Source organism: Solanum pennellii, chromosome 9 (assembly GCF_001406875.1).
Source record: "Solanum pennellii chromosome 9, SPENNV200".
Lineage (NCBI taxonomy): Eukaryota > Viridiplantae > Streptophyta > Magnoliopsida > Solanales > Solanaceae > Solanum > Solanum pennellii.
Genome location: NC_028645.1, coordinates 54,145 through 106,418, shown reverse-complemented (window position 1 = coordinate 106,418; position 52,274 = coordinate 54,145). Strand labels below are relative to the sequence as shown.

At 34.1% G+C, this 52,274-nt stretch overlaps 4 protein-coding genes, 1 long non-coding RNA gene and 1 other non-coding gene across 9 annotated transcripts; 2 read left to right on the top strand and 4 right to left on the bottom strand.

Annotated features, from left to right (window-relative positions):
* Nucleotides 1–8,288: 8,288 nt before the first annotated feature.
* LOC107031398 (importin-11) lies at nt 8,289–27,539 on the bottom strand. 2 transcript variants are annotated; one of them, XM_015232747.2, is made up of 24 exons: nt 27,076–27,538; nt 26,875–26,984; nt 24,684–24,756; nt 24,427–24,488; nt 22,198–22,339; nt 20,536–20,754; nt 20,339–20,405; nt 18,740–19,139; nt 17,241–17,388; nt 16,996–17,156; nt 16,424–16,523; nt 14,926–15,000; nt 14,664–14,798; nt 13,421–13,510; nt 12,791–12,967; nt 12,601–12,705; nt 12,368–12,526; nt 11,370–11,414; nt 11,046–11,267; nt 10,225–10,331; nt 10,060–10,116; nt 9,905–9,965; nt 9,577–9,820; nt 8,289–8,736 (listed from the first exon to the last, which is right to left on the bottom strand). In XM_015232747.2, the coding sequence occupies exons 1-23, from the start codon at nt 27,214–27,216 to the stop codon at nt 9,659–9,661; spliced, it is 3,018 nt and encodes a 1,005-aa protein (XP_015088233.1). In that variant the 5' UTR covers nt 27,217–27,538; the 3' UTR covers nt 8,289–8,736; nt 9,577–9,658. The 2 variants fall into 2 exon arrangements, with proteins under 2 accessions (XP_015088233.1, XP_027775477.1); XM_027919676.1 differs by lacking the exon at nt 14,926–15,000 and having other exon boundaries at nt 27,076–27,539.
* Nucleotides 27,540–31,474: 3,935 nt separating this feature from the next.
* Nucleotides 31,475–36,887, top strand: LOC107029585 (dnaJ protein ERDJ3A). The gene is made up of 7 exons (XM_015231019.2): nt 31,475–31,667; nt 32,744–32,799; nt 34,252–34,325; nt 34,692–35,212; nt 35,296–35,637; nt 35,765–36,118; nt 36,228–36,887. The coding sequence occupies exons 1-7, from the start codon at nt 31,578–31,580 to the stop codon at nt 36,513–36,515; spliced, it is 1,725 nt and encodes a 574-aa protein (XP_015086505.1). The 5' UTR covers nt 31,475–31,577; the 3' UTR covers nt 36,516–36,887.
* A 1,358-nt stretch (nt 36,888–38,245) lies between these two features.
* LOC114073973 lies at nt 38,246–38,960 on the top strand. The gene is made up of 2 exons (XR_003574448.1): nt 38,246–38,468; nt 38,647–38,960. It is a non-coding gene; the product is annotated as an uncharacterized LOC114073973 (long non-coding RNA).
* A 661-nt stretch (nt 38,961–39,621) lies between these two features.
* On the bottom strand, nt 39,622–43,740 carry LOC107031205 (transcription factor bHLH140). Of its 3 annotated transcripts, none has more exons than XM_015232490.2 (7): nt 43,580–43,740; nt 43,367–43,494; nt 42,280–43,190; nt 40,974–41,598; nt 40,717–40,887; nt 40,333–40,621; nt 39,622–39,887 (listed from the first exon to the last, which is right to left on the bottom strand). In XM_015232490.2, exons 1-7 carry the CDS (start codon nt 43,605–43,607, stop codon nt 39,862–39,864), a joined length of 2,178 nt encoding a protein of 725 aa, XP_015087976.1. In that variant the 5' UTR covers nt 43,608–43,740; the 3' UTR covers nt 39,622–39,861. The 3 variants fall into 3 exon arrangements, with proteins under 3 accessions (XP_015087976.1, XP_027767594.1, XP_027767593.1); XM_027911793.1 differs by lacking the exon at nt 39,622–39,887 and adding an exon at nt 40,047–40,240 and having other exon boundaries at nt 40,280–40,621; XM_027911792.1 differs by lacking the exon at nt 39,622–39,887 and having other exon boundaries at nt 40,047–40,621.
* A 1,339-nt stretch (nt 43,741–45,079) lies between these two features.
* Nucleotides 45,080–48,749, bottom strand: LOC107031206 (receptor-like protein 35). Its single transcript, XM_027919450.1, has 2 exons — nt 48,415–48,749; nt 45,080–48,342 (listed from the first exon to the last, which is right to left on the bottom strand). Exons 1-2 carry the CDS (start codon nt 48,496–48,498, stop codon nt 45,271–45,273), a joined length of 3,156 nt encoding a protein of 1,051 aa, XP_027775251.1. The 5' UTR covers nt 48,499–48,749; the 3' UTR covers nt 45,080–45,270.
* A 179-nt stretch (nt 48,750–48,928) lies between these two features.
* LOC114074112 lies at nt 48,929–49,031 on the bottom strand. The gene has a single exon (XR_003574594.1). It is a non-coding gene; the product is annotated as a U6 spliceosomal RNA (small nuclear RNA).
* Nucleotides 49,032–52,274: the final 3,243 nt, after the last annotated feature.

The following is a 52,274-nucleotide window of genomic DNA, read 5'->3' as shown; positions in this document are numbered from 1 at the left end:
GGCCATCACGGCTTGTCCGACCCATTTGGAGGGTCAAACGATCCCCGAAGCGAGCATATGCCTCATTTCGACGATTTTCGTGTGCTATAGAACTTGTTTGAACTTAAATATGCATTTTTCCCCGCGAAATGAACTTGTTCCATTTTCAAGATCTTAAAGAACATCAATAAAAAATTTCAGTCATTTATTTTTGAGATTTTTAGATAAAAAAAAATTATGAGCTATGGCACACGAAAATTTGTAAAAATCTTCCTTTCCTTGCTTTATGGCTCATTTGATTTTACAAATGCATCATTTTTTTCTAGGAATTAACTGGTTCCATTTTTAAGGTCATACTTGATGTCCATGAATAATTTCAGCTATTTTATTTTGTGATTTTTGAATAAAAAAAATCATGGGCTATACCATACAAAAATTGATAAAATCTATCCTTTCCTACTTTGGGTCTCGTTTAAATTTGAAAATGTACCATTTTTTCACTCGGGACGAATTTTTTCCATCTCTAATATCTTAAAAACATCAATTAAAAAATCTGTCATTTACTTTTAAAATTTCGTGATAAAAAAAATCATAGACTATAACACACGAAAATAGTTAAAATCTTCGTTTGACCTCATTGAGGCTCGTTTGAACTTGAAAATGTACTATTTTTTTGTGTAACGAACTGATTCCATTTCTAAGGTCTTAATAAACATCCATGAAAAATTTTGATCATTTTATTTTGGGACTTCTTGATAAAAAAATTCATGGACTATAACACACAAAAATTGATAAATTTTCCTTTTCCTACTTTGAGGCTCGTTTGAAATTTAAAATGCACCATTTTTCCGCAAGTTGAATTGGTTCTAATTCTAAGGTCTTAACAGACGTCCATTATAAACTTTGGCCATTTTGTTTTGGAATTTTTGGATTAAAAAATCGATGGGCTATAGCAGAGTAAAATTCGTACAATGTGTTTTTGCCTGCTTTATGGCTTATTCGAACTTGAAAATGCACCATTTTATCCAGTGGGATTAACTGATTCCATTTCTAAGGTTACAAAATTCGTCCATGAAAAATTTTACCTTTTTTTTTTGGAATTTTCGGAGTTTAAAATTCATTATCTATAACATACAAAAATCAGTAAAATATATTTTTGCCTACTTTGAGGCTCGTTTGAACATTAAAATGCACTATTTTTTTGGGGACATATTTTTTTTATTTCTAAGGTCTTAAAAAACGTCCATGAAAAAAATCGGGCATTTTATTTTGAAATTTCCTAATAAAAATATCAATGGGCTATAGCATACGAAAATCGTCAAAATTTGCCTTGGCCCTCTTCGGGACTCGTTTGATCTTGAATATGCATTATTTTTTCCCGCGAAACAAGCTGGTTCCATTTCCAAGGTCTTAAAGGACATCTATGAAAAATTTTAGTCATTTTATTTTGGAATTTCTTGCTAAACAATTTAATGGGCTAGAACACGAAAAATTTTAAAATCTTTCTTTGCCTGCTTTATGGATCATATGAACTTAAAAATGCACCATTTTTCCTACGAGATTAACTGGTTCTATTTCTAAGGTCATAATCGACGTTCATGAAAAATTTCAGCTATTTTATTTTGAGATTTTTTTATCAAAAAAATTATGGGCTATATCACAAAAAATTGGTAAAATCTATCTTTTCCTACTTTGGGTCACGTTTGAACTTCAAAATGCACCATTTTTATCCCCACACAATTTTTTTACATTTCTAAGGTCTTAACAAACGTTCATGAAAAAAGTCGGCCAATTATTTCGCAATTTCATGATAAAAAAACTATGGGCTATATCAAAATCGTTAAAATATGTCTTCGCCCTCTTTGGGACTCGTTTGCACTTGAAAAAACATAATTTTTTCCCGCGGAATGAACTGGTTCTATTTCCAAGGTCTCAAAGGACCTCCATGAAAAATTTCAGTCATTTTGTTTTGGAATTTCTGAAATAAAAAATTCATAGGTTATAGCATATGAAAATTTGTAAGATCTTTCTTTGCCTGCTTTGGCGCTCGTTTGAACTTGAAAATGCTTCATTTTTTCTGCGGGGTGAGCTGGTTCTATTTCTAAGGTCTTAATCGACGTGCATTAAAAATTTTGGCATTTAATTTTAGGATTTTCGGATTAAAAAATCAGTGGAGGCTATAGCACACTAAAATGTGTAAAATCTGTCTTTACCTGCTTTGTGGCTCGTTTGAACTTGAAAATACACCATTATTTCATTTTAAGGTTTTAAAGGACGTCCATGAAAAAAATATTGGTCATTTTTTTTAAATTCTGAATTAAAAAAAATCAATGGGTTATAGCACATGAAAATTGATACAATATGTTTTTGCCCTCTTTGTGGATGATTTAAACTTTAAAATGCACCATTTTTTCATGCGTGACAAACTGATTCAATTTCTAAGGTCTTAAAAGACATACATGAAAAAATTTGGCCATTTAATATTGGAATTTTTGGATAAAAAATATTCATGACTATAACACACGAAAATTGATAAAATCTACTTTTGCCTACTTTGGATTTCACTTGAACTTGAAAAGACATTTCCCCGCGGAATAAACTTTTTCCATTTCTAAGATCTTAGCGGACGTCCATGAAAAATATTGATCATTTTGTTTTAAGATTTTCATATTAAAAATCCATGGGCTTTGCCAACTTTGGGCCTCGTTTAACTTGAAAATACACTATTTTTCCTCGCGGGACAAACCAATTTCTTTTCTAAGATCTTAGCAGACGTCCATGAGAAATTTTGACCATTTTGTTTCAGAATTTTTGAATTAAAAAATCCATGAAAATCAGTAAAATCTACCTTTGCCTGCTTTGGGCTTGTTTGAACTTGAAAATGCATCATTTTTTCCACTGAAGGAATTGGTTTCATATATAAGGTCTTAACATACGTTAATAAAAAATTATTGATCATTTTGTCTCTTGATTTCAGAATAAAATAAATACATTGACTATAACACACGAAAATTAACAAAATCTTTTTTGTCTACTTTGGTGCTCATTTGAACTTGAAAATGCATCATTTTTCATCGCGGGACGAACTGGTTTAATCTCTAAGGGTCTTAATGGAAGATCATAAAAAATTTTGGCTATTTGGTTTTGGAATTTTCGGATCAAAAAAATTCATGGGTTATAGCACACAAAAATTGATAATTATGCCTTTGCCTTCTTTTGGTCTCGTTTGAATTTGAAAATACACCATTTTTCTCCGCGGACAAATTGGTTCTATTTCTAATGTCTTAACGGACGTCCATGAATAATTTCAGCCATTTTGTTTTAGGATTTCCGAATTAAAAAAATCAATGGTCTATAGCACATGAAAATTTGAAAAATCTATCTTTGTGTGCTTTAGCGCTCGTTTGAACTTGAAAATACGTCATTTCTTCATCGGGATGAACTGGTTCAATTTCTAAGGTCTTATAGACGTCCATGAAAAAATTCGGCTATTTTATTCGTGATTTTCGGATCAAAAAAATCCATGGGCTATATAGCACACGAAAATAAATAAAATTTGTCTTTGTCTGCTTTGAAGCTCGTTTGAACTTTAAAATGTACCATTTTTTCAAGCGGGATGAACTTGTTGTAAATCTAAGGTCTTAACAGATGTCCATGAAAAATTTCGGTCATTTTGTTTTGGGATTTTGGATTAAAAAATTCATGGTTCATAGCACACGAAAATCTTAAAATATGTCTTTGCCTGCTTTGGGGCTTGTTTGAATTTGAAAATGCATTATTTTCCTGCAGGACGAACATTTTCCATTTCTAAGGTTTTAACGGATGTCCATGAAAATTTTTGGCCATTTTATTTTGAAATTTATGGATATAAAATAATCTATGGCTATAGCACACGAAAATTGATAAAATCGATCATTTCCTGCTTTTGGGCTAGTTTGACTTGAAAATGCACCATTTTTTCTCGTGTGACAAATTAGTTACATTTTTAAAGTCATAACAGACGTCCATGAAAAATTTCAGTCATTTTATTTTAAAATTTCCGGATCAAAAAAAATTCACTAAGCACACGAAAATTGATAAAATCTATCTTTGTCTGTCTTGAGGCTTGTTTGAACTCAAAAATGCTCTTTTTTCCCCGTAGGATGAACTGGTTTCATTTCTAAGGTCTTAACGAACGTCTATGAACATTGCATCCATTTTTAAAAAATTTCGAATGTGAAAGAATCCATGGGCTATATTACACGAACATTGGTAAAATCTGCTTTTGTCTGCATTAGGGATTGGTTGACTTGAAAATGCACCATTTTCGCTCACGAAATGAACTGATTCTATTTCTAAGGTCTTAACAGACATCAATGAAAATATCAATCATTTTATTTCAGATTTTTTGGATTAAAAAAATTCATAGGCTATAGCACGCGAAAATTAGTTAAATTTGTATTTGCCCTCTTTGGTGATCGTTTGAATTTGAAAATGCATCAATATTTCCCTCGAGACTAACTGGTTTCATTTCTCAAGTCTTAACATACGTCCATGAAAAAATTTTGTCATTTTATTTCACGTTTTCCTGATCTAAAAAATCCAGGGACTATAGCCATTGATAAANTAAGGTCTTAACGAACGTCTATGAACATTGCATCCATTTTTAAAAAATTTCGAATGTGAAAGAATCCATGGGCTATATTACACGAACATTGGTAAAATCTGCTTTTGTCTGCATTAGGGATTGGTTGACTTGAAAATGCACCATTTTCGCTCACGAAATGAACTGATTCTATTTCTAAGGTCTTAACAGACATCAATGAAAATATCAATCATTTTATTTCAGATTTTTTGGATTAAAAAAATTCATAGGCTATAGCACGCGAAAATTAGTTAAATTTGTATTTGCCCTCTTTGGTGATCGTTTGAATTTGAAAATGCATCAATATTTCCCTCGAGACTAACTGGTTTCATTTCTCAAGTCTTAACATACGTCCATGAAAAAATTTTGTCATTTTATTTCACGTTTTCCTGATCTAAAAAATCCAGGGACTATAGCCATTGATAAAATCTATCTTTGCCTGATTTGAGCTCGTTTTAACTTGAAAATGCACTATTCCCCTCCCCCCCCCCGATTCCATTTCGAAGTTCTTAACGGAGGCCTTTTAAAATATTTGGCCATTTTGTTTAGGATTACTGGATTAAAAAAAATTATGGGTCATAGCACACAAAATCGGTAAAAACATTCTTTGCCTACTTTGGGGGCTCATTTGAACTTGAAAAATTCACCATTTTTCCTTGTGAGACTAACTGGTTCCATTTCTAAGGTCATAACCAACATCCATTAAAAATTTTAGTCATTTGGTTTTGAGTTTTCCGAATTGAAAAAAAAATCATGGCTATAGCACACGAAAATCGATAAAATCTACCTTTGCCTGCTTTGGGCCTCGTTTGAACCTGAAAATGCACCATTTTTATCCGCGGGATGAACTGGTTCCATTTCTAAGGTCTTAGCGAACGTCAAAAAAAAATTCAGTCATTTTGTTTTAGGATTTTCAGATAAAAAAAGTTTCATGGGCTATAGCACACTAAAATTGATTCTTTGCATGCTATGGGGCTTATTTGAACTTGAAAATGTACCATTGTTTCCCGCAGAATGAATTAGTTCCATTTCTAATGTCTTAGCGGATGTCCATGAAAAATTCAGCCATTTTGTTTTAGGATTTTTGGATCAGAAAAAAATCAATGGGTTATAACACACAAAAATCGATAAAATATGTCTTTGACTGCTTTGGAGCTCGTTTAAACCTAAAAATGCATCATTTTTACCCGCGAACAATTGAATCCATTTCTAAGGTCTTAAGGACGTCCATGAAAAATTTTAGTGATTTTGTTTTAGGATTTTCGGATAAAAAAATTCATGGATTATAGCACACGAAAATTGATAAAATATACGCTTGCCTGCTTTAGACTCGTTTGAACTTTAAAATGCATCAGTTTTCCCCGTGGGACGAACTGTTTCCATTTCTAAGCTTGTAACGGACATCCCCAAAACAACCTATTTTCGTGTGCTATGGATCTAGTTGATCACCACGGCCAAAATAGCCTATTTTCAAGGTCAAAAGAGCGCTAGAGTATGTAAACCCCTCATTTTGTCAATTTTCGTATGCTATTGTCCATGAGATTTTTGGTGATCCAACATTCCAACATCATTTTTGCAAAAAAAGAAATTACATGGACGTCTGTTAATACCTTAGCTATGGAGCTAGTTAGTCACCACTGCCAAAACGATCCATTTTCAAGGTCAAATGAGCCCAGAGCAAGCAAACCCCCCATTTAATCGATTTCCGTGTGCTATAGTCCACAATCTATTTTGGTGATCTAGATTTCGACGTTATTTTGCCAAAAATTTACATGGACACTCGTTAAGAGCTTAACAATGGATCTAATTGGTCATCACGGTCAAAATGACCCATTTTCAATGTCAAATGAACCCCACAATAGGTAAAACCCCTATTTTGTTAATTTTCGTGTGCTATAGTCCACCATCTTTTTTTATAATCCAGAATTCTGACGTTATTTTTGTCAAAATTTACATTGACGTTTGTTAAGACCTTAGATATGAAGTCAATTTGTCACCACAGATAAAAAGGCCCATTTTAAAGGTCAATCGATCCTTAGAGAATGTAAACCCCCTAGTTTGCCGATTTTCGTGTGCTATAATTCATGGGATTTTTGGTGATCCGGAATTCTGACATCATTTTCCTCAAAAATTTACGTGGACATGCGTTAAGAACTAAGATAGAGTCATTTGGTCATCACGGCCAAAACGGCCAATTTTTAAGGCCAAACAATCCCAGAGCAGGTAAACCCCTCATTTTATTGATTTTCGTGTGCTATAGTCCATGAGATTTTTAGTGATCTGAAATTCCGATATTACTTTTGCGAAAAACTTACCTGGACATCCGTGAACCTTAGCTCTGGAGTCAGTTGATCACCACGGCCAAAATAGCCTGATTTTAAGGTCAAATGAGCGTAGAGAAGGTAAACCTCCCATTTTATCGATTATCGTGTGCTATAATCCACCATCTTTTTTGGTGATCCAGAATTCTGAAGTTGTGTTTGCCAAAAAAATTTATATGGAGGTCAATTAAAACATTAGTTATGGATTCAGTTGGTCACCACAGAAAAAAGACTCATTTTCAAGGTCAAACGAGTCTCGGGACAGGTAAACCCCCCATTTTACCAATTTTTATGTGCTATAGTCTACCATCTTTTTTAGTGATCCAAAATTTCATTATCATTTTTGCCAAAAATTTACATGGATGTACGTTAAGACCTTATCTATGGATCCAAATTGTCACCGCAGCTAAAACAACCTATTTTCAAGGTCAAACAATCCCTAGAGCAGGTAAACCCCCATTTTGCCAATTTTTGTGTGTTATACTTCATGAGACCTTAGTTATAGAGCCAAATGGCCACCATAGCCAAAATAACCCATTATCAAGGTCAAACGAACGAGCCTTAGAGCAAGTAAACCCCCCTTTTTTTAATTTTCGTGTGCTATAGTCCAACATCTTGGTTGGTGATTCAGAATTCCAACAAATTTTTTGTTGCTAATTTAGATTGACATCCATTAAGACCTTAGCTATGGAGTCAAAATAACTCATTTTAAAGGTTAAACAAACCCCAAAGCAGGTAACCACCACCCCTCCTTCATTTTGTTGATTTTCGTGTGCTATAGTCCACCATTTTTTTGGTGATCCAGTGTTCCAACATCAGTTTTGCTGAAAATTTACATGAACGTCCATTAAGACCTTAGTGATAGAGTCAATTGATCACCACGACCGAAAAGGCCTATTTCAAAGTGAAACAAGTTCCAAAGCAGGTAAACGACCCATTTTGCCAATTTTCGTGTGTTATAGTCTACCATCTTTTTTGGTAATCCAAATTTCCACTTCTGGTAATATATGATTTATATAATCATCAAAAAATCGTTAATCCAATAGCAATCAATCAATAGCATTTTTTTATTCAATTTATTAATCAACTTTTAATTTTTCTCCCTATACTTTATACGTGTATATTATGTTGATGTATTGAGAATATTAATTAAAACAAACCTTTATGCTAATGTGAGAGTTGTGGCATTTAAAAAATTATAAATGAATAAGTGCCTTAAAAAGGGATTCAGGTTATCGTGGGTCATCAGAATTGGGAGGTAACTTTTTCTGTTAACTCTAGAAGGTAAATATAGTATGAAAGTAGAAGGGTACATACGGAAAGAAAGTAGGTATAACTATAGGGGTAAATATGACCGGACAATATAAGAGAGGATAAATTTAGACAATATTTAAAAGTATGGGATAAATTTGAAACACGTCAAAGAAATAAAATTCAAAAAGCCACAAGCGCAATAACTAGAATAGTTAGTAAATGCCGTTTGAATTGTCATTGGTCCCTATTTCCTGCTTTGAGCAAATGGTGACTGCACACTATCCAGTATTACAACCTCAAGCTCTGATCCTTTATGCCTAAAAAACCACGACATGAGAGGATCATGCTATTTACAACACAAGCTCGCACCCCGAACGAATGGGGAGAAAAATTGGGTGGCTAAGTGGAGAATGCCCTTAACAGCAACACCTCCTCTCTCCCCCTGCACAACTAGGGCAAAACAACCCACCCAGGACAACAACAATCCAGCCAAACAATAGGGGCAAAAAAAATGGAACTTCATGAATAACGATGCAGCAGCATGCTTCTAGGTGAGACCTGGACAGTAGAAGAATACATCAGTTTTGACCTTAGTAAAGCATGGCCAGAGATGTGGGAAAAGTATACAAGGGTCAATTTAAGACTGAAGATAGTCAACTAAGGAAAAAAGTCTCATAATGAGTTAAAATGAGAAGCACAATAGAAGTTTTGCACACTGCAAGGATCAGCTGTAAGTCACAAGTAAATCAAATAACTTAAGAAACGTATACCTTACTATTTCAATAAAATATGAACTTCACAAACCACTGGACTACATTATGATTTATTTAATCTCCATGTAATTCCAATTTCCGCTTGCTTTTTAGTCATTTTCATTTTACAAAATAATAGGAAATGATTTACTTGGGCTTAAAAACAAACTATATTTGAATGTGAAGGAAATTTTGCAGCATAATGCTTCGCCTCCCTTTTACCATTTTTGTTCATTCATACTTGAGAGCAAATACCAAAAGATGTTAGAGACATATCACATGTTTATCCATCTTAATCAAGAAAACACCCTAATATCAAGGTTAGCACCGGAAGCTGGACTAATCCAGATTCCCGACGCATAGGCCCCCATTCAGGTGAAAGCTCTCCCTACCAAGGATTTTTCCATATCCAGGGCTCGAACCCGAAACCTCTGATTAAGAGAGGAGCAACCACATCCACTGCACCACCGGTTTCATTATAATGATTTACTACTGCATGTATTCTCTTAAATTATAACAGATGCATTGCCATGATATATGCACCTCCCTTCAATATATGTCCACATAATATTAAACAAAAAAATATGTATTTGGGGATCAAGGAAAAATAAGAAACTTAAATGCATCCATATAGAGAATGACTGACCTTTCTTACGCCTTGGTGAGATCATTGAACTCAAAAGACCAACTTAGAAAATAACATCAAGAATTGACGCCCACTATTTAACTCATGGCATCTTCAATGCTTGTTTTAATTGATTGAGTACTGAAGGGTGCAATCTACCAATGACTGCATTAAAGGATTCCCCATGAAGAGATGAACAAGTTTGAAGATTGTCTCTCACTGAGTTCTCCAATGAAATCTGGTTTATTGGGTCCGAGAGTTTCATCTAAAAAAGAAAATTCTCACTAAGAAACCAATACGGAAAAACCCTACATTGCCGTATTCATTTATAAGTATAAGCACCAATTACCTGTCTCCTCCTCAACTCCTTGCTTGGCACATGAGGTTTGCTAGAGCTTACATTGTCACTACTGTGGTTTTACATTTTATAATGCAAATGCAGTCTCATCAGTTGTCAAAATCTCAAGAGCCATTAAAGTAAAAAAGGAAGATTATCAGACATACCTAGACTCTTCTTCACTTAAATCCTCACTTCCACCCATTATAACACTTGTACATACACTACCAAAAGCATAGAGGCAAGATTAGCATAAACAAAACATACATATCAGATTAGGATAATGATCAACCGAAATACATCATTTCACGATTACAAATTCAATCAAATACCTCATAATCTGATCAAGTTTATCAAGTACTTGAGGCAACCTCAAAGTCAGAATTATAGAGAGGGCCAAACCAATTGTCTTCTTCTGGAAAGAGGTAACATTGTCAACCTGAGAAAATTTCACAAAACAAAAGACCAACAATAACATAAAAAGTCAGGTGAGGGACACCACACAAAGTTGTTATCAGAACCAAGTTCAAAAAAAAAATTCAGGCTAAACTTCCCAAAACATTCTATAAAAGGATTGAGAAGATGCAAGACCACTAAGTTCCAGCCATATAGAATTAACAACATTAACCCACAATAAAGAAAGGATAAATAATTTACAGATGATGGCCTTGCTCCTTCATGAACTGGAAAAGGTAATTCTGGATGCTGAAGAAGCAGAAGGAGAAAACAAAAGGGGAGTTGAGGGATCTAAAGTCAAGTTAGGGTAAAGGAAGGCACAAATCATTGAAGAAAGTTTGGAGGACAATCTCAACCAGTAATAAATTAAAAAAAATATGATAAAGTGAAAGATCAATTGTTTAGAGTTGCCTCTTAAGAAGAGGCTCATTGGCAAGGAAAAGTGTGTCTTAAAACCTTGATGGTGATACTGAAGGGCCCGTTTTGAACCTTCCTTCAGGGTCACCCTTGACAACCCAGTGCTCAACTGGGATCAATGGTTAATGCCTCACAAATTTGCACCTTGATACAGCAGAACAGACAAACCAAGAACACACCTTACCATCATAAAGTATCACTCAGGTTTGGTAGAGGTTCTAAAGAAAACCATTAATCACAATGATATCTATCGAACTCCAAATTTAATCATTTAACTCACCTTTTCAAGCCACATGTCGACGAGGCAAAGGAGTATGTTTTCTTCACTAGGAAAACCAGATTTCTGAAGGTGTATAGACAGTGATGGATCAGAAGTTAGCTGTGCAAGATAATTCGTGTTCATCACCAAAATCCTTGCCAGCAGTGCTGATGATGATGCTTTTACAGCTGCCTTGGAAGGATCATGATCATCTCCCCCAGTCAGGCACATGATTATAAGTTTCTAGCAACATTCATGGAACCACGTGAAATCATGCCATTAAGTAAGGTAGACATACACGTAGTGCCTAGAGAAAACAGAGAAGCAGAAGAAAACTACAGTTACCTGCAGTGTGGAACTGATAAGCTGAGGCACTTCAATCGGGAAACACTGCCACATCATAAAAGTATTAGCACATATCATTCGCAGGAAGAACCCTTTTGGGCCTTTATTAAATCCACCAATGTTCTAGTCAGAGTCAGTGAGAAGTTTGTACTGAAACCTAGTCTCGATACATTTTCATCTTATCAAAGCTCAAGTTTATAACATGAGAAGTTTGTATTGGAACTTACTTTTGATATATTTTAATATTATCAAAGCTCAAATTTAAAACAAAGGAATTGAAGGTTTTAAGAATTATATCAACTACTCTTTTCCTCTAAGTTGCTCAGACTCTTCACTTTTGGTGCTACACCCGTGTCGACACGACATGGGTGTGGGATATGTCCAATTTGGTCAACCGATTTTGGGTACTTTCAAATTCGATGGGGTAAGTGTGGACGTTTTAATGATTGTCCGTAATCAATACAAAAGCTAAGGTGAAATTGAAGAAAATGGAATACCATTTGTATAGAAATTTCTATGCCAGTCTTTTTCCAATAATCTCCTTCCAGGATTCTCCCTCAAGTTCTCCCATAATATCTCATAATTTAGGTTTTCTAACTCTATTTTTAGATATTTTAATTATTTTTAGGCGAATCCCAGCACCCGTTCGTATCACTACATGGATCCATATCCCTGAATCTTAAAAATTAAATCAAGAAGGATCCACATCTAGATCCCGCACCCGTATCGGACACCGCACCCGAGTCTGGGCAACTTAGCTTTTCCTTAACTTTTTTCTTACTTAAAGCTCAAATTCAGAACATATGGAATTATACATTTTAAGAAGCATGTCCATTCGTTTTCCTATCCCTTCATTTTTTACTATTTCCAGCTCTGTTTCAAAAGAAGTACACTGAAACTAAAGCAGCTTAGGTAACATAATATTTATCTGGTTAATCTATAATTCCTGGCCTTCCACCAACACATAACTAAATAAAAGTTGCAAGGAAATCAAATACCTGAACTAGAATGTCAATGACTGGAATAACTGAGAGTAGTCCCCTGTCATTGACATTCCCAACCACCAGATCTAGAAGTTTAGCAATATTAGACGCATGCAAACTGAGAAACTCCCTTCCACCCAAAATAACATAGTCTTCAATGATATTGGTAGCAACCTACATGTCATGAAACATCAGCAAAAAAAAAATCCAGAACTGAAAATACTAGTTCTGTTAAATCTCTCCTCAACCTTCAAGTGATCAAAACTTCTTTCCAAAATTTCCACAAGACATGGGAAATACCCCAACAATTCTGGTACCATAGAAGGCGCATTAATAAGTGTTGCTTCCCATAACTGCATGAAAAACTGGCTGGAATTAGGGCACAGTTCTAATATGAAATGGAACTAATCAATTAAATCGGTCACATATAGAACATGCCTGCATGCAGTCTTCTAGAAGTTCATCAGGGCTGGTTATGTTAATTCCACTTCGCAAAATCGGCAATAACATGCCGTACGATTTAGGCGACTGATATCCGAGAGCAACTACAAAATTCTTCAATGCAGTAAGAAGTTGAATCTGCAAGATGCTTTCACTAGAAGATTCTTCCCATGCCTAATAAAGGAACAGCTCTAATCAGCAAAAAAAGAAAGAACAGTAAATCAAGCAGATACAGTTTAATGGGAAACAAAAGCACGTGGAATTCATTAAGAAAACCTACTCTTTCATGCAATCCTATCAACAAATTTTCCTCAGAAACTATACAAAATGAAAGTAAGAAGAATAGAGGTAATTAAGTTTGGGTCTCCAAATGGGAAGCTTGAGAAACAGCATAAAGTGACGGCATAGAATCTACCATCTAATGCAAAAAGTTTACTAAAAAATCCCGAGCTTTCTCCAGTTCTCCAACTTCTAAATGAAATTTTAGGAAGGCAGAATCTTACAGAGTTTGTACTCTGGAACGGTAATGGTAATGGTAATAAAATAAAACTTCAACTGCACATAAGTGATCAAACTTAACTTAACATATCAACAAGGAGAAGCGGAAAAAGAAAACCAGAAGGATACCTTCTGGAAAAATAGCATCAACTTGTTTGCATATGGTGTAATTTCAGTAACACGTGCTATCAGAACAGAGATAGTATTCAAAACTTGAACCTGAAAATTTTATCAAAAAAAAAAAGATAACATAGAGAGCAGAAAAGTTAAAAACAACTGAAAAATATAGAAGATTGATTGCTAAAGACAGATTGAAAGAACACATCATAAGCTATGTTGCTCGGACTCTCCAAAAATGCCAATGGGTGCGTGTCAGATTCGCCAAAAGTAGTGTATTTTTGAAGAATCCGAGACGGGTGCGGCATCAAAAGTGAAGAGTCCGCGCAACTAAGATCATAAGTTGAGAAAAAGATTTCCGTGATTTTAAAAAAAGTGAAAGGGACATATCTTGTTTTTAGTGTTACCTTGCTCAGAAAGAATCCTGTTTCTTTTTCTTCTCCTTTTTCCCCATTTTCTAACAATTTTAACATGAGCATTTTTTTTTCACAGAGCAAAGAAAAAGAACAGGGCAAGAGATAACTTGGAAATGGAACCTCTCTCTAACCTTCCCCCTAAAATATTTGTGAGCCTCCTCAACAATGTTACAATTCATTCAAGCATCAGTCAATAACACCCAAAATATGTCAAAAAAATTAACTTATGCATGTGCATATAACCACTGAATTGGTACTGTTTGTCCATAACTGAGAGCTATTGCAAAGGTCTAGGGAACTAAAGATACCAGAAATTGGATACAGCAATATTACAAAAAAAAGAAAGAGTGAATAAATGACTCTCCCCTCATCCCAATTTATGTGATGTAGTTTGACTTGGAACAAAGTTTAAGAAATATGGGAAGACAGTGCGATTCTCCAAAACTTCCGTTAAAAAAAATGAATTTTTAAATAGAAGAGTACACCTTCGTAAGCTTTTTGCCAAACAAGGAAATGTCTCGTTCTTTTTGGACTGAATGAAAAGGAAAGTATCATATAAATAGGAACAGGGGGGAGTAATTAAATAGTGAAGGGTAGAGGGGCAGGTCCACTATCCATCGAGTTTCAAACCGTGAACCAGTGGCCCTTGGTTTTCTTGGTTATCAAAACTTATGTTGCTCGAACTCTTCAAAATGTCAAAGGATTTGGGTTGGATCCAACATGGGTGCACCGACATTTTTAAAGAGTCCGAGCTATATAGACAAAAAGAAATAAACAAATAAATAAATGAGAATTAAATAGGCCGTTTAAAGTTAGGAAGAACACCAGCTGATATCTACCTTTGAGTCAAATTCCTGTACTTCATCCACCACTTTGAAACACAGATCCCAACAAACCGGAAGAAGATCTAAGAACTCATTCTCATTAAAAGTTGCATCTTCAATATGATAATACAACGACCGGCATGCGGTCAGCTAAAAGAAGAGACAAAGTAGCTTCAGTATAACACAAAGTGAATGAATAGAAAATTGAAATTCAGAAAATTCTGATAGATGTACAGCTTAATTCAGAAGTAGTTGTTTAATATAAAATGTGGCATACCCTTACACACAAGTCACTCTCCTGAAGTAATCTGATTAGAGCACAATAAACGGCTCTTCTGGTGTCATCTTTAATCTATGAGAAAACACAGTTAGACAAAAGCATATGTGATCGCTTCTGCTGTCATCTCTAATCTGATGTGGAAACACAGTTGGACAAAAGTAGACACAATTGCTAGCACCATAAATCTATGGATGGGAGGCACATAACTATCATAATAACAACCTACAACTGTCAATTAACAATAGCATATGTACTGTAATAAAGCAAAGACAACAACTTTTTATATATATACTACACTCCTCTATCTCAATTTATGTGGCACCATTTGACTTGACACAAAATTTAAGAAACAGAACATTTGACATTTGTGGTCTAAAACAAACCTTAGATATTTGTGTGGCTATAAATCATTTCATTAAGGATAAAAGAGTAATCTAAAATTAAATTCTTTCTAGTTATAGAAAAATGATATTCTTTTTGGAATAGACTAAACAGGAAAGTTTGCCACATTACTTGGGACAGAGGAAGTACTATTTTAGATTACTATGAACCAACAAGGGTTCACCATATTAAACATTTTTCTACAAGAACTGCTGACTGAAGAACGAGGACTGCATGAACATTTCATAGAATACTCATCTCTTTCTATATTCCCATAGATTACAGCTTATATATTGGTAATCCAAAACTGATTTTACAAATAACTTATGCTTGACTTCTATGACAAGAAAACAAAACTTAACTTGCAGTTACGTGGAAGTTTGTAGAAATGAGAGGAGCAGCATATATACCTGCTATAAACTTGTTCAATTAAAAGTATGTTATATTTCCCCTAAGGAAGACACTTCTTAGGGTCTTTTACAGTTTAGACTACCAATAAACTCTCATTAAAGGAATGCTGAACTTGTTTTACTAAAAAAATCATTCTTCAATAATTGGGGTTTTTTTTTCCTGCATCTCTATGATGACAAAGGAGAACTGCAATTAGTTGCTCTCGTCCATAATGGCTACGGTTGCAGTCTTAGAATGGTAAAAAGAACGATATGCATCTGTTTGTCCTATTCAAGAGCATAGAATATGGGACAACCAAGAGTTATGAGAAGTTCGTAAAGGACACTTCAAACCACAAATATTAATCAACTTAATATCACTGCAATGTGTGTGCTCAAGGAGATTCATCAATTCTCACCCTCAATCTAGGAGAAGGAAAGTCATAGCCTTGTATAGTAGGGTTAAAGAGAAGTTGCAGAAGGGGGAGTTATACAACCCAAAAGAAGCGAAGAGAAAAGTTCCATTCCATTGTTTGGTTAGGAAGTAAAAATGGATGGTGAGTAACCCTCGCATACCCTCGCATATCAGTCCTTTAACCCATTCCAAATTTGACAGAAATGGGGAAATAGACATTTTTTACTTTCCATCTCCCCTTCTTGATTCGAACACTTGCATAAAGCAATTTCCAGGAAATTCTCATTTTTGATGGATGGAGTCTTAATACCTCTGAAACCCATTGTCCAAGGATTAGTGCTACTTTTCTGTGGATTATCCGCATATTGGGATGATCATTCGTCAACTCCAATGATAAGGCTCCATTGAACCTGCATAACATGTTAAGAGATTGTGAAGACGTATATTTATATTCCCAATAGAATACGACTTTCAATTTCGCAAACCCCAACAAAATTACTAAGTAATATTGTTTAAAATGATGAGTTCATATAATAGAGTGGTCTCAAAAGGATGAGTTACACTGTCTTGGACAATGGGAGAACAAACCATTCAATATATGGCACCTGAATATATTTTAAGATCAAGAGGAAAAAGTTACTAATAAATCATGATGTTGAGAAATATATAGCTGACTTTATCCATTCCCTTCATGTGAATAACACAGCAAGGCGAAGCTACCTATCATTTGCTATTTCTTTTATTCTGTTTTGCTAATGTGGTTCCTCATGTTTTATCACCTTGTTTCAGATGCCGTTGCTAAGATAATAAGAGGATAGAAAATTCCAAAACATGTCTTGAGGGTCAAAGCTATTTGATGCTTCAAGCATGAAAAGCACATACCAATCCTTGAAACTCAGATAGTTCGAGAGCTCATAGTAAATGTATGCGGCAGCACCATAAGCAGCATCCTTAAGAAGCAGTGCTGGAGTTATTTCATTAACTGCAGAAGGGCAACCACTCATAGCCTCTTGCAGAATAGAGACAACAACAGGTCCTAGCAGCTGAAAATCACATAACAAGCTCATGCCCAGACTCATGCAATGTGTTAAGGTTATAGAACAACACAGGGAATATGGTCAACATACTTGACTATGATTTTCAAACAAGACAATATATAGAGCTTCAGCACATGGCCTTAGTTTCTCTGACCATAGCACTGAGTCCTGCTCGTGATAGAAAGACTCTGGGTTCTGGTGCCATTCCTCCATATCACTTGCAGTCAGAACAAAGTACCTACATTTGGTGAAATTGGAAGAATAAGGAGGTCTCAATAATATATTATACAGAAAAGATAAAAATGACCTTAAACAATGTAAAATTGTATAAAAAAGCCCTCCATTAATAGTTTGATCCAAAAATGCCCCTTCTATTAATATTTTGGTCCAAAAAAGTCCCTTTTGTTGCTTTTGGGTCAAAATGTCCCTTTTTCCTAGTAATCATATTGTTTCTTTTCTTTTTAAAAGGGATATTTCGACCCAAAAGTAACAATAGGGGCATTATTGTACAACTTTGCATAGTTAAAACGTATTTTTTTAATCCTTTTCTGTATGTTATAATTAGAACAGCTTAAAATTTTCTCTCAGAACAGAAGATATCAAGTAATATTCAAAACTTCCCCTTTCCTCAGCTTGTGGACATCCAGATGGGACCCGGATAATCTCCACCTACACTCCCTTCCAAATGCTCTTTCATTTTATTGGGCAAGAACAGTGTGTGTTTGAAGTCAACAGAAACTGAAGGTTTTCATCATGTGGCAAAATAGTTTTGGAAAATTAAATCAAGTGGTCAAGAGGATATCATAATTCTTATGCCCCTCACAAAACAAGATTCAGCATTCTGCATTCAAATTCCCACTACCCCAACACTGAGAAACAAGAAAGTAAAATATTAATCGCAGTATCTAGACCAGCTTAAGAGCACCTCGACTAATTCAGGAATTACTCCATACCTCCCCACCAACACAAGTAACAGGTAACTTTGTTCCATCAAGGCTAGGACACATGGAATCACCTAGTGTTTTTGCCTATGACGGGATTTGAACATGAGACATCAAGGTTCTCAACCCACTTCAAAAACCACTAAGCCACACCCTTGGGTGCAAAGGAAAATACTCAATTTCTTTAACCTAAACAGATCCTCCCCCACTTATTTAATGTTGGAAATGGATCTTCCAGCACTAGAATTCACAAAAAGAACAACTACCCTTTTATGCACCTTCTCCACCTCCATCAAACCCTACTCACACCTAAAAAAGTATAACTACCCTTTATTGCACCTTCTCCACCTACTTCAAACCCTACTTGCACCTAAAGTAACCCTGCAAGTCTAAAACTTGTGATGGAAAGAACATTGATTCATTTTACTTGAAATTAGGGCACCAGAAAGAGCCACTCAAGTTGGACTATCTGAATTGATTGAGGATAGTATGACTACCACAAATGGAATAGAGACGAGGACCAAAAGATCATTAAAAATTGTTAAGCTTGTTACATTTTTAATCCGGTGCTTGGGAACCTCATTCAGCAAATCAGTTGCTTCACATAAAATAGCAAGAAGAAGACCCATGAAGAGTTGGATGACTTACCTCCTTATCAATATATTACACAGGAGTACAACCCGGTCAGTAGGCAAAAGGGAAGTAAGAAGGCCAGCAACCGTACTAGATATGTTTTGCTTCATCTGCTCAAATGTAACTCTATTTTCATCAACCACGCGTCCTGTCAAGTTTTTCTTATACTCTTTACCTTCCAAGATTGTTTTCACCATTACCATACATTGAATCATGAATTGCTCAAAGGACATAATATGTGGTTCAGGATCCAAAATCTTGCTTAAACAGAATTCCGTGATAAGTGGAAGGACACATTTATCCCCAAATGAATAAGGATGTCGCTGCTGGATGGCGACTAAAATCTTCATTAACTTTGTACAAGCCCTTTTTAATAGATCCCAAAATTTAGGGTGATGGTCCTGGATAGATGAATCTGCAAATTTAAGGAGTGATCAAGATATTAGTTTGGAAGAAATATAAAAAGACATTTTCCCTTTTCTTGTTAGGCGGCATTAAACCAACAGAGAAGAAATAGGAATCAAGCCCCGACCCACATTTTCCTTTTACTTCCTCTCTGTTTATTACCAAACAAACAAAAAGGAGAACAAAAAATTGTGCATTTCCACTCTACGTGTGTATTTCTACTTTCTTTTCATCATCTTTCATTCCTAGAATCCAATAAAACAGGAATTTGGGTTTCCACTATATACTGTTGAGGGAAGAAAATTATCTTGCTAAGCAACATTCACAAGTGTAAATTGCCAGTAATCTAACAAAAGTTGCACTAGTATTTTAAGGAGTCTCAAGCATCTTGAAAACTTGTCGTTAGAGCTTCAATGATTCACTTATCAGATGTGACACTTTGGGATATCAAGGCATGATCAATACTAGCCCTTTTTATTAAGTTACTCACTTAGAGGATGCATACTGGCCTTTATAAAGATTAGTAGGCAAAACTTTTTTACCATAAAACTGAGTGTGTGTATGTCACATGCCCGGTTAGTAAGGCAATGATATTGTCATTTGTTGATTGATATTTTCTACTTTTAGATAAAATCAAAGCATGCCTCGATATCTGAAACAAGTTGTGTTACATTGCTTATGTGCATTTGTCGTTGGATTGAAATTACTTTTGACGTCCACGGTTGAAGCCAATGCAGTGGATTGAAATATACCGTTTAAGTCCTTGAATAAAATGACTCTGAAATAGCATTTCCAATGCATTTTCTCCAGATGGCACTGGGGAGAAAGAACAAGACCCAAACAAAGTAATTCTTTCTCTTGTCATGTAATAGTCCGAAAGTCAATAAAGGGGCTCCCAAGAAGACACTAACATCCATTATATTGATTACCATTTTCTTATCAGTAAGGTCAGCATGAAAAAATCCTAATAAAATAAAATGCAACCCCAACTTTTTTCACTTCTTTACGTAAGTATACAGGAGGCTCATACATACATGTGAAAATTTTGAACCTCCAGATCATGACAGACAGATTACACTGCCAGACCTGAGTACTCTTCTATGATGCAATAACGTTCTACAAGGAAATTGCGAGTATATTGAAAGACAAATAATTCATGGAGAAAAAGTAAATATGAAGTTTAGATAATGATCTGAAGTTCATTCTCACAGTATGGAAGTAGTGATTGGATGGCATTCAAAAGCACTGGAGCAACCTCTTTGACATGCCGCACCTCCTTAAAATGGGGGAGAGAAAAATCAATAAATTACTCTGACAAAAGGGAATTAGCTAGAAACCATCCTTTATCTTTCTTATGTTTTTTTTTCTCTTTGGGGTGGGGGTGAAGAATGAATTTTGACCGATACCTGTAAGGTTTTGGCATCACTCGGAAAGCCAGAAATTATCAACTGCCTAATTATCTTTGAACATAGAAACCATCTCTCACATGTTAAGTAAAGATCATCATGATGTAATTCAGTAGCACTCCCACCAAAGGTTTGAGCAAGAGCTGAGAAACCATGGAGTATTGTCTGCACATCAGTCTGCCAAAGATGCCAACTATAATCGAAGAACTGTGTGCATATCTGTTAAAAAGATCATGAAATATCAAACGAGGCTACTCAGGAAGTCCAATCCATCATATCAAAGTTTATGACCAGAGCAGACTCAAAGAGACAATTTGTGATGACTGAAAATTATTTGGGAAACCGTGGACATGATATTTTATTTTCATACTCATAACGGCTGTCATCTAATAACCAATAAGTAAAATAAGAGATTTCAGTTAAGCAGTCTGCAAAATAAAATAGCAAGTGACTAGACATATGAAGCAGGGCTATCAGCCATTAAGAGTTACACTCTCATGCAATTGCTTGTACCTGTGCCAAAGAATAAGAACTGATAAAATGCAAAATTATGCTTTACACAGACAAAGAGTAGGCATTCTAACACCTAGGTAAATTTATATGATGACCTCATGATAACAAAAGCAACAACACTAGCTGATGATTAGATGCAATGTACAAACATCTACAAGTATATTAGCATGTGCATACATAACATACATCAATGCAAATAAAAAGCATGTGCATATTTGTCTTCAAATTAATTTTAGATTGTATTATATTTATACACAATGTAGAAAGGTTCTATAAACTAGATACCATCAAGCATTCCATGTAATATTTGGACTCGTACATACAACTCAGTTGTTGAACCCTAATTTTGACAAAACAAGACTCCAACAACAACAAATACGCCTCAGTCCAACCAAGTTGGGGTCAAGATATGAATCCTCACTTCTTCATTTAAGCACATATCCTCATCTAACTAAATAAAACAAAAGTGAAAAATTAAGTCAAAATATATGCATATAAATTATAATAATAATAATAGAAGTTCTCTACCAAGTTTAAAACCTTTCAACTAGTAGCACCAGGGGTGTCAAAATGATCCCAAATATAGGCAACCCACCCAACCCATTTCAAGACTTTTTATTTGCATTGATGTAATGTATGTTCCTATATTGAAGGTATGGATTACTATCTATTTTATATCTTTTAGGATTTATCTACCAAATTTTAACTTTTTATTAAATATAAAAGTTAAATAACAATATATTAAAAGAATTGAGATTAAGAGGGTCAAATTGGGTGGGTCATGAACCAGCCCGATTTTTAGCCCATGTGAGCCCAAAGTGAACTTGGGTCGGTCATGACCCAACCGAATTTTTATTTCAACCCATTTTAATATCTCTAATTTCAACCTAACCCGCCCATTTGACACCCCTAAGTAGCTTTATCACCTGTATGGATCTTTTTCTTCCACTGTGTCCTATCTTTTAGCTAAGTCTAGGACACATATCTCTTAGTGTTCTCTTCACGAGGACTAAATATCTTTATTACTCTATTACTTTATGTTACATTAAGGAGATACTAATGCACTACCAAACCTTTAAACTTTTCAGTAATCACTTGGTGCTCAAAGATATTAAAAGCATGCAGGAAGAAGAAGACAACCAACAGCACCTCAGCAAAGGTCCTTTGGTCTGATGTAAGCCTCTTTGTAGACAACTCCTTCAAGGTTCTGTAAAGAATCATGAATATTCTATGTGAAGTAAGAATATCTGCCGATTGAAGCTGTTGTGCTAAAAAGGAAAAAAGTTCTGGCCTGTAGGAGAATTTAAAATTAATGATTAGTGTATTAATAAATTCGGAAAATATCAGAAAGGTATTTAGACAATAAATTTTTTTATAAATATTGGAACACAACCAACTAAACATGGAGAAGCAAACCCATTAAGGACCGGGAGAAATCTTAGGGATTAGGGCAGTAAAGAGTACTCTAGTATAACCATCTAGAACAACTGGATAATCTTTTTGACCACCAAAACTGAATCAGGATTGCACTTGAGGATAAAGTATAACATAGAGCTCAAGGTGGAGTACTATAGTTCTAAAATGCAAAGATTGCTATTTAATATACTTTTTTTGACAACGGTAACAGTTTTGTGTATTAATCTTCAGCACTAAAGGCTGGGGTCCCAAATTCACTCATGGGGGATTTTAAACCACCTGATTTGATTCAAATGCAATTGACTACGTTGTTTCTCCTTGACTTGGCTAGTTCATATTTGATAGCTTATAATAAGCTATAACAAAAAACACTGCAATTGTAATCAAACAATCGAACCTTAAGATTTAGTGGTGATACTACTTATACCCCAAAAAAAAGATATGGTTGTGAAACTGCAGTAAAAGGAAAAAAGAGAAATAAGGACCACTACAGAAGCAAACTTATCAAGAGTAAAAATGAATAGATCCTTTACAATAGTAAGTGTCTATAAAGGATTGTATAAATGGGTATTAACTTCAGAGCCCAATCTAGGTCCTTAATTCCTTCATTTGCTGTTTTTCTTGTTAAAAAAAACAATGACCAATTCATTAGTATTTTATCGAGGACCAAAAAGTATAAGAACCCTAAGGGGCAGTGAAGATCTATATCCTTCAAAAAGAAGTGAATATCAAATACTCTTTATATATGTGTGTGTGTGCGCGCGCGCGTGTTTGGATGGGTGCATATAAGTAAAGCTCTTCCTAAACAGATAATCTATTTACGTTGGATAACTTTTAAAGAAGAAGAAAAACAAGTGTTTTTCATAACCATATAGAGTAATATTGTTTAACGATAATTCTTCCCCTTGACATGCTCTTCAATTCTGATCCAGACAAATGCATCAAAACAAGAATTTTGGTAATTAGGATGGATCAAAATTGTAAGTTTCTTTTGTTGAACAGAATAGACCTTTGACCTTTGTTTCACATGTTGCTTCACTTTTTCTTTTCTTTTTTTGATGAAGTAAGTAGATTCATATCAAGGCATCAAGAAGATGCAACTTTACAAGGATAGATTAGTTAAGCACACAAAAAAAGGATTTTTGTTTCACATGTTGCTTCACATAAATGTAAAAGCTGGTAGAAACTTGGTTCTATCAAAAACATAACACCAGTGGTTTAGTTTTTCCTTTTAAATAAACAGCCTTCAACCTGGTAATCAGGAAAATCGTTTAGAGACTTCAACCATTAACTTCTCTGGAGAATATTGGATATGACTCCAGCCACTCTTTAACTCTATCAACTAGAGATATATTCATAGGTGAAAAAAAAGAAAAAGCTATATTCATATTTGGATTTGCATTTACACCTCAAATTATCCCAATGAAATCGGAATCATGATATTTCTCGGTGATTCTTGAGACAGCTTTGACAGTATAAGCAAGTGAATTTCAATTCTGGTCAACAGCTCGGGGTATGGGCCAAGTGAGACGACAACCCGGTAAATCACCTAACTTTGTAGAGCTAAAAGTTGCCAAATCGGTTGAAAGAATTAAAGGGATGCATGAAATGAACTTTGTCAGATGAATTATATGTGAAATGACCAGTTAAAAAGCTGGTCTCATATAAAGAGTGGGCAAGCAAAAAAATCCTTTCACCAGAATAATTTAAATCTTCAGAATGAGCAAGGAAACTTCAAGGGCGCATCTAGACAAAAGGGCCTTGTAACTGTCAATTAGGGTTTGACTCTTAGACATCTAAAATGTTCACCCCAACATCTAGTGATTTCATATTTCTTTTTATAATCTCTGTGTCCAAAAAAGAATTTAAGAGGTCAAGATAATAATCATAAAAGACAAAAGAATAAAATAGTTCTTCCTCAATAATCTATTGTAATTTGAATAGTTATGGAGAACACCATACCATTCTTTAGGGTAATCGATCCTAGCAATCTTTGAGATGATCACAGACAATGTAAGGGCAATCTGCACCAGGCAATCACGCAACAGTTGAGAAATCAGGAAAGCACTTACAAATATGTCAATCAATGACAAAATAATTCAGATCTCTAAGTAGTGAAGCAACAAATGTCGATAACAGGGATGACAATTTTCAGAGAAGAAAAAAGAGCTCTAGCTATCTGTATGCTCATTACAAAACCAAACATAAATCTGCATCACCTGGTAATTCTCTTCCCTCAAGTGTGACAACAGTTTTTGTCTTAAATGTAATTTCTCCTCATTGCTAATTCCCCTGTCAAGATGTTCCAGAGATAAGCAAATAGTCATTTACAGCAGTAATACAAATATATAAACATGCACAGGAAGGAGAAATCACAACACATGGAACATAAAAAGGCAAATCAGAGCTAGTTGGGAAGAAACAAGCAATCTGAAAATTCAATCCACATTCATATGTTGCATCAAGCCACCAAAATTGAATAATAACCTATCTTACTGCAGCCAATAGCTGAAAATTGCCATTATCATCTTGACAGTGACATCCTCTTTTCTCACACAGTGGCCTGCTTTGCATTTGTAACTATACTTCCATAATTTTATTTTATCACAGAATTTCATTTGTCTGCATTATGAAAGATAAGTTGAGGGTTCTTCACTTCTGATGATGCACCTTTGTCGGATTCTCAAAAAATACAGTACTTCTGGAGAATCCAACACACAATATTGACATTTTTGACGAGCTTGAGCCACATAAATGGGAAGATACATAATTTGATATCCCAATAACACTGTCTTTTTTTTCATTTTTTGACAAGTTTCAAACTAATATTACCTTGTAAGTCATACATGGGTCATTTCTTTTGATGAATATCTTGGAAATAAATTATGTAAGTTAAAGTGCATTCAGAATGATTCCTTCACTGAACAATATAACGCTGACCATTTTCTTTGATTGAGGACTTTCCTTTAGACATTGAAGAAGGAACATATGCTAATAACTTATACTCATCAATCTCAAATTTACAGTCTGATATTCTCCTTTCAGATGACCCAAAATTGTGGTCCATTTCCTTGAACAAATAATCATTCAGTCAGAGATAATTTAGGGCATCATTTAGAATAGATAGTAGGAAAACAACAGGGAATTTCTGCAGTAAATAAGACAAAGATTTACAAAGAACACGACCTGTTTAGGTTAATAGTGTAATAAATTCCTAGAGTTCATTCCATCTGCATCCTTTAGCTTTCCAGAATTAGAGAACTAGTCATGTCCAGAAACAGTTTCAAAGGATTTTTCTGTAAAATATGGGGAGTACTCTAAATTGACTTATACACATATAGGATATACATATATAAGAGACGGAAGCCTTTCTGTTAACAAGCTATATATTAAGGAGGTGAAGGAGCATCCAGGTGGTAAGCTTGACCCCTGGAAGCAGATTTGGAGGAACAAGGTGCCAACCAAGGTAAAGTGTTTCTCTTGGTTGGTTGCCAGAAGAGCATGCTCCACTCGTGAGAAATTGAAAAGGAGGGGTTTCTATATTGCCTCTTGGTGTTCTCTCTGTAATGAGATATGAGGAAACCAACATTCATCTGTTCCTCCATTGCAAAGTGACAACACAATTGTGAAACCTTTTTCTGGGACCAACACATACAGATATGCCTGAGCATACAGCAGAACAACTTAGTTGCTAGATCAGCAGAGGGGGGAGAAAATGGTAAAGTATAATATCATCATGCATTTGGTGGTGTATTTGGAAAGAAAGAAATAGCATATGCTATGATAACAAAGTTGATTCGATAGAGAAAGCCAAATGGAACTGCTTGACTACTTTTATTTTTGGTGTAAAGAGCAAGGGATAGAAGAAGCTGCACAAATTTGGATTTTACAGGCTCTTTGTAATTTATAAGCCTTTTTGTTTTTTCTTTATTGGAAACCAATTTTTGGAGGTCTCCAGCATTAAGGATGAATACAAAATTATCTTTATAAAAAAAAATATATATGAAAATTTTCAAGGATGGGAACATTTGGGGATAAAAGGAGTACAACAATTCTTAGGACTCCTACAATTTGTTCCATCTCCATCCTTTAATTTCCAGAATTTGAAAACAAATTATATCCACGCAATTTCGAAGGAATCCTATAATGGGGAGTACACTAACTTATCTTGCACAGACATACACAGATACACATATAACAAACATGCATACATATATAAGTGTGTTTGGGGAATACATTACTCTTTTTCTGTTCTCCACTAAACAATGGATTTCCGGATACAATTGGGATGACACTATCTTGGTCATAGTTTTATAAAACAATGCAACAATCGAAGATTAGGAGGAAAAAAGAACTTGTATTCAGTAAACCCAGAACATGCACAACTGAGTAATAAACTTGAATACTCACGTGGAATCACGCTTATTCCTCCAATACCGATTTATGCTATTTTTGAAGTAGACGGATGCCAGTAATCGAACATCCACTTGAGACGCCAAGTCCTTAGCAGTAATCACTTCCTACAATGTTAAAAACATCACCTTTCCGCAACTTATCATTCAAAAACCCTAAAATAAGAAAATCAAATGTAAAAAAGAGGGAAAGAATTACCATAAGACAAGAACAAAAACCCGGCCGGTTTTCTGATTGAGCTAGGGCTGCTTCAGCTGGTTTACGCACGCTTTGTTCGCCGCTGAGTGAATTTGTCAGCAACGAATACATCGCTGGCAGGTCGGAGGCTGATAAAGCCATGGCTGAACCAATCGGATGAGTTCAAGCACTGAGTAGAATCGTTGAGTCAAGCAGCAGCGGAGCAGAGGATGGAGAAAATGGAAGATTTTTCGGAGGATTTGGATGGAAATGGCGATTGCTTAGCGATCTGATAGGAATGGAAATGCAGGAGAAGTTCACTGTATATAAAATGGAGAAGAAAATGGAAAGAAGTTTGGAGTTTTGTTAACCTCTTCCCTATTTGGCATGGTCAGAGGCTCACACAGCTGAACTTCTATATCTGTTTCTTTTCTTTTTTTGATCTTTTTGTTGAAAGTGCTCCATAGTGATGGAGTTTAAATATGGAGAAAAGAATTACAAATTGTAAAATTAATTTTAGGTTAATGTTATAAAATGAGAGGAAAAAACAGTACATATAAAAATGCTAAATAAGAACTAAGCATCAAATCAGGATAAAATAAATGCTATGATTTTTTTTTTATTATCACGTGGACGAAAGATATATAGTTGAATATTTCACCGTGAAAGATCAACTTGAATTATGAATATCTTTAAAAGAATGTATAAGTAATATGACCATTTTAAAGCAACAAATTTGTCAAAGACCACTAAGTGGGTCATACATTGCGATATCGATGTTGTTAAGGAACATTCCTCCTCTCTTCTTTTCTTTGCCTATAAAAGATAAAGATGTTGTTTTGACGCAGAATGAGCAATTCATTGTGTGTGCCTTTAATATAGTTATAAGTGTATGAAAAGAATTATTTTATTCATAACCTTAGGCTGACAGTTATAATGTTTTATCTAAATATTTAGCTAGCGTTTGGCCATAGATTTCCAAATATTCTTGGCAAATATTATTTGAGTGAAAATTTGGGTGAAATTTCACCATCTGTTTGGCCATAAAATTTGGGAAATATATTTCAACTTTTTAGAAAAATATGATTTATACCCACAAGTTTTAAAAACTATCAAAACTAACTAAAAGTTTGTATTACAAGTCAATTAAATGTTCGTTACAACAATAACAAATAATGTCCATGACACTAAAACGATGTGGTAATTTGGAGTGAGTGCAACAAGAATTATTCCATGTATCGTGAAGCAGACAAAGTACATGACTTTGTTACCTAAAGCCAATTTTTAATAATTTTCATCAACAATCATATCATTATTTAATATTCACTAAATATTTCATCACTATTTTGGTGTTCACGTAAAAAATGATGTAATACAACGCAAGCAAAAACTAGAGAGGGTGTTTTTGTAAAAGATAAAAGATTGGGGTAAAATTTTAATTTTCAAAATATCCCAAATAATGAGATTTGGCCCAAATACTAGAAAAAACTAGTATTTGGAAATTTGGGATATTTGCCAAAATATTTGCCAAATAATGGCAAATTGTATGGACAAACATTATTTGCCAAATTTTTCCCAAATATATTTTTATGATGTTCGTGGTAAAGTATTCATCAATCACTACAACCTACAATATTTATTTAGAGGAATCTTAATTTGAGATAACACAAGTGAATAGAATTACGGAAAGAATATACTTAAGTGACTATCTTATATCATTCGAATAAGATTAATTTGATGGTTGATGTGTTGAATAGGAAGTTTAAAAGCATGGATACCCTAGCTTGTTTAGAAGTTACAAAGTATATATTAGTTCGAGAGGTTCAGACTTGAGCTAACAATCTCACAAAGCTTGAGCTGTCAGGATCCTATGGGGTATTGGTTCGTATGCAAGTTAAAATTTTCTTTATGGATCAGATTAAGGATAGCTAATCTGAAGATATTCAAGTTCAACACAATTTATGAAAAGGTCTTGCAAGAAAAAATAAAGGAGTCAATGATTGATGGTGAAGGTGTCCTAAGGGGCGTGTGTGTTCCACGTGTTAATGAACTAATCAAAAACAATTCTAATTGAGACTCACATTTCTAGATATTTTTATACATTTTAGATGTATCACGATTTGAAACAATATTATTGATAGGGTAAACAAAGTGAATATTTTAAGTTCATTGCAATATTTGAATTGCTAGTAAATAAAATAGGAGTACCAGACGCTTCAAAAGAGGCTCATTCTTGAACGGAAGTAAGATGGATATTGTTGGATTCTATACGATTTTGATGATTGACATAAGCATGTTAGTGAAGCTGGTTAAATAATACTTTGAAGCTTAACTACAACACAAAAGAATTAAGAAGTTTGATTTAAAGAAAGAGACTAAAGTGACAAGAGATTAGAATAAAAAAAGAGTCGCACTCGAGGTAGAACAAATAATACATAGAGTTTGAGTTAAGATGTAGTTTTGAAGTAAGGAACAACTCTTGCTTAAATAAAGTAAAGTTGTTCATAATTCATGTGCACCTATGTAGAGGGAGTATTACTTTTTGTCTCCTTCATTATCAGTCCATAAACTTGTTCAAGATATCAAATCTTTGTGTTCTTTGAGGCTTTTTCTTAGGGAGGAGACTGATGAGCAAGATTAGAAGAGAGAAAGAGGCGAGCGAGAGAAGGCAGAAATTGAGGTATATGTGAATTGTATAAGTGTATCGATTAGTTAATTATATACATGTAATTACTGTGTGTATGTATGTGTGTGTGTGTGTGTATATATATATATATATATATATATATATATATATAAATTAATTAATATTGTATTTGTACAATTGCATACAATTTGGAGGAGAGAGAGAGCGCAGAGAGTAATGGGAAAGAGGTAAATTGTATATATATGTATCAGTTACATAATTGTATATATGTAACTATTATGTATATGTATCAATTATTGTATTTTTATGTCTGCATACAATTTTATCGAGTTAAAACATTTGAATTTGTATTTTGCATACAATTAAATCGAGTTAAAATATTTGAATTTGTATGTTCCATCTCTCTTTGTATAATATGTGTTCTTATAAAGTGTGAGAGATAAAAAAAAATTGAGTAGGAAAATATTGTATTTATATAAGGGAAAACGGTCTGATATACCCCTCAACTTTGTCATTTGGAGCTAATATACCCCTCGTTATGAAAGTGGCTCATATATACCCTTACCGTTATACAAATGGTTCACATATACCCCTGCCGTTACAAAATGAGCTCATCTATACCCTTCATTTAACGGAAGTGAAAAAATTAGTTTTAAATATATATTTTTTACTTTTATTTTTAAAAAAAAAATATTTAGGGATATATATGATTCTTTTATCAAAGTTCAAGGTATATATCAATTTTTTTCATACATAAATTATTTTTTTGACTTATTCTATTATAATTATTTGAGTTTCTTATTCTTTTTTTTTTCTTTCATTCCTTAGTGTAAAGAAAAAATATTTAAAACTATTTTTTATGTCTATATTGTAATTTAATTTTTGTATTCGAAGAAAAAAAATGGTCATCTACAATAAGTTTTACAAGAATATTAGTGAAACTTTAATAAATGTGATCATCAAAAATAATAATTCTAAATTATTCATTAAAATTAAAAAAAATATGTTTGACGAGGATTAATTCTACTCATATGGGATTATATTTTTTAGAAAAAAATAATAAAAAATTAGATTAAAATTATTATTATTTTCATTTTCCGTTAGGAAAAGGGTATATGTGAGTCATTTGTTTATAAGCAGGGGTATATATGAGCCACTTTCATAACAAGGGGTATATCAGCTCCAAATGACAAAGTTGAGGGGTATATCAGACCCTTTTCCCTTTATATAATTATAAGTGTATACGATAAAAACATATATATTCGTATTTATATATCACGCGTCTCTCGCTTTATACAAACATAAACTATACATTTGTATTTGTATAAAGTGAGAGAGAGGCTGCATATAAGAGAAGATAGGGTAGGGAGAGATGATTGAAAAGAAAAGGAAGAGAATGACGAGCAAAATTGGGGAGAGAGGTCAGAGAGGGAAAGAAAAAGAGAGGAGAGAGCAAGAGAATGTAACTATAATAACTAAAAATAAATTTCAAATTATGAATAATGCAGATTATAGCTATGTCAGATATTTAACTACTATATATTTAGTTAATCACATAATTTCCCCCTTTTTTTTAATTAACTATCCAAATTGTTTCTGTTACATTGGAATCAAACTAAAATCAAAATAAATAAATATTACTTTTTACAACATAATGGAGAAATCTAAAATGTGATTGGCCAAAACTCGTGTAGCCATGTCATAAATGCCACGTCATCAAAAACTAGCCGAATGATCTGGAACCTTCCCCACCCCCGCGAAATCTATTAAGACCAACTTCTTCTTCATCATGTATGTCTCTCAAATTCACTACTACGATTTCTGAAGAACAAACGACCCGACAAGTTGTATTTGGATCCTAAAAATCGACCCGAATATGAAGACTCGACAAATTTCGATAGTCATTGTTCTATGTGCATCACTCTTTGTTCTTAACGTACAATCTAAAACCGTTGATCCTTATAAGGTATATATGATTCTCTGTTTCTTGTTTTTTCCGGTCTTAATTCATGTTTAATATATGTATTTTTTTATATTGGCATGAATTAGGCACGAATCTAGTGGAATTTGAAACGGATATAGAGGATTTTAACTACATTGATTGAGCATCGATTGAGGGCTAATTGGTTTAAATTTTCACGCTGTTAGATTTTGAACTGATTTTGGTGATTGAGTTCTCATGGGGAGCCCGGTGCATTAAAGCTTCGGGCTTTGTAAGCTGGTCTATTATACGCAGTCTTATCCTGTATTTATTTTGTGGAAGAGCTGTTTTTGAACCCATGACAGCAACTTTACTAGCTATGCAAAGGCTACCCCTTTGGTGATTGAGTTGTCATGATGTTTTTGAATTGTTTTTGTTTTTATTTGTTCATATGTTTTGTTTGGGGGTTTATTGGAATTGTTCTATTGAACTAAGTTTTTTTTTTGTATATTAGGATAATGTTCTAATTGAGAAATTGTGTTTCGAAACTAGGAAATAGAGTAAATGAAGGATTGTCCCTAAAAAGGAAGGGAAGCAGACGTATTATTGATTTGACTGTGGAATAATCTGTTTTATGTGATTTTAATATTTTTGATGATAAGTAAAAGTTTAAGAGTGAGTTTAATGAGAATGTAAAGGGAGAAACTCCCAGAATGCTGATATGCATGATGGATTCTAAAAAAATAGTCACGATGCATTGTGTTCCACTGTTAACCCAGATTTTTTATCTGCTACTGCTGATACATACACCCATCTTTGTGGCTCAAAGAGAATCAATGTAAAGAGGAACCACGAAAGTACCGTTTGAAGTTAGGTGTGGCAAGTACTAACATCTCTAATTGATCACTATGTTGATACTCTTCAAAATGGAGACTGAATGGAGAAATCCTCTCATGTTTGCTAGTTTTAAGAAAATAAACCTGAAATATTTGGCATTGATAAGCCTAAAGATTTAATTACGTGACAGTTCATAATGCTAGGATATCTATAGATCCTGAGTGTCCATATGCAGAGTGATTACCTCATCTTCCATGGTTAACAGTGATTTTGAATTTTTCCAGGTGCTTGGAGTTGATAAAAGTGCAAGTCAACGTGAGATCCAGAAAGCTTTTCACAAGTAAGTTCTGTACAGGGCTCATCTTTTTTCCATTATCATTTGTTCTTTAAATCTCAATGTTTGTGCTTTTGTTATTACATGCTTACCATCCAGTAGTCAAGTTTCTCTTAGCCAAAGTTTGGCATAACTATATCAACTGAGTATCCTATCTACATGTTTTACTGGAGATTCTTGCCATGATTGATGTCTCTTTGTTGGTAGGAATTACCTAACTTGAGGATTTGTAGTGGTGATGAGTATTTCCCAAGTACTTCTATTTTGTGCTTCAAACTTTCACATGTCTTGGAGTACTTGTAGTTTGGCCTTCGATTCTATTCATGTGTTACATGCGTCTGGGATGAAACCCCTACAAGTGACACACCAAGAGAGTGCAGAGTATATGTAAATTTCTGGACTCTTAGTGATTATAGAAAAGCAGGGCTCTTCATAACTTCAATAGTACTGTTTTCTGAAGGATCCAAAATCTTAGGGCTGCAATAACTGGATGTATTCGTCGATAAGTTAAGAACTTTGATTGAAATATCAAAGGCAAAAAGTTTGGACAAGTGCTAGGCATAAGTGCAAGCACAATAATATTGAATGGAAAAGCAAAAAATGTTGATGCAGTATAAGGAAAAAATATAAAGACAAATATATAAATTTGATAAAGAATAATATTACTATATAGCTAGACAAAGTATGTAGAGTAAAAAATCATGTAGAGTAAAATATCATGTAATATTTAATTTATCAACCATTTCATTTTTTTTTTTGTTTAGATCTAAAGAAGTAGTTTTAGGTTCTCATTAACTAGTTCTAATGGTAAATCTTCAGTTTATTATTCATTATCGGTTTATCACTCAATCATTCATCCTAAACTTTCTGCGAATGATTAATACATCGCTTTGCCAACTACATTGCTTCCCGCTTAAAGCGAAGACTGTACAAATAAGGCTCATCCTTAGTTCCTTGGTGCTCAGAGGAGGAATGCCAAACTGAGATTTACCTAGCTTTCGGGATTAAGCCACCTCAAACAAGCCCTCAAGAACATTGGTTGAACTTGAACGTAGCTTGTTTTGCCTGAGGACAAATGACCTTGTATTGATCAGTCTGATCCAATTGTTCTTAACTACTTATTCTTGTCATTGTCTTGGAATGGGAAGGGATCAGTAGTTGGAAGTAAGACGTAAATTTGAAGGAAAAGAAACATATTGACAATTTTTTCGATGGCCTCTTTACTATCGGCATGCAGTAGGTTACTGGATTTTCCTTCAATTTGGATCCTGCAATATGGAGTTGCAAATATGCTCATGGTCGATTAGATTCTAGTGGACCTTTGCATGAAGCTGGTTCTTTGAAAATTTGCTTGTATTTAACTGCTGATTTTTCAATTGTTGAACTTCTCTGCATTAGTTTTCCGGCAAATAATGTTCTGTCCTTTTAATCTTCTCCTTTATCCCTTTTCATTTTCAGGCTCTCACTCCAATATCATCCAGACAAGAACAAAAGTAAGGGTGCACAAGAGAAATTTGCTGAGATTAATAACGGTATAGAAGCTTCTGATTTCTATCTTCCTTTTCAGCACTCTGCTAATTAAAAAGAGGAAAGAAAGAAATTGTAGTTGAGGAAATTAGAAGAACTGCTTTGCTGTTTTCTTTAAACTTCTTGCTGAATTTATCACTAGAATCTGAGATCCAAAGATGACATTTTTTTAAATCTTTCTTCAAGGTGCTAGGTAGGTTTGATTTTATCTACGATCCAAAGATGGTGGTGATTGAAGGTTAAAACCCATACAATCTGAGCTATCTTGATGTGTGCAACTAGTTACAACATGCATTTTCTTTCTCTGGGTGTTTGCTTGTTTGATGATCAGTTTTATTAAGTAGTTGTATAATCTGTCTATCAAATTTCAGCTTATGAAATTCTGTCCGACGAGGAGAAGAGGAAAAACTATGACCTATATGGAGATGAGAAGGGAGCTCCTGGATTTGATGCTGGCAGCTCTGGAGATCACGGTGGATATACATACTTCACAAGTGGTGGACCAGGACAAAGTGGGTTTAACTTCGGGCCAGGTGGTATGGGTGGACAAGGAGGTGGAAAATCATTTTCATTTTCCTTTGGCGGTCCTGGCAGCCAAAGCTCTTCTGGCTTTGGTTTAGATGATATATTCTCCAAAATGTTTGGCGGTGCTATGGGAAGTGGGAGTCAATTTGGGGGTTTTAGTGGCTTTGGTGGTTCAGGCAAGTCTCAGTCTAGAACCAAGAACTCTGGCAGGAGCATCCCTTCCATAAACTCGCAGATGTATAAGAAAGAAATATCTGATAAAGGAATGACTTGGCTATTACTCTCTCATACATCTATATCGAGAGATATCCAATATTATGAATCTGTCATTAGAGATGTTGCAAGCTCATTGGATGGGGCAATGAAGGTATGCATCCTTTTACTTACATCATAATACTTCTAGACTGTAGTCATTACTGTATTTCCACTGATGTGCTCTTACTGTGATAGGTGGGGAGAATAAACTGTGAAACTGATGCATCTTTATGCAAGGGTCTTGGCATATATCCTCGCAATGTGCCAAGATTGTTTGTGTATTCATTAAAATCAAGTGGGGATGGTGCGTTGATGGAGTACAGGGATGATTTAGATGTGAAGAGGGTGAAAAGTTTTTGCCATGATCATCTTCCTAGATTCTCAAAGCGTGTAGATTTGGACCACTTTGATTTTGTTTCCCAGACTGTAGGAGGTTTACCCAAAGTGATGCTTCTCTCAGCAAAGAAAGATACTCCAGTTATTTGGCGTGCTCTTAGTGGCTTGTATCGAAATCGTTTTGTCTTCTATGATGCACAGGTTAGAGTATATGACTAAACTTATCCGTATGAATTGTTAAATACTGTACGAAGTTGAATTTGGATTTGAACATGACTGCATTTGTTCTTTGCAAGTTTTTTACTAAAGCCTGTGTTGTGTTTAATAGGTTCGTGATTCTTCTGATCCTGCTGTACGAAGGTTGGGTGTTGATGCTCTTCCTGCCATTGTTGGCTGGCTATCCAATGGGGAGAAACAGATTTTAAGCACAGGAATCTCTGTAAAAGATCTTAAGTCGGCAATTCAAGATCTAAGTGGTTTACTGGACAATTTTGAAAACAAAAATAAGAAGGCAGCTTCAACACAGAGTAAAAGTGAGCAGAGTGAGTCAGAGGCTAAGCAAGTACCAGTACTGACAGGCTCTAATTTCAATGACATTTGTGGGGAGAAAACTCCTGTTTGTGTGATTGGTGTTTTCAGGTCATCTAAAGCAAAAGATAAACTAGAAAAAGTTCTATTATCGGTAAGTCGTCAACTGTATGGACTTTGTTCAGTGATTTATGAATTACTCTCCTCTGGTATGAAATACATCCGACTTAACTGATTTGTGGCTCAAATTTTGCCAACTTTAGGTCTCTCAAAAGTCATTATCAAGACGACAAAATACACCCTATGGCTCGAGAGATTCAGTTTCCTATGCAGTTTTGGATGCAGTGAGGCAGCAGTCTTTCTTGAATGCATTTGACAAATCAGGATATAAATCATCAGACAAGGTCCTTCTTGCATACAAGCCGCGGAAAGGTAAGTTTGCAGTTTATGAGGGAGAAATTACTGCTGAAAATGCAGAGAGTTTCATTAGCTCCGTTCTCAGTGGGGACGTACAATTTTCCAACACCAGACAGAAACCTGTAGCAAAGTAAAAAATTAGGAACCAACTTCAGTGGAAATGAAGAACACTGAGATCTGGAAAAAATGTACAGCCAGTGCTTCAAGGTTGCCCCTTTATTAATAGTTCATGTAGCCCATCGTCATGAGCTGGAAGAAGTCGATTTAGCAGCAAAGTTGATTAACCATTGCTGGAGTAGGGTTCTCTTTCTTGGATTAGGAAAATGCACATAGCAGCAGCATACAACAGAACTGAACTTACATTATAGCATGTACGTTTTGCCAATGTTTCTATAGTCTGGTTTCTCAAGTTTGTTGCTATTTTCATCTATATTATAATCTTATAATCAGACTAGTTAGATTTGTTACCTTTGTCAATGGATGAACTATCAATCAGTTTTCTGAAAGTTGTATTAGTTTGGTTTGGTTTTTAAGTTCTAAAAATAATCGACAAAAATTGGACTCAACCATCAAAATAATACATAGTTAAGAACTGAAATTTTACACACACATGTATGTACTATGTAGAGGTGTTTGCCTTGAATTGAATATTTTGCTTTTAATGTCGAAGTTTGATTGGTAATTTTTGTTTCGATAATGTCAAGAGCTTACTGCATATTTCAAATAACTTGGTTTTGAGTCACGTTAATTAATCATTATTATTTAATTTAATATTATTAAGACATCTTGGTATATTTACAACTAAATCTTTAATTTTTTTCACAAAAAATAAATCATTATATTCTACATTTTAATCGTGTATAACCTAATATAATGAATGAATACTCACTATGTGAATTCAATTTTTTAGACTGATTTATAAGCTAAGGAGAACTTTTCAAACTAAAACAAATATTTTAGAATGTTGAAATTTGAGTAGTTTTTTTCTTTTTAAAAAAAAATTATGTTTTGAATTTGAAAATTGAGTACACACTTGGAAGTTGTCCAAGAATTGGCAAAAGCCAATTCATCTGCCTAAATTGACCTGGAAATTCACCAAGAATTTGTTGGAGGAGCAATTAATGGCCCTAACAAAAAAAATGTGAGGTGCAATTAATATTGAGAAAATTTTGAGAAATAGCTAATATTAGGTCAATATTAATTAGTTCTCTTTACTAATATTTTGACTAACTATAGTGTTTAGTCATGTTATTATTTGTTTCTAATATATTTAATGTATTATTGAGTTTTATTGTATGTTTGGTTTGTCGTATTCAAACTTATATTCATTACATGATTTTTAAGAATAAGTTGTTTGTTTACAAAAATATCTCCCGTCTTATTAATAATTTATTTTAATGTTTAGTGTGCAAGTATTAGTTATTCATTCTTAAATAAAATTTCATGGTATTTAGCTTAAATATTTTTGCGTGTGCATTTCTATGATTGTGCCTTGTGTTTTTAAAATTAAACTTTCACGTATTTAACTTAAAAATAAAACTTCCATCTTATATATTTAGCTTTAAAATAAAAGTTTCAATCTAAGTTTATCAAACTAAAAGAAATTTTATTACTAAAATTATCTATATAAATTGATACATAGAATATAATTATTAAGTGAGTAATAAACTATTACAATTCAAAGTATGTAATTTGGAGAATATTTTAAGAGGAATCAAAGTATGAATAAACATAAGAATTAGACAAATAAATTTAACTTATAAAAATTATATTTGTAAATTTTTTCTAATAGAAAAATATATTTTCATAAAAATAACTTTTGTTATTTTACACTTATCCCAGGATTATTATTATTTCACCCGGGGATAATTTATTTCAATACAATTTATTAATCCTGAAACAAATTATCCTACTTCATCTAGCTAAACAAGGAATTAAAATACACTAAAATGATAACTTTCTCTTTGCATCACACCAAACGACCCTATACAATAAAAAATTCTCTTTATCTAAGAGAGGAGCATAAAACCAACACCTGCCCGCAATTTTTGTTTCATCTGAAAGCAAGATAACACGGAGAGTATTCGGTACGATAGAAACCATGTTTTTCAATCTTTTTCATGTTTGATTGATTAAATATTTTTCAAAGAAAATATATTTTTTTTATAAAAAACAAATTCAAATTTCATATTCATGGTCTTTGTTTATTACTCCGAATCTTGAATGGAAGGATATAAATATATTGAACGTCTCGACTGTATGTAGGTTTATTGTGAAGAAGAGTTGGTGGAAGCAATTGAAACAGCAAATGGAGCAAAGAAAGACTGTTTGTGTTTCATTGAAGTGATTGTCCACAAAGATGACACTAGCAAAGAGCTACTTAAATGGGGTTCTAGGGTCTCAGCAGCTAATAGTCGTCCACCAAAGAATATTGAATTTGCTGCAATGAATTCTTGCAATTTGAGAGTTGCCACTATATGTTGTAATGTTTTCTTGTGATTTTTCCCTGGAAGGGTTTGTATTCCACTAAGTATTGCTTTTGTTAACTTGTTCATCCATTAATGCCTTTTCCTTTGAAACTCTTCCTTTTTTTTTTCTTTTCCTACGTATTCGTATTGATTTTGGTTCACCGTCACACTCATGCAAATATTTGTTATATTCGAAATCTAAAATGTTCTCCTGAGAACAACGACCTTATTGGTCACGTCTAGCACCCGTTTAGGCTCAGGCCAGCAGTCCCGAATCCAATCATCGATTGATCTTGATGTCTATGGCTGTCAAAAATAAGCCAAACTATAAGTAACCTGTCCAAAATTAAGAATTAGACTCTGAGATAATTTGAATTGAGTTCAATTTCAACGAATTATCATTTATCTATCAGTTTGTAAATTTTTTTTAAAAAAAATTTGAACTGAAATTCAGAAGTGTGGTAAAGGTCAAATCGGAAGGGTCAATGACCCAACTTGATTTTTAAACCCTTTGAGCCTACAGTGAACTTAAATGGGTCAAAACCTAACCCAAATTCTATTTTCAACCTAAACAAGAGAGTCCAACCCAAAAACTAGTCTTTTAGTAAAAGATCCCCCATTAGCTATAAGCCCACTAGCATTTCTCCTTTTAATCAATGAAGAAATTGACACATAAACACAAGCATTTTTCTATGAAACGAAATCCAGGGATGGTCTTTAATTTTGCCTTGAATTAAATAAACAGTAATTATACCATCTGCAAAAACTAGACCACTGGTAACTTCACTACAAATTACAACCAATATGATACTCCACGAAATCTCAACATGATTTTTCACAACTCATCAAGATTTTCTTCCTTGGTAATAATGTAATTTGGCTGAAAAACGGACATTAATAAGAAAGTCACCAACAAGTTCACAAAATTAATGGAAATTGTTCACATAAACTACCCAACAGCCTAAGCTATTTTTCGAATTTGCGTAGTGTCTAAACTCCATGACGTGCATCTTTACCTTTCTGAGAAAACTAAACGACCATTTTGCAGCAAAGAAGCAGGAAAGGGTGCTCNTGACACATAAACACAAGCATTTTTCTATGAAACGAAATCCAGGGATGGTCTTTAATTTTGCCTTAAATTAAATAAACAGTAACTATACCATCTGCAAAAACTAGACCACTGGTAACTTCACTACATATTACAACCAATATGATACTCCACGAAATCTCAACATGATTTTTCACAACTCATCAAGATTTTCTTCCTTGGTAATAATGTAATTTGGCTGAAAAACGGACATTAGTAAGAAAGTCACCAACAAGTTCACAAAATTAATGGAAATTGTTCACATAAACTACCCAACAGCCTAAGCTATTTTTCGAATTTGTGTGTATATATATGCTGCTAGCAACTTCAAACAGCACAACATAGTGTCTAAACTCCATGACGTGCATCTTTACCTTTCTGAGAAAACTAAACGACCATTTTGCAGCAAAGAAGCAGGAAAGGGTGCTCGACAAGAACCGATATGTGCTTTAAGACGAGGAATATTTGGATGTGCACTTCGACATCGATGACACCTTAGCTCCATAGAAAGGATATTCTCGTCCTTCAAAATGGCCTTCCCATTTTGACTAACTTCATCTATTACATCAACCGAATCCCGGAAGAAGGGGGAGTTGAATGAGTTCCAATGCTTCTTATTCTTAAGATGATTGGAATTGAAGTCTTGGCTTATCACATGAAGATGCAATTGACGCATTGAAGGAACCTACGTGGCAAAAACTTATTAAACTCCGTTTCAAGTCAAACTAGGCCATCCTTTTTGAAACGGAGGGAGTAATATTTGGAGATGGTTCAACGTACCGAATGATATCCAAGGCGAAATGTCAATGAATTGTTTTCACATAGAAGTTTTTCTGCCCACTTCAAGCCAACACTGTGCATTGTCTTTAATAAAGTGAGGTGCTCCTTCTTAACATCTTCAAGACTGTCAAGACCTTCAACACGTGCCAACACTAAGAGGTGTTTCTGAGCCTGCACGAGAAAATAAACCATATATGTATTTTTCAAATTCACAAGGGAGAAGGGCCAAAAAGCAGTGTGAGGGAGAGAAAGATAACCTTTGGATAAAGATCATTCAGTACTACAACATCATCTGACATCTCTATTATATTCTTATGCCTCTCAGGATGCATTGCAGTGTCATAGAGAGCCTGAACCCATGAGCCCCATGCCTTTCTTGACTGTCCACCAGTTTTGCCATCAACAGAACTTCCAACATTGGGGCCGAGTTCTTTCACAAAGCTTTTAAACTTCTTGTTCATGTCTGTTTCACAGACAGCTTCACGCTTGGCTTTCTGATCACCACTTCTAGAACCTTGCTCTAGTTGAACTTCTCCTTTAAATTCTTTGTCGAACTTATCCTTACATGACTCTTCTTGAGTCCTAACTATAGATGCAAAACCATCAAAGAGGGATGAGTAAGCTTCTCGGAGTATTTTACAGCCCTTGATGTAGTCATTGTCGAGACAGTTTGGTCTTTGGGGATTCATATTTGGTCCAAGTACATGTATGACATGAGTAACTCCTTCCCCACTAAACAAGGGAGAAGAGGAAGGAAGAGGGACAACAATAGCTTTTCCAGAACTAAGAGATCCAGCTTTAGCTTTGGTTGCAGTTTCAAGAATGGGACCAGCAGCACTAAATATAGCAGCATTTACGCCTCCACCTCCTGGTTTTAGTCGCCTGAACAAAGTTGGCTCTTAGATGAGACGTAAAAAATTAACAACACATAATATCTGTGCAAGATAATACTTAAGGTGAAAACACGGGAAAGAGTGTGTAGACAGAATATTGTATTAAAACGAGTTGGTGAGATTACAATTAATTTGTATCAAGGACCTGCGGGACATTGTAAGGAAATTGAGCTATCCGCAAGATTTTCTAGCACCCTGCTATTTTAATGGATTGCATGCACACAACTCATCATCAATACCACGCGTGTGTACCAAATTGACTCATGAATCATGAAAGTAGATTTCTGCTGGATATATAAATCCTCCATATTGCACCTCTGGCAAAAGAAGGTTATTTCAGGCACAAGGCTACACACTGTTCCATTTGTTTAACATGCCATCAACCAGGCTTAAAACTGTTTGTCATTTGAAAAATAGCACTTCATCTCTCGGAATACTTTCTTTTGCATCCAAACTTAAAGGTACAATTTGGAGGCTCCGAAAAGATGGCGTACAATTGAATTGAATGTATTACCACTTGATCTACCTCACGACTTTCTTGTCACTAAACAAAATCTCCACAACAGAACATTCAAGCAGAAAGAAAAATGGAAGTTTCTGGTAAGCCTTTTGCATAATTACATCAAGTTTCTCATTTTCACTAGCACAGTATCATGGTACAGAGAATTACCAGTTAGTGGCATTAGCAATCACGTTGCAGTGCAAACCTCCTTCTGAGTACAGTTTAGTTATATTCCCGACAAACGTAAAGAACTTTTTGGAGTCGATGTTCTTCTCTGCAGCTTTATCCCTGACAAGGGACAATATTTTTGAATGCTGAGATAAATCCACCAAGACAAGCCTAGCATTCCCAAGTTTATTTACATATTCCTCGACCTTTTCAACTATTATATCTGATGCTTTTTCAAGATTGAAATGGAAATCTGCTGTAGAAATAGATGGAAATGCAAGTGTGGGGGCATTTTCTAAAGAAATGCTACTGCCAACAGATGCCATTTTCGGTTCTTCACAGCTTTCTAGTACTTGGTTGGAGTCCTTCTCCTTGGTGGCATGAGAAAGAGTATTGTCCCGAGAGACATTCATCACAGCATCAGAACATCCAGGAGGATCCTTTTTTTTGAGAAACTTCATTATACCAAGTTGGACTTTGGCATCTGAGGTTTTCTGGCCGAAAAAGCCTGGTGGAAGTTTATCTGATGGACCAAGTGAAGTGTACGTATTGATAGCACCTTGAACATCTTTTTCATCTTGGCAAACTGTAATTCTATCATACCCTTCATTCAGCTTAGGCAACTCTTTCTTTTGCAGCATCCTATTCACAACTGCAGCAGCTTTCCCACCTTGCAAATTTCCCTCATGCTCTGTCCTCTTAACCGACCGAGAAATACAAAGCTTAGCTGGAAGATCAAGTGCCACAGCGTGTTTCTCCACTTCTGGACCAACAAGCTTCACAAACTCGGCTCTCTGTTCTCTATCTAAGTTGCATCTATCTATAAATACACTTTTTCCTTCCTTCAGCGCACTAGCTGCTCCAGTTAAACATTGCTTCTTTGTCCCAGCCTTACCATTCCCAATGGTATCCTACCATAGCAAATACAATTTACCAAAGTGAGACCGTAACATCACAATAGCTGTCCGTCGACATAGTATTCCATTTAATAATCGTTCCATAGAAGACAAACATGAACATGCTTCAAATTCAAATAATCAACAAAGGAAAAACATAACACATGTGAAATTGCAAAATTGGAACTAACCTGGCAAATACGAACCCAAGGCCTGGTAGAGACTCGCATAACAAGGTCACAAAAAGTGGACTTACCACTTCCTGGAGCTCCTATCAGTATTACCATTACAGGTTTTGCTTTTCCTTCTTCATCCTTGCCTATTTTCAACAATCCTAAATTAGTCCCACCATTTCTCATTTGTATACAACAGAAAAAAGAAGAATGAATGAATGAATGATTTACCTGCAGAATCAATCTCCATTGCTTCCATGGTGTTATCAAAGGTCAGTAAGTAATTGGATCGGTTGACATGAACGATTCGAATCTTACCAGAGACACTTGCTAAGGGTTTAAAAAAGATAACAAAAATGACAATGGGGTATGTTTGGTATAATGGAAAATATTTTCCAATAAAATTGATATCGATTTGATAGGATGTTAAAAAGAATGGAAGAGTTTTAAAATTTATGGTATAAGATAATTTTTTTTAAAATATTTATATTGTTAAAAGTTATTTTAATAATAATAAAATATTTTAAAATTAAATTATTCGCTAAAATAATTTTCTTTTGTAAAGAGGTAAAAAAGGAAATATATAATATAAAAACGTAAATTGATTTACTGCATTACTATTTTATTCATTACTTTTCAATGGTGTGAATATGAATAATCAATATTATTTTTCTTGTTCAAAAAAAATTAATATTCTTACACTAAATAATACTTTTTATATTTTAGTTAAATTATTCTTAAAAGTAAACATAAGCAAAAATTGTGGAATTGGTTTCATTATTCAAAACTACACATGAACACAAAAATTGAATGAAATAATAGGGAAAAAAATATAAAAAATCTTGACGAATTATTAACAAAACATCCCATGCCTTTGAGATTTTATCTTAGATTACGAAAATATTATTTAGTGTAAAAATAATATAAGAACAAATATAAGAATAAAAAATGATCCTAGCCGAGTATATTTATTTTGAATAATTTCAGTGAAATTCACTCCATGTCATTGATACATACACAATTTATAAGAGGAAGTGTTTGATAAGACCATTTCAAAGCAGACGACGAAATGGGAATTTACATCATTTTTATAATAGAGATAGCACGTTATATACAAACACACACACAACACACACATATATATATATTAAAATTTGAATTGTGTATAAAATATTGATATAGAAATTGATGTTATAGCACTTCACTGGTTTACTTCACCAGATAGATAGGTATTATCTTCTATCAATTAACTGAAGAATTCCGATTAAACCTTCCAAATGTTTGTGAAATAACAAATTCAAAATTTTATTTAGTGACAAAACCCTGTGAAGTGGAATGCTAAGAGAATCAAGTGTTTGTGTGTATTTTTCATTTGTTTACGAATAAAACTCCACATTCAGGGTTGTTTTTACAACAATGCAATCCAAGCCATCATCTGAGTTGATGGCAACAGCAGTAAACTGCAACCTTTCCAATTTTATGGTTCTAAATTTAATATTCCTTTCCAATTTTATGGTTCTAAATTTAATATTTGTAATGATTTTCTTAACTAGCTCCGCCCCTGACTATATCTATCATCTGGAGATTTTTCCAGCTATGCTGGTTGGATCACACTGACAATCTCCATAAAATCCGTTGTAGCGCAATACTCCAGCAGTCTAAGACTGGATGCATTTTGTTCAACATGAAGGGGAAACTATATACATGTATGTTATTTCCAAAATTCAGGACTTCCAACAACTGACAGTTTAGCCTGCGGTTATGGTTGAAGAACCAATATTGAAAATTGTATACATTCATCAAAGGAAATAACAATCATGTTCTGCGAGTTTATTGACTTGATTTTCCTTATCCTGTTGTTTATTTAAAACAAAACACTCCAAGAATTATACATATAAACTCATTATTTATGGGCTTAATAATCACTTTCTTGAAAACCAAAGCAAGCATTTCTCCATATGCTTATCAAACCATTTCTTCACTGGCTTGTAAAACCACACAACTGAAATAGTATTTGCTGCCCCTACTATGTATCCAACTGCTGCAAAAATGAACTTCCATTCATCATCTGAGTCTGGTAGCGGAGTTGGTGGAGGCAGGGACTCTGAGGCTGAGCCATTGCTTTGACAACTGTTGTTGAGAGGGAGCCCGCATAGGCCACTGTTTCCTTCAAAGGAATCTGCTGAGAATGTTTGAAACTGATTAGTTGATGGGATTTTGCCAAACAATTTGTTGAACGATAAGTTCAAAGCTGCTAAGAATGTGAGACTTGCAAGCTCTGATGGGATCTCCCCGGACAGGTGGTTTGTTGACAGGTCTAGTGATTCAAGCATTTGTAGCTTCCCAATCGATTTTGGGATTGGTCCCTCAAGGGCATTGTGTGACAGATTCAGAACATAAAGTGAGCTGAGATTCCCGATAGCATCTGGTATCGCTCCTTGAAATCTATTGGAAGAGAAATCAATAGATGTGAAGACCCTGAGAATCTTCACAAGCTCCAGCTCCATGCCTTTGATGGTTAATGTCACTGTGTCCTGATAGTACCAGTTACTTACTTGGAAGAACTTATACTGGATATGATTGCATCCTGTCTCCACGTAATCATCTGCAACCATCATTCCTCTCCAATTTGAAAAGAATTCTGCATTCAACACACCAGTGAAGTTGTTGGAAGCTATATCTATGATCTGGAGATTCTGCCAGCTATTTCTGGTTACATCACACATAAGATTTCCATTGAATTGATTGGAGCGTAAGACTAGGACCCTCAGACTGTTTGAATTCCTCAACATGCATGGGAAATGATCAACAAGTCTGTTATTTCCAACATTCAGGACCTCCAACAACTTACAATTCACAATCGATTTTGGCAGCCTGCCTTGTAAGTTATTCGCACTGAGGTCTAATGTTTGTAGAGAACAACCAATTGAAAATGAATCTGGTATAACACCATTGAGTTTATTGTTCCCAAGATTTACAACTCCAAAAACATTATCCAGTAGACATGGTGGTATTGTGCCACTCAAGGCATTATTAGAGAAATCAAGAACTTGAAGGTAACTGACATTGCATATGGATTCAGGAATTATTCCAGTAATGCCATTGTTTGCTACCGAGAAAAAGGAGGCAAAACCAAGAGACTTTCCAATATCTAGTGGGATGGAATTGCTGAAATTATTGCTCGAGTAATCCAAATATATAGCATAATAAGGTGGAATTGGTAGGTCACCCTTGAGCTTATTGGAATGCAAGTCAAGGACGGAAAGATGTCTGGAAACATTGTAAGGTTGTTCCACGTACTCCAGTTGATTGAAGGAAAGATTCAGGTAAGTCAAACCTCCACCATCAATTCCCCAAATCCAATTTGGTATTGCCCCCTGTATTTGGTTGTCTGAAAGGTCTAACTGGAACATCCTTGACTGATTCTTGAGATCAGGGAACTTTTGCAGCCGACAAGAAGCTAGTTTCAATATGTTCAACTGAGGAAATGTGAAAGAGGTTGAATTGCTGCTACTTGTATCAACAGTCATGTTATTGTAAGAAAGCTCCAGACTTGAAAGGTTGTTCAGACTTCTAATGAGATCAACGGTAACTGTCCCGCTAAAGAAGTTGGAAGAAAGTGAGAGGACCTTAAGCCTCCCAACTTCAAACATGGACTTGGGAATCGATCCATTCAGGTGGTTGTTTCTCAAATCAACTGTATCCAACAGAGAGGAGGATGCATTGCGGAATTCATCGACTTGACCAACAAATTGATTGCTGTGAAGCAAAAGCTTCTGCAAGGAGGGGAGCTCAAATATATATGCAGGAAGAGTCCCGTTGAGTGAATTGTCCCCTAAATTTATGTAGACAAGCTCTGAGAGTCCTTCAAAATGAGCTCTAGACAAGAGACCAGTTAGACCATTACCTGAAAGATCTAAGTAGGTGAGTTTCTTGGACAGTTGAAAATATGGGATAGAACCAGTGAAATTGTTCCAGGAGAAGTCCAAATAAACAAGATTTGTAAGGTTTGCCATTGTGGAAGATATTGATCCATAGAAATTGCAATTAGAAAGCTCTAACCTTGATAGATTTTGATGGTTCGAGATGAACTTTGGTAATGAACCGGAAAAGTTGGTGTAGCTTAGTGATATCCTCCTCAGAGATCCATTTCGAAAAAAAATTGGAATACTACCACGAAGCAACTCGTTACTTGACAAGTCCAAACTCTCTAAAACTGGTACCTGAAAGATTCTTTCAGGAAATGTTCCTTGCAGATTACAAGAGACCAGGGTCAATGTAGTCAAGTTCGAGAAATTGGCAAAATATTCAGGAACTGTGGTAGAGAGATTGTTCTGGTCAAGACGGATGAAAGAGAGAAAGTGAAGCTTAGAAAGTGATTCATCAATAGGGCCTGAAATTTGACAATAACGCAAGCTCAAGACAGTCAAGTTAGGCAAATATGAAGATAAAGATTGACACCACTCAGTCCTCTGAGCTGAGAGATCAACCCCATCAAGGTAAAGCTCTCTAAGCTCTGTTGAGTTCTCAATGAAATGACTCAAATTGGGATTCTCTAGTTTTAGTGGCTGGGCAAAGTCAGGGAAAAGAGTTGAGAGATCAAGAGTAACTAGCCTTGTTAACCTTGATAACATCATAGGAATTTGGCCAACAAAACCGGCATTGGATAAATTCAGGTACGTCAAGTTGGTGAGGTTGCCTATACCAACTGGTATGCCAACATTGAACTTGTTGTCAGCCAAATTTAGCCTCTCAAGATACTGAAGACTGAAAAGAGCACTTGCATTCTCAATTCCACTTGAAATTTTCTCATCATCCAGTTCCAAGGCAATCACATGACCAGAGAGGTCACATGTAACCCCATTCCAATTGCAACATTCACTTGTGTTGTGGTTCCATCTTGCCAATTTATTTGACAAAGTAGAATCATATTGGAAGCTGCCCTTCAACTGCAGCAACAATGACTTTTGATCATCAAGACATTGAGAGGAAACCAATAAAATCTCATTANTGCCCTTCAACTGCAGCAACAATGACTTTTGATCATCAAGACATTGAGAGGAAACCAATAAAATGTGGTATCCTGATAAGATTTGAAACGAGGGAATCAAGAGAAGCCATAGGAAGTACAGAGTTGTCATCATTTTCATGCAACTTGTTAGCTTGAATATGACTCAGATATGCAGTTCGAAGGAACTTAATAACTTGTTTGATGTTAGCCCTTTTGGTTCATTATGTGGAAGACTTTGAAGTCTCCTCTTTGGTCTTGCTTCATTTATGAAATTGTTAATATGATTGGACTTGTATGGTTAGAATATTTATATCTAGTACTACTGTGATACATTTCTGACTTTTTAAAAACTTAAATCTACCAAAAGACCAGAGGAAGAGAAAAATTTAGGAGACTTCCACTAGAGTCGACAAAAAAAAATAGCACTAGCCAAACTGGGGTTGGTTTAGTTGGAAACCAAAAATTTTATAAAAAAGATGTAGAAATTCCACAAGAAAAAATTAGAAGAAGAAGAACATTCAACCGTGTAGAAAAATAGTAGGCTTATTTCTTTCTTCTTTGTTTTAATTTCTTTGTTTAATCATTTCTCAATTTGTATATGTCAATCTTTGAGTAAAGGTCATGCTAATCTTTTGTGTATCGTTTCAATTTTATTGGATATCTCCGAAAGGTTGTAATTGTAACTACAGAAGCTGTTTGAGAGTTCTAACTTTAGGATAGAAAGAGAAAAATATTGCAAAACATGTTTCCTTTTTTTAGAACACTGGTGTGGGAAGCATTTATAAGGGTCCTTACTTACCATTAAGCCAACAATCAATTTTATTGGTGGTTAATAAATTAATATACATATATATTTATTTAATCGGATAGCAAAACACTTATAGGAAGGATGATTTATTTTTCTACTCGTGTTCTTGTTATTCCACTCTTTTTTTTCTACTTTTAATTAATGTTGTGTTTAGTACGATATTTTACAAAACTACTATAATGTAATTTAGTGTATTTGATTATCAACAATCTGTCATTTTCTGGGTAAGGCTTATGTTCTATCAACAGTCAACTAAATGATCACTTTAAAGTGTCAAAGGAGATATCTTTATAAATATGGTGAAAATTAATTACCTCATTTATGGCCTATATATGAGTGGAAGCTATTTTTTCTATAACTATATCACTACTTCTAGCTTATAAAATAGCTATTTTATTTGATTTATACCTTTAACTTAAATTTACTGTTTAATATTTTTTATATACACATAAAGTATAATTTTAATCACGTATAAAAAATACGACACAAAATAATTATGTATTTGTAGAGAATGAATTACCTCCTAGTCTCCTCGTTTGATGTTGGCCCTTTTGGTTCATTGTGTAGAAGACTCTGAAGATTCTCATTCATTGACTCCTGCACAACACTTGTGGAAGTCTCCTCTTCTTCATTCATGAAAATGATATACCGGTTTAGAATAAATTTGTTATAGTGTAATTTTTCGTCGAAAAGGGTTCAGATGAATCATAGCCTCCGCTTTAGCGAATAACTCCGTATATTGAATTATTTTTCTATGTTGACAGGGGACGGCTGAAATTGCAAGTTTTTGCCAGTTAATCTATGGATTTCTGCAAAACATTGAGTAAGTCAACAAAAAGACATACCTAAAAAAAAAATCAATCACGTAGAAAACTAGTAGGCTAATTTCTTTCTTTTTAAAAAAAATAAATTAAATAATTTCTCAATTCGTGTATGTCATTCTTGAGTAAAAGTCACACTAATTCTTTATATCGTTTCAACTTTATTGAATATCCCAAAAAAACCAGTTGTTGCTTTCTATTAGTACTTTTGTAATTGCAAGGTATTGTTGCACACCAAACTTCTCTATGTACAACAACCCCTTACTTAGTATTAGGAAAAAGAACAAAATTGATTTTCACCTATATTATTGAGATTCACATGCATAAGAAAAGAATAACAAAACATCAACTTCAGCTAGGAGGACCCATAAAAATTGCTATAATTTTTTCTATTTTATTCAGTTTTCTATGCTCGGAATTCAAATTTTCATATGAATTTTGTATTTTTTTTATCATTTCATGTTTTTTTTTCTACTCTTAATTAATATTATATTTAGTATGATATTCTACAAAATTATAACGTAACTTTGTGTATGAGATCTTTATTCTATCACCATCTCACCACTATAAATTTTTTTCGAATTAATTTATAAATTTCCTTTAAAAGAAAATTATAATATAGTAGCATTTTTTTCTTAGTGATTCAAATTCACTATCTTTTTTCTAAATAAAGTACTACTTTTTCTCCTTTGTAAAAATAAAACAAAACTCAAACATAAATATATTTTCACCGTCATAACTTTCAAATAAATAAAAAATATTTGAAATCTCTTAATCACACTGCACACACCTACTTCAAATCAAAATTTATCGCATAAGCGACACATTTTGAATCAGCTGGAGTACTTTTTATATTATTTTATTTTACACTTTTAGTTTGTTTACGCCAATTAATTATATGAGATAATTCTGCTATAAATAGGAAATCATTTAAATTATGTAATGTTATTTTCAATTTAATGATTTTTGTTCTGATCTTCTGTTAATTTGGTAAGAAAAAAGTTTTTTCACTTTACAAATCTACAAATACGTTAATGTTTTAAACTTATTAAAATGATGTAGAATATTACTTAAAATGATAGCAACCAACTCTCTATCTCACCTATTAAATTCAATTTTATCGGCTGAATTGGAACATGTTTGGTAGAACACAATTAGTCTATATAATCATTATAAAATATTTATTTAATTACATTATTTCAAGTTCGTTACAATCCAATCAAACTCATTATTTATTTTTATAATTAGTTTACTTATTTAATTTTATCACAGCTATAAAATTAAGGGAAAATTGTATATAATAGCAAACTAATAACCTAAAATAAATGGAATAGCTAGGATTTGAATTAATTGTGCTCCATAGCAAACGTTAGCTAAAATTTGCCAGCGTCTCTCTCCCAAAAATCTCGCTCGCCACTCTCCATTCTCGCTCGCCTCTCTCGCTTTATACACAAAAGTGTATAATTCTGTTTTCGTTTTGTATAAAGCGAGAGAAAATCATATATACACATGCAAAAATATAGATCTTCGTGTTATACACTTAATTATACAATTTACAAACATTTTACTTCAAATNCCAACGAATTATACAATTGCGAATTATACAATTGCAGTGAAATACAATTTTCTCTAGCTTTATACAACAGAAGTGTATATATTGTGTTTCTGTTTTTGTATAAAGCGAGAGAAAAACATATATCTTCTTTCTATACACTTATAATTATGTAATATACATACATTTTAATTCGATTCAACTGTATGCAAAGCAAATTTTATAAAAATATTGCAGCGAAATAGGCAGCGAATTATACATTTGTGCATTATACAATCGAAGTGAAATAGGATAGTGAATTATACAATTGCAACGAATTATACAATCTAGGCCAGCGGACTATACAATTTAGGCCAGCGAATTACACAATTGTATATGTATAGCGAATTATACAGTTTTATGTTTGCTATGGAGCGCAATTATGCAAACTTTGCTATAGCATACAAATATGAATTTTTTGTTTGTTATATGTGAAAGTTGCCCAATTAATGAACAGTTTCCGTTCTGAATAGCAAAACAACTTGGCATATTATTTTTCTCTAGAATTTTCTTATTTTTCCTTCTCCAAAATTATATCGTAAATTATTATGTGATACCCTTTATATGTAAATTCATTTTAAAAAGGATATATTTTTATTTTTAAAACAATTTATCTTTAAAATTTTTTATTTCATCCTTAGATATTCTATAATTTGGTTGGAATCAAGAATAAGTTATCTTCATATGAGTAACTT

What these genes read in the sequence shown, in the direction of transcription:
- LOC107031206 (XM_027919450.1), bottom strand. Translation starts at nt 48,498, where the DNA reads ATGAAAATGATGACAACTCTGTACTTCCTATGGCTTCTCTTGATTCCC. An exon ending in CAGGATACCACATTTTATTG is followed by an intron (nt 48,343 to 48,414) that starts GTTTCCTCTCAA and finishes GAGATTTTATTG; the next exon opens with GTTTCCTCTCAATGTCTTGA.
- LOC107029585 (XM_015231019.2), top strand. Translation starts at nt 31,578, where the DNA reads ATGAAGACTCGACAAATTTCGATAGTCATTGTTCTATGTGCATCACTC. An exon ending in AAACCGTTGATCCTTATAAG is followed by an intron (nt 31,668 to 32,743) that starts GTATATATGATT and finishes GAATTTTTCCAG; the next exon opens with GTGCTTGGAGTTGATAAAAG. An exon ending in ATTTGCTGAGATTAATAACG is followed by an intron (nt 34,326 to 34,691) that starts GTATAGAAGCTT and finishes ATCAAATTTCAG; the next exon opens with CTTATGAAATTCTGTCCGAC.
- LOC107031398 (XM_015232747.2), bottom strand. Translation starts at nt 27,216, where the DNA reads ATGGCTTTATCAGCCTCCGACCTGCCAGCGATGTATTCGTTGCTGACA. An exon ending in TCGACATGTGGCTTGAAAAG is followed by an intron (nt 10,332 to 11,045) that starts GTGAGTTAAATG and finishes AAATTTTCTCAG; the next exon opens with GTTGACAATGTTACCTCTTT. An exon ending in AGGAGTTGAGGAGGAGACAG is followed by an intron (nt 9,821 to 9,904) that starts GTAATTGGTGCT and finishes TTTCTTTTTTAG; the next exon opens with ATGAAACTCTCGGACCCAAT.
- LOC107031205 (XM_015232490.2), bottom strand. Translation starts at nt 43,607, where the DNA reads ATGGAAGCAATGGAGATTGATTCTGCAG. An exon ending in AATGGAGATTGATTCTGCAG is followed by an intron (nt 43,495 to 43,579) that starts GTAAATCATTCA and finishes TGTTGAAAATAG; the next exon opens with GCAAGGATGAAGAAGGAAAA. An exon ending in TGAATGATCTTTATCCAAAG is followed by an intron (nt 40,888 to 40,973) that starts GTTATCTTTCTC and finishes TTTCTCGTGCAG; the next exon opens with GCTCAGAAACACCTCTTAGT.